This window comes from Arachis stenosperma, chromosome 7 (genome assembly GCF_014773155.1).
Source record: "Arachis stenosperma cultivar V10309 chromosome 7, arast.V10309.gnm1.PFL2, whole genome shotgun sequence".
In the NCBI taxonomy this organism is placed as follows: Eukaryota; Viridiplantae; Streptophyta; class Magnoliopsida; order Fabales; family Fabaceae; genus Arachis; species Arachis stenosperma.
In genome coordinates, this window is record NC_080383.1 from 4,237,962 (window position 1) to 4,310,050 (window position 72,089).

At 34.8% G+C, this 72,089-nt stretch overlaps 6 protein-coding genes and 1 pseudogene across 6 annotated transcripts; 4 read left to right on the forward strand and 3 right to left on the reverse strand.

Moving 5' to 3' along the window:
- The first annotated feature begins 8,345 nt into the window (after positions 1 to 8,345).
- LOC130940953 (60S ribosomal protein L4-like) lies at positions 8,346 to 14,368 on the forward strand (annotated as a pseudogene).
- Positions 14,369 to 21,597: 7,229 nt separating this feature from the next.
- On the forward strand, positions 21,598 to 27,267 carry LOC130942001 (protein MEI2-like 2). The gene is made up of 13 exons (XM_057870663.1): positions 21,598 to 21,840; positions 22,485 to 22,546; positions 22,652 to 22,795; positions 22,890 to 23,362; positions 23,494 to 23,652; positions 23,733 to 23,849; positions 24,022 to 24,173; positions 24,300 to 24,391; positions 24,504 to 25,452; positions 25,563 to 25,647; positions 25,732 to 25,800; positions 26,231 to 26,410; positions 26,509 to 27,267. The coding sequence occupies exons 2-13, from the start codon at positions 22,501 to 22,503 to the stop codon at positions 26,611 to 26,613; spliced, it is 2,571 nt and encodes an 856-aa protein (XP_057726646.1). The 5' UTR covers positions 21,598 to 21,840; positions 22,485 to 22,500; the 3' UTR covers positions 26,614 to 27,267.
- A 452-nt stretch (positions 27,268 to 27,719) lies between these two features.
- On the reverse strand, positions 27,720 to 30,299 carry LOC130942002 (ribose-phosphate pyrophosphokinase 4). Its single transcript, XM_057870664.1, has 7 exons — positions 30,045 to 30,299; positions 29,448 to 29,763; positions 28,998 to 29,093; positions 28,794 to 28,862; positions 28,587 to 28,715; positions 28,332 to 28,428; positions 27,720 to 28,242 (listed from the first exon to the last, which is right to left on the reverse strand). Exons 1-7 carry the CDS (start codon positions 30,188 to 30,190, stop codon positions 28,109 to 28,111), a joined length of 987 nt encoding a protein of 328 aa, XP_057726647.1. The 5' UTR covers positions 30,191 to 30,299; the 3' UTR covers positions 27,720 to 28,108.
- A 5,259-nt stretch (positions 30,300 to 35,558) lies between these two features.
- On the reverse strand, positions 35,559 to 38,124 carry LOC130940761 (glycerol-3-phosphate acyltransferase 1). The gene is made up of 3 exons (XM_057868992.1): positions 37,210 to 38,124; positions 36,602 to 37,070; positions 35,559 to 36,253 (listed from the first exon to the last, which is right to left on the reverse strand). The coding sequence occupies exons 1-3, from the start codon at positions 37,960 to 37,962 to the stop codon at positions 35,838 to 35,840; spliced, it is 1,638 nt and encodes a 545-aa protein (XP_057724975.1). The 5' UTR covers positions 37,963 to 38,124; the 3' UTR covers positions 35,559 to 35,837.
- A 6,499-nt stretch (positions 38,125 to 44,623) lies between these two features.
- LOC130939236 (uncharacterized) lies at positions 44,624 to 45,282 on the forward strand. Its single transcript, XM_057867356.1, has 2 exons — positions 44,624 to 44,876; positions 45,023 to 45,282. Exons 1-2 carry the CDS (start codon positions 44,624 to 44,626, stop codon positions 45,280 to 45,282), a joined length of 513 nt encoding a protein of 170 aa, XP_057723339.1.
- Positions 45,283 to 47,216: 1,934 nt separating this feature from the next.
- Positions 47,217 to 48,128, forward strand: LOC130939237 (uncharacterized). Its single transcript, XM_057867357.1, has one exon. It carries the CDS (start codon positions 47,217 to 47,219, stop codon positions 48,126 to 48,128), a length of 912 nt encoding a protein of 303 aa, XP_057723340.1.
- Positions 48,129 to 49,906: 1,778 nt separating this feature from the next.
- On the reverse strand, positions 49,907 to 50,845 carry LOC130939238 (uncharacterized). The gene has a single exon (XM_057867359.1). The coding sequence runs from the start codon at positions 50,843 to 50,845 to the stop codon at positions 49,907 to 49,909; it is 939 nt and encodes a 312-aa protein (XP_057723342.1).
- Between the last annotated feature and the right edge of the window lie 21,244 nt (positions 50,846 to 72,089).

Genomic DNA, 72,089 nt, shown 5'->3' on the forward strand with positions numbered 1-72,089 from the left:
AATATTAATTTTTATTATAATAGTAAAAAATTATAACAAATTAAAATATAATTTTATAAAAAATACTATGTAAAAAATATATTAAAAGAAATATAAAAAATTAAATATACTAAAAACATAATATTACAATTAATATTATGTTTTTTTTAGTAATTAACTAATTATCTATTAAAAGTGATTTTAACTAATATTATCCAAACAATTTCATTTTATCAAAATCAATTTTAGTATAGAATTACCAAACACAAATCATGTTGGCACAAACTCACTTCTATCTAAAATTAATTTTACAAAATCACTTTTATTCAAATCCCAGTTTGACCAACTATAATCTAAATACACACTGAGTATTGATGGCTAAAAACCCGTTAGTGAAATGCAGAAGTTTAAAATTGTTGCTTCTTGAAAACGTGGTTTTGAATGCAAAATCACTTCTGCATTCATGAACCAAAAATTTACCAAACCAAAAATTGAAGCTTTCAAGATGTCTAAACGCACTTCTTCTCTTTGAACGCGTTCGCGAAACACACTCTCATTCGTTTGTTTAAATAAATATCAATAATTTAAAATATATTTTGTATATATAATAATTTATGAGTTAAGAACAGATTTTTAAATAAAATTTAAATTTATGATAAATTAATTATTAATTTATCGAATTAAAAAATACTGTAGACACCAAAAAACAATTATCGATAAAGGTCATTACAGTTAAAATAAAATTTTATAAATTTTAAATAAAATATTTTGAATTTTTATTTTTAAAAAAATAATATATGTATATACTTACATTTGTATCTATTTAAAAATTAAAAAGATAATTAAGAAGCGAATGAAAATTCTCAATTGTTACCCTCCCTCATATATTGTCTTGTTGTTTTGTTTTATGTAGGTTAATTATCTATTTGCTTGTTTAAGAAGTTTAATACACTTTGTTTAAATTTAATTATTCTGTTAATTTTTAGTTATAATTTAAAAAAATTATAATTAAATTTTTATTGGCTGAATTTTTTTTGAAAATATACAATAATGTTAGAATATTTAATTTTAAAATATTTTATGTTCATCCAACATCTATTAAATACAAAAAAAAAGTATTTAAAAAAATTTGTCTAAAATAGTTGCCTAATTAAAATTTGTTATTTGATATAAAAATTTAATACTAAACTTTTAAATTATAAAAAATTAAATTAAAAAATTAGTAAAATTAGATTTAGACGGTAATTAAACCTTTAGTGTGTATGCAGTGTCCATTTGTCATATATATATATATATATAATAGACATGAATTTGTAAGAACCCTATGTCTAAATGCTCACTAACAACTTGGGAGATATATGTCGTCATTATTATTATTGTTGTTGTTGAATGTTTTGCCCTTTAAAATTTCACATATATACATAATAAGGAGTGTTAGGAGGTCAGTAAATTTTGTAATTTATAGTTATCAATTAGTTATTATTAATATTTTTAATGGTATAAAATTTCATTTAATAGACTAATAGTGTAAAATTATTTATTTTTATTTTGTTAATTAAATATTAATCAAATTTTAATAAAAATATTGATCTCTATACACAATAACACATTATTATTGTATGTCATTGTAGAACGAAGTTTTCTACTCATAAAAAATTGATATCATAATAACATGTTGAATCAATAACAATAATCTTAAATAGTACATAAGATCTCTAAAACTTCAAATACAGCCTAATGTTTTAAAAAAGAGACATACTGCTATATTAAATTAAAAAAAATGATTTTATGATATAATATTCATTTCATAATATGTTATTAGAATTTTTATAGTTTAAAAATTTAGAGTTCAATCGTTATTAAGTCCAAAAAATAAAAATTTATACATATAAAAAAAAGAAAACATTGCTTTAGATAAAAACTCAACTAACATTCACTTAGCTTGCACATGAGCCAAAATCATTGTTAGAGAATCATTAGCATCAAATTAGACCAATTAGTATCGTCTATATTTATATAGTATATCTGTATATTAATTATAGGATTCTATGCGTGCCTTTATTACTCTGATTCATTTAGCACCTATAAATACCCCTTGTATATTGTACCTTTGATCACAACTCAATAATACACTTTTCATATTATTCTCTTAGTCTCTTGTTTCTCACATGGTATCAAGAGCTTAGGTTCCTTTTTTTTTCAATGCATATTAGTTCATAGCCCCATTGTTTTTCTTTCCGGCAGTGTTCTTTGGCCTCCTTTTTCGTTCCCTTCTCGACGCTTTGGTTCGTCAACCCCGTAACCATCTTGTTCACCTTATCGCCGTGATTCCAACGCAACCGGAACCGCCACCATCCTCCGCCGGACGCACCGCCACGCGCCGCCGAAAGACGCTGCCACGACCAGGTTGTTCTTCCTTCCAGATTCCACCCGTGCCTCTTTGCTCTCGATTTTCGTCTTGTTTCTGACGCTTTGGTTCGTCACCTCCGGTATCATCGTGTTCTCCTCTTCGCCGTCTTTCCAACGCCGCCGAGATCTCCGCCATCAGCTACCGGACGCGCCGTCACGCGCCGCTGGAATCCCGCTGCCCGCCTCCATCGTTTCTCCTTCAGAAGGTTCAGCAGCCGTTGGATCCGAGATCCAATCGGACGACCCTCGCGCTGCCACGTGTCGCGTTGCAGCTTCCCTTGGCCGACCCGCGCACGCCTGCCCCGACCCGCACACGCCCGGTCCGACCCGCCCGCGCTTCCACCTGGCTGCCCGCGTGTCTCTCTCCCTCCACTCAGGTGCTGCCACGTGTCCTTGTGACGCTGACGTGGCACTGACGTGGCGCTGACGTGGCGGACAAGTGGGACCCTCCCTAAGGTTTTTTGGTGAGCTCTTTCCGATTTTGCCATCCGTTTCCTCTTTTTCTACTCAGAAATTGCAGTTTTTCTCTCCTCTCCTTGTTCTCTATGACTACCTTTATGGAAAAGTCAGATGTTTTTGCTGTCACAGACAGAAAAGGGGCCTTCTGTCGCAACTGTAATCGTTTCGGACACCCGTTCTCCAGCTGTCCCTCTGTTGAATGTCGCACATGCCACCAGAAAGGTCATATTAGCTACCATTGTACGCAACTGTTTTGTCATTATTGCAAGCTCTCGGGACATTTGATTACTACCTGTCCTACTCGCCCACCACGTCCTGCGCCTGCTTCTACTGTTGAATATACCACCACTGCTTCTCTCAACTCGTCTCCTGTCTCTCTATCTGATATTGCGTCTCTTCTTCAACGTCTTCTCTCCCTTTATGGTAATACCCCTGCTGCTCTTTCGACCCCTCCAGGTACTTCTAAATGGTATTTTGACTCGGGATGCTTTAATCACATGTCTCTATTGCGTGATCTCTTCTCGTCTCTGTCTACCATTACAAATGGACCTTCTGTCAATACTGCAAACGGTTTCCTCTTGCACCCAACACACAAGGGTTCTATATCCCAGTCGACTCTTAATCTTCCTGATACTTATTATATTTCCAAATTAAACTTTAATCTTATTTCTGTTGGTCAACTTGTTGATCTGGGTTTTGAAGTCACTTTTTCTGTTTCTGGTTATCGTGTACAGGATCCTCGGACGGGACAGATCATCGGGACTGGACGTAAGGTCGGAAGGTTGTTTGAACTCGAGAAACTTCATATTCCTCATGTACCAAATCTCTGTGCTGCTTCTTCTCCCTCTACCCTTCACTTATGGCATCAACGTCTTGCCCATACCTCCTTAGGAAAACTGCGTCCTCTTGTGTCTCAGGGTGTTTTAGGTCAGGTTCCAAATGAATCTTTTGATTGCATTTCTTGCCAAACTGCCAAACAACCTGCTTTATCTTTTCACAATAATTCATCTCTTGCTTGCTCTCCTTTTGATCTCATTCACTCTGATGTTTGGGGCCCCGCTCTCACTGCCTCTATGGGCGGAGTTCGATACTTTGTCGTTTTCATTGATGATTATTCCCGTTTTACTTGGGTTTATTTGATGACTAATCGCCATGAGTTACCCCAAATCTATATCAACTTTGCTACTATGATTAAAAGTCAATTTTCAAAGGTCATTAAGGTTTTCAGACGTGATAACGCTATGGAATACCGTGATTCCAAACTCTTAACCTTTCTTGCAGAACAGGGCACTTTGTCTGAGTTTTCTTGTCCTGGTACGTCGCAACAAAATGGTAGAGCTGAACGTAAACACCGTCACATTCTTGACTCCGTCCGTGCAATGCTCCTTTCTTCTTCGTGTCCTGAGCGTACTTGGGGTGAAGCTGTTCTTACTGTTGTTCATGTTATTAATAGACTCCCCTCTTCTGTTCTTGGTAATGTTACTCCCTTTGAGCGTCTTTATCATACCTCCCCAGATTATAGTTCTCTTCGAGTTTTTGGATGTGTATGTTTTGTTCTCCTTCAGCCTCACGAACATAGTAAACTTGAACCTCGGGCTCGTATGTGTTGTTTCCTTGGTTATGGTACTGAACACAAGGGTTATCGTTGTTGGGATCCTCTTTCTAAACGTGTCCGTATATCTCGTCATGTTGTCTTCTGGGAGCATCACATGTTTTCTCGGTTCTCATCCTTTGAGTCAATCCCTACTACTCAGTCACCTCTGTTTACTAACCCAAATGTTGATCTTTTTCCTAGTGATGATTCTACAGATTCTATCTCAAGTGACCCTCCACAGCCTCCTGTTCTTCCGCCTTCTCCATCTCCCAATGATTCCAGACCGGACGATGATCCTGCTCCTACTATCATGCCTCCTCCTCCCGCTCGTTCTTCAAGGGTAAGGAATCCACCTCCTCATCTTCTTGATTATCATTGTTTTTCTACTATCCTTCATCAACATGAACTTAAGTCATTCAGAGAAGCCTCCACAAATCCAAATTGGCAACAAGCAATGCATGAAAAAATACAGGCACTTGAAAAGGCACACACTTGGGATTTGGTTGATCCTCCTTCTGCTCAAGAAGTTGTAGGCAGCAGATGGGTATACAAGATCAAGACTCGCTCTGATGGTTCTATTGACCGGTATAAGGCGCGATTGGTTGCTCAGGGTTGTACGCAAGAGTATGGTATTAACTATGAAGAGACTTTTGCTCCTGTTGCTCGTCTCACATCTGTTCGTGCTCTTCTTGCCATCGCTGCAGTCAAAAAATGGCCTCTCAGTCAAATGGATGTGAAGAATGCATTTCTTAATGGAGATTTGAAACAGCAGGTATATATGAAGCCCCCTCCGGGTTATTCTTGTCCCTCTGGCAAAGTTTGTCTCCTTCGCAAAGCACTCTATGGGCTTAAGCAAGCTCCTCGTGAATGGTTTGACAAGTTCAGCACTACCATATGCAGTCTTGGTTTCACTTGCAGTCCTCATGAGCATGCTCTCTTTATTCGTAAAAGTGAACGTGGAGTCGTTCTTCTACTTCTGTATGTTGATGACATGATTATTACTGGGGATGATGTTGATGGTATCTCTGATCTCAAGGCCTCACTTCACCAAACCTTTGAGATGAAATATCTTGGTTCTCTCAGCTATTTTCTTGGTCTCGAGGTCATCTCCACCGATGATGGCATCTATCTCTCTCAGGCTAAGTATGCTTCCGATCTTCTTGCTCGCGCTGGAATTACAGATAGTCGCACTGAGTCTACTCCTCTTGAGCCTAATGTTCGATTTACCCCTATGGATGGCACTGTTTTGGATAATCCGACTCTCTATCGACAGTTAGTTGGCGGTCTCGTCTACTTGACTGTCACCCGACCAGACATCGCCTATCCAGTTCATGTACTTAGCCAGTTCTTGTCAGCTCCTCGTACTACTCACTATGCGACAGTTCTTCGCATTCTTCGCTACATCAAAGGCACTCTATTTCATAGCCTTTATTTTTCGGCCCATTCCTCTTTGTCTCTTCAGGCTTACTCCGATGCTGATTGGGCTGGTGATCCCACTGATCGTCGTTCCACTACTGGTTACTGTTTGTTTCTTGGCGTGCTAAGAAGCAAACGTTCACTGCTCGCTCAAGCACAGAAGCTGAGTACCGCGCCCTCGCTGACACCACTGCTGAAGTTATCTCGGTTCGTTGGCTTCTCGCGGATCTGGGTGCTCCTCAATCGTCCCCTACTGATGTTCTTTGTGATAACCGCAGTGCTATTCAGATCGCCCATAATGATGTATTTCATGAACGCACCAAACACATTGAGATTGATTGTCATTTTGTTCGACAACGTATCCTTATTGATGCTATTCGTCTCATTGCTGTTGGAACACTAGATCAGACTGCTGATATCTTCACGAAAGCTCATCACCCGACTCGTTTCCGGACTTTGTTATCCAAACTCAAGTTGGTCTTCTTAGCTCCCACTTGAGTTTGAGGGGGGATGTTAGAGAATCATTAGCATCAAATTAGACCAATTAGTATCGTCTATATTTATATAGTATATCTGTATATTAATTATAGGATTCTATGCCTTTATTACTCTGATTTATTTAGCACCTATAAATACCCCTTGTATATTGTACCTTTGATCACAACTCAATAATACACTTTTCATATTATTCTCTTAGTCTCTTGTTTCTCACAACCATGATTATCATAAGAATAATATGCAATATATCGATAAATTATAACTTATAAATCTTAAATTTTAAATATCTTATTATTAAAATGGTTAATTGAATATCAAGATAAAGCACACTGTATCAGTTAGTTTTATAAATAAAAGTCAATTGCCGAAGGAGAAGAAAGCAAACAAAAAAAAAAGGGAAGGGGGGGGGGGGGGGGAGTTGTTAAATGAAAAGGGTAGGGCTAAAAAATTATAGGATTTGAACTTCATCCTCGAATTTTATCTTCACAATTTCATATATTTTTAAAATTTAAATCGACTCACACCCAACTTTTCTATCAATCTTATCTGCATATTTTCTAGATTTCATTTCAACCAACATCATATATTAACCTTAACATAATTATAAATCTTCACAAATACACAATAGTTATGAAAAGAAAAAAAATAAAGAAAGATTACATAGAAAAAAAAAAACCACGTAGTGACTAGTGAGATTTTTTTTTGTCAGCGAGAGATTAAAAATTTTGTAACATCATAAATAAATAGATAGCACTTTAAGAGTGTGGTTTAAAAATTCTAAAATTGCCAATAAATCATAGTTCACACGGTGAGTCCTACCAGCTGTAACAAAAAAAAAAATTGGTAAATATGTGGAGTGTATGAATATGTATTGTGTACCTATAATTGAGGATTGTTCAATTTATTGGAGTACTTAAAATTGGGAGTTGTCCAATTCACCGACAAAAAAAAAAAAATCTAAAATTAAACACTAATTTTTTTTTTTGGGTTTGGCTAAGATTGGAAGAGAAACCAACTCTCAACACTAATTTTTTTCGAAGGGCAAGTTACCTATATAAATTGTTTGAAAATTAAATTTATCACAATTTTTTAATGTGTCAGATACATTTCAGTCTGTTGTGTTTAAAGGTATTTTAATAAAAATAAAATTTTTTTTCTAGACATATTTGGACAAACTTAAATATCATCACGTATCAGTGTGTCTATCTTTATTCTGAACATGTATTTTTAAAATAAATTTAGAAATAATATATATATATTATTTATTAAAAAAATATTTTAAATATTTTATAATTAAAATAAGACATTAAAAATAATTAAAAATTAATTTATATTTTAATATTAATAAAATAATAAAATATTATTATAATTTTTCTAAAAAATATTATATATATATATATATATATATATATATATATATTCTTTTATCTTATAAAATTTTAAAAGTTATGTATTGAAGTGTCCTTTGTTTGTGTGGTGTCCTTACATCATAACCTGATCCTAAGGCATACTTTGCTGGGTTGAGTTTGCCAATTTTATCCGATGATATTTTTTGGTTAGATTCAAATTATGTTTTAGGCTGTTCAGTTCGGCCCAAGTTTCTTTCATGATAAAAATGTATGTATACTTTCTGATAAAAAAATGTATGTATTTTAGATTAAAACTAATAATATTATATTATATTTTTATGTTTAGTTACCAAAAAAATATTATATTTTTTTATGTTTAAATTAAATTAATATTTTTATATTATACAGTATTATTTTATTTTAAAATAATTCATTATGATATAAATATGGTATAATTTTTGTTAAATTTAATTTTAAAAAATAAAATTTTATATATACTAATTCTATATAAGATCAACCCTATCTGTTTCGGATAACTTTGGGATTAGATCAAAATAGACCCTAGCCTTTATAGGGCCGGCCCCGCCCCATTAAATACCCCTACTTTCTATGATAAATTCAGATATCCCGTGTAGGTGATTTCGGCCCATAGGCTAACATTCGTCATAATGTTTTCTAGTATTGCTAATGTTGCGAACTTTAAATCTTAAGAACATGGATGGACCTAAAGAAAGCCCAATTGAGAAGAGGCCCATCGAAAAGGAACCTAGACAAGCACCTTACGAACCCTAAAACTGTTCTCCTGCCACAGGCCCACAGCCAAAAAGCCTAGTTTCAGTGTTTGTCCAATGGCGGCAGCAGCAGCTCGTCCTATCGTCACCGTTCAGGCCCTTGAGGGCGACATGGCCACCGACTCCGCCCCAACCGTACCACTCCCTGACATCATGAAGGCCTCCATCCGTCCCGATATCGTCACCTTCGTCCACGACAACATCTCGAAGAACTCTCGCCAGCCCTACGCCGTCTCCCGTCGGCCGGTCACCAGACCTCGGCCGAGTCCTGGGGAACTGGCCGTGCAGTCTCCCGTATCCCTCGTGTTCCTGGAGGTGGTACTCACCGTGCCGGCCAGGGAGCCTTCGGAAACATGTGCCGTGGCGGCCGCATGTTCGCACCTACCAAGATCTGGCGCCGCTGGCACCGCAAGATCAACGTGAACCAGAAGAGGTTCGCCGTCGTGTCCGCCATCGCCGCCTCCGCGGTCCCCTCCCTGGTCCTTGCCCGCGGTCACCGGATCGAGTCCGTACCTGAGCTCCCTCTCGTCGTCAGCGACACTGTTTAAGGCGTCGAGAAATCGAAGGAGGCCGTCAAGGTTTTGAAGCAGATCGGAGCGTTTCCCGACGCGGAGAAAGCCAAAGACAGCCACGGTATCCGCCCTGGGAAGGGGAAGATGAGGAACCGCCGCTATATTTCCCTCAAGGGACCTCTGATCGTGTACGGAACCGAAGGCGCGAAGGCCGTTAAGGCTTTCAGGAACATTCCCGGCGTGGAGGTCGCAAATGTGGAGAGGCTGAACCTTCTGAAGCTCGCTCCCGGTGGCCACCTCGGGAGGTTCGTGATTTGGACCAAGTCAGCGTTGGAGAAACTCGATTCGATCTATGGAAGCTTCGAGAAGGCATCGGAGAAGAAGAAGGGTTACGTTCTTCCAAAGTCAAAGATGGTGAATGCTGACCTGGCTAGGATTATTAACTCTGATGAGGTTCAGTCGGTTGTGAGGCCCATTAAGAAGGAGGTTAAGAGGGCCACTCTCAAGTCTCAAGAAGAACTCTCTCAAGAACTTGAATGTGATGCGGAGGCTGAATCCTTATGCTAAGGCTGCTAAGAGAGTGGCCCTTCTCGCTGAGGCACAGCGTGTTAAGGCTAAGAAGGAGAAACTCGACAAGAAGCGAAGCACTGTTTCCTCCAAGGTATGATTCTCTCTCTTATTATCATTCATATCCATATTGCCATAGTAATAGCTTTGTTTTCAACTACTTTAATGAGTTGATAAGTTATTCTGTGTTATTTAAATTTGTGCTGCATTGTTTTATGAAACCTTGAATCGATATCTTGAATTCTTGATAATTTAAGAGTTGGCAATTGTTTGAACTGATACTTACTATGAATGTTTATTATTCCTCGGCAGGAGGATGCTTCTGCTATCAGAGCTGCTGGAAAGGCTTGGTACCAAACCATGGTTTCTGACTCTGATTATGCCGAATTTGACAACTTCTCCAAGTGGTTGGGAGTTTCACACTGAACTTCATCGACTCCTATTTAGATTTTTCATTTTTGGATTCTATTTCTTTAAATCAATTATATTGTTGGAGAACTTGCAGACTTTTAGCTGTATTAAAAAATTGTAATTTGGTAGATTTGGTTTCCTAACAATTTATATATTAACTTGCCCCTTTTCAAATGTACTCAGAAACCCTCGTGTTTCTTTTGTTGTTGGAAAACAGTTTAGTTTGAGAGGATTGGACTTTTTGTTCAATCCAATTCTCTTATCTTCTCTCCCTCATTTCGGTGGACTTTTTTTCCTTATGTCGTTCCGAAAGTAAAGAATTGTGTTGTGTTTTGGGCCTTAGCCCTGTTATACTGTTATTGGACCTTATGTGTCCGAAAAGGTTTATTGGGCCCAGGTTGTTGGTTCAGATCTGACCAAAAAGAGAGAAAATAATACCAAAAAAATGTGAGAAACAATCAATTTGAATTCGTCTATTTTAACAAGTTTTGGGAATTTAAATTCCCTTTGCTACGTTCAATAATCCATTATGAAGAATTAATCTTTGGGTCATCCTATGGTGCTGAAGATAATTTTTTTCTGCTGGTGCTGAAATTGAGTGGCATAGTGTAGGAGGGGACGCGTGGTACTGATGCCTCCAAGGTACCGATAATTTCTGCGGAAAGTTGATAGTGATGTTTGCTTAAAGAAGGGTTTAGAAGATGATTATCTTATGTTAATGATATTAGTTATGTTGTTGGGCCTATTTTTGAGGACCCAGTATTTAGTTGTTCTCATTTTTTTTGTTATGGTAATGGTACCAAAATAATGTAAACGTCGCCGTTTTTCAGCCACCGCACCTGCATTCCCTGGTCTTACTCAATCGCACATGCCCTAGGTACTCATCGATCTCCTCTCCGTCTCTCACACACATAGTCCAGGGAGGAGGGCTGCATGTCAAGTCTCGATCCCATCAAGCTCAATCTGAAGCCGTCGCCTGGTGCCGCCGCCGTCGCCGTTCCTCCCGACAGCCACCAGACCATGGTCGGTCACTTTGCCTTCATAGCGTAGAAGTCGTCGCAGCATTGGAAGCATCCGTCGCCCAACCTACGAAGCCGTCACTTTGTAGGAGGCATCGCAACCTTCGAAGCCACCTTCCGTTGAAGTCGCTCAGCATCGGAAGTTTCTGGAGCCAGCTTGGAGATTCGAGCACTCCTTTTCCTCGCGAACTCATTCGTGGAAATTGCAGCCACCGCCACCACGCCTTGCTGTCGTGGGTTGTGTTTCCGCCCCAGCCGCTGGCTCTGTCGCAGCCAGGTCTGCATTCTTCCCTCTTTCCCACTAATCGTAGGTATAAATGTAATTAGTTGTAATAGTAATTGTTGGTGATAGACGTTGGTATTGGTTGTTTGAAGCATGAATCCGAGCAGGGACTGTGATAGCCGCAGATAAGTGGACTGCAGAGTTGTTCGGTGGATCCTGGGAACCAGTATTTCTCTCTCCGGTAGTGCTGTGGTAGACAACAATGTGGTAGTCTTTGCTAATCTGTTCAATATAGATAAATTCAGTATATTTAAACCAATTTTGTTCAATAGCGTTGATTAATTCTTTGGTGCTGGTTAGAGATTAATTCTTTGCTGCTGATTGCTTAAAGCAATATTAACTATGAAGTGATGAAATGTTCAAACTGATTTCTTGAAGCATGATTAAATGATTAATTTATGGGTTCTGACTGCCTGAAGCATTGTTGAATGATTAATTATTGAATATGATTCCTTGAAGCATGATTAAATGTTATAGTAGTGGCTTAATATATATATATATATATATGTTCTTGTCTTGTACTTAGTAGAGGATCAGTTTGTTGTATCAGAGAAATGCATGGTTGGTGACCAATGATAGGGTATCCGTAAAAGTGGAAAAACATGCCTTTCATACAAGAAGTTGGTTTATGCATCTGAAACTATATATAATAATGTACTAATATATATTTGTAAGTGATGAATTATTTGGTAGCGATTGCTTGAAGCATTGTTAAACGATTAATTGTTGAAGGTGATTGCTTGAAGCATTGGCGTAGTTCTTATGGTTTATTGTTGAAACACTAATAATTGATTAGTTGTTGGGAGCTAGAAGTTGCTGTTGAGTCGTTGATTAGTTGTTGGATTGTATTGTAATTGGATTTTACTTTAGAGTCATGCTCAGCATTCTTAGTTTGGCATTTGCAGTCATGGTTGGCTTTTTCCATGTCTTTTCGGAGCATCCGAATTTAATTAATTGCTGCTTTTTTACTCTTCATTTCTAAGAGGTTCATATCTTACACTGTCTTAACCTATTTAAAAGAAATAAAACTCAATTTCTCGAAATTAATAAAGTGAAAAAAATATTCAATTTTCCAAAGACATTACCCTCTCTTTCAGTGAGTGGGACATTTTTGGCCATGCTCTGCGTAAATACAATTTTGTGAAAAATTTCTCCCCAAAATTATCATTTTTCCTTTCGGGCCGAGGAATTAAAGGGAAAATTTTGTGGATAATAATAATAATAATAATAATAATAATAATAATAATAATAATAATAATAATAATAATAATAATAACAACAACTTGTTGGTTAATGGCAGATGAAACAAAGTGGGGTAAGAAGAAGCTAGAAGCAATGACACGTGCTGGGAGCTGATGGTTTTTTATATAGCCAAATATCTGGGAGGCAGTCTTAGGTTGACGGTTCCGGCGAGAACGTGAGAAGCTGCAAGGGAGTTCGCACCCTGGGAAGCACATTAGGCAATAATCGGTAAGTGTATATAGGACAACAAAAGGATAGTTTGGTATGTATTTTTAAATTATTATAATTTTCTGGGGTAACATGGTGATATTTACTCTATTTTGGGGTGGTGAAAATGTACAAAAAGGCTAAAGGGGGAAGTTTGTTTCGAATTCGAAACATGTATAAATGAAGTCGTTAGCAGAGGGGAATCGGAGGTTATGAAAGATTAAAATCTGCTGGATTTGTTGAATTGTGTTGGTCGTATTTGTGCAGGATAGTCAAAAAATAAATCAAGGAAGTATAAAATTGTTAAACGTAGTTGTTCCTGGCTTTGTTTTTGTTATAGTGGTAGTGCTGATTTTAGTAATAATTACGCATGCATGATGTAGATGGTTTATTGTTCGTTGGGGAATGTTGTGTACGCAGTTAGTTTGGGTAGATGAGTCTGGTTAGTAGGATTGAAAATAAGGAAATTTAGCTTCTGCAAAGCAGTTTTTATGGGAGTTGGTAACCGAAAATATAGTTTGTTTGTTTGTTTTGTTTAATTTTTTTAAATTTCTTTAATTTCCAGTCATTGGAAACTTCACTATTCCTTCTATTTTATGAATTGCCTTAAGTTTAGGTCATTTGAATTCTCTTTCTTTGTTTTCTTCTGTTTGTTTTCCTTTTATCTAGTTAATAAAATCCACAGAATATATTTTCGGTTTTGTTATTGTAACAGTAAAAAACTTAGAGAATCGTGTTAGTTGGTGCAGTTAATGTGTTTTGTTTGATGTTGTAAAGAAGGAGGTGTAGTTGATGTTAATAGGTTTTGAGTATGTTGACTTTGGCATTTGATTTTAGGAAGTAAAGGTGATTTGTGCTAGTGGTGTAGTTGTAGGGATGGAGGCTATACTAGATGATGAAGTTAACCGAGGTGCTGGAATTCAAGAGGATCGTAGCGGAGGAAGACAGTATGAAACAAATCAGACACCGATTGGAGACGGTAAAAGTGATAGTTGTGATGAATGGATGGAGGGAGAAGGCACTGAATATCGAGACGTGGTAATGCTGACCGAAGCCGATATGATGAGGAAGGTGTTCTGCACGGACGAAGCTGCCTATGAGTTTTACAAGAGATACGGCAAATGCCATGGGTTCGGTATTCGCAAGGGTGACTCGGGAAAGGATGATAATGGAAGGGTGATTAGGAGGAGGTTTTTTTGCAACAAAGCAGGGCTGAGGCAGCGCAAACATTACGAAAGGCTTGACAGGAAGAGGGACCATAGATCCGAGACGCGCACAAACTGTGATGCAAAGCTATCCATCTTATGGGATGATGTCAGCAAAATTTGGAACTGACAGCAAAATTTGGCCCCTTCTTCAACTTCCAATCTTTCCGACACACGAACACGACAACTCAACAGAGTCTCCATGCTTCATAGATTATTACCCATCCCACCCAACCCAATTCACTAGCTTCACCATAACTATTACATTGCATTTCAACAAGAACTTCAAATTGAGAAATTAACTTTCTGTGATATGTTTGGTGTAAAATATAGTTATATCTTACTTAATATTTTATTTAGTTCAAAATAAATATACATGTAAAATGAGAATACTTATTAAAATGTTCTTACTTATTAAAAAATTATTATCAAACTTTCAATTTTTTCTCTCAAATATTTTAATTGTTGCATCTTCATTTTTAAGAAATATTAAACTTATTACAATTTTATGTCTGAATTATAATTTTAGTTTTGCTCTCTAATCACTATATGTAACATTGACTTTAATCTTTTAAGTTTCAATCCCAATCTCTATCAATATACTTTTAGATGGTACTTATGTCAATGCTTATGTGTGTGTTTGCATTAGAGTTGGTCAAACTACAGTTTCAGTAAAAGTGATTTTGTAAAATTCATTTTGATAACAAGAAATTGTTTGGATAATATTACTTAAAATTATTTTTAGATGCATAATTAGTTAATTACCAAAAAAATATGATTTTACATTATAACATTATTTTTTAACATATTTAATCCTTTTTTATACTTTTTTGAGTATATTTTTTATATAATATTTTTTATAAAATTTTATTTCACTTGATTACAATTTCTTAATCAAAATTAATATTTATTTATTAAATTAAAAATAAGAAATAAAATAATATATTCTACTACTTTTATTGTTCTTATTTCTTTTATTTATTATTAATTATTACTTATGATTCCATTGTTATGTACGATTAGTTTTTTATTTACTTTATCATTTTTAACAAGATCAATAACTCATATTACAATATAATTAAAATAACAAAATTAATAAAACAACTAAAATATAAAAAAAAAAAAACTAAAATTCGAACAATATTAAAATATTTGAAATGACTTGAAACAAATATGAAAATTCTTTTGAAAAAAAACGATAACGAAACAAATATGAAAACTCTTTTGGAAATCGCTTATGCGTTTAAAAATAAAGGATTGCCAAAGATTAAAAAACGGCGTTCAAAGAACTTCAACGCACTTCTAAAAAAGAATAATTTTGTTCATTATTTATCTTATGGAGCAAGTTTGGCTGACAAGCCCACGCTTCTAATTGTCCAAGCATATCCTAGTACAAAAAGCACCACAGACATATGTCCTAAGGTCCAAGCTATTGGTGTCTACGCTTATTGTTTGTTTCTTTTCCAATTCTTGGCTTTTCTTTTCTTTTTCTTTCTTACTTTGTTTTGTTTTCCAGGGAATTTCATTAATAAAAGGTTTTATGACAGCAACCAGGTTCACACAACAAAGAACACTCTATTATGCAGCTTTTATTATTGAGCTTTCCATTCAATCAAGCAACCACCACCACATGTCTTTATCCTAATTCCTACAACATTGAACAATCACTTTCTATTTCAAACATTTTCTCTTATTGATGCAAGAAAAGGGAAACAAAACATGAATTTAAGATAGATGAGTGATGTAACACCCTACCATACACAGTCTTATGCTTAAGTCATAATTCAGAGATGCCAAGGTATTACGACCTCTAAAATAAAAATTTACTACATATAGTAGTATGAATGATTGATTATAACTAGGAGCCTTTGTAGAAAAAGGGGTAAATAAAAATCGCAACTCAAAAGCGCAACACTCCGATCGGTAACGTAACGAACAAGGATAAACCAACGCGAGATTATATATATACAAAGAAGTGTCAAAAACAGGAATATCAAGACTCAAGATCCGGTTGCGAAGATAACCGGTCCGACCATAGCAACATATAAATATGATAAAAAGAGTTTGTTGTCAATAAATTTGCTAAGAAAAAAAATCGATGAAATAAATAAATTTATCAATAAATTTATTTTTTCTAAAACAATAAACTTTTTAACCAATCAGGTGTAATCAAATTCAGGAGTATTGAGAGTCTCAAAACTCACAAAACTAAATCCATATTATAGGAAGGGCACTTTATTATATAGATTGAAGTGGTATAGAAAAAGAAAAGTGCACTCTACTATATAGATTGAAGTGGTATAGAGAGAGAAAATAATTTTTTTTTATAATTATTTTTTATTATTTTATTGTTATTCAAAGTGTGAGTCCTACCTTTTTTAATTTCTCTTTCATCCCATAAAAAAATCTGTAAACTTATATCTTTACAGTATAATTCACCATTATAAGATACTTGACGATTCCATAAGTTTGTGTATAATGATACGTTGGTTTAAATCCATATTAATTATTATGTGAATTTAGTTTCTTCAAAAATTATAATTTATTTGTTTTTTTAAATAAAAGAGTAATAATTATATAATAAAAATAAAATATAACTATAATTTAAAAATTAAAAAAATAACAATTTACGTAAATAATTTATAAATAATTTTTTAAATTAGTTCAATAATATAAAAAATTAAATATCTAATAACCTAATAAAGCATATTTAAAAATTCAAAAAGTGACAATCTAAAAAATAATAATTTATAATTTATAAATAAAATTATATAAATTTCTAGTGACAACACTTAAGTAAATAATTTTTAAATTTAATGTATGAGCGTCATGTTAACATAATAAAAACTCTCTATTTGTATTATTATAAAGATAAAAAATTTGATTTTTTTCTTATGTATATTATAAAAAATAATTATTTCCAAAACAAAAATAAATAATTATTTACGAATGAACATAATTAATTATACGATAAAAATAATAGCACTACGTTTATTTTTATCAAATTGAATCCCATTAAATTATTAATTTAAATTCAATCTATTTAATTTTTAATTTCAATAATATTTCTTACATTGTTCTGTGTGAAATTTTTTTATCAAACTAAATTCATATTTTTAATTTACATTCAGTTACTTTTTTTTCCAGGCCTAATTTTCATATGAAACAAATAAATGATCACATTCACCAAAACTAGCAACAATCAGCTAAAGACCAAACAAATAACAAAAATATTTGAAGTCCAGTAAAAAAAAGCCCATGCCCTTAATTAACAATATTAACTATTAATCAGTTTTACTTAATTAATCCTTTTTTACTAACACGCAACATAGATATTAATAGTTTGCAGATCTTGTCTCCTCCATCAAGACACACATCACACGCGTTAATTTTTCATTTGCTCACGTACGTTTCAACAGGTGAGGAAAAAAAATTGCTTCCTCACCGTAGCATTGGCCTTAATCTTTTACCTACTAGGATAATGAGTGCGGGAAAAAAATTCTAATGGAATATGCTTATGTTGACCGAAATTATTAAAGCATATGCCTAAGTCTTTAATATGAATACGCACCTGTGTTACCACGCAAAAGGTATATGAATACCGGAGATAGACGCAAACCTTAGAGAAACATTGTAAAGAGTCTCATTAAAATATTAGACTTTAAAACATTATTTAACATTTAACCTTATATCGTGCTCTAACTTTGCCAAAATACAATACAAATAGGATATATATTAAATTATAAAATATAAATAAAATATATATTAAAATAAATTAAATTATAAATATATGATACCTAATTTAGTAATTAATCTTTTATGTATATGTAACGTTATTTTTTTTCCAAAAGTGTAAGAGTTTTTATTATTTACAAGGATGAGTAGTTTGTTTTTCTACTATAAAAAAAATATATATATATTTTAAACTTTTAACAAATAAAGAGTAAATATTTAACTCAATTTTATGTGTATTTTTATGGTTGGTTTATGTTTGATCTAATATGATCTAGTTTAGTCTGATAAAAAATAAGTTCAAATTCAAACTCTTTTAAGATTTAAATTTTTTAATAGGTCATGTTTAACTTTGTAAATTAGTTTGTTTGTCTTGTTAAGTCGATATAGACCTGTTAAGATATATAAATACATAATTTTAATATATTAAAAAAATATAATAGTGAGAATTTAAACTGGTATCATTTATTTTGTTAAAAAAATTTATTTATTAGACAATTTTTTCTTTCATTATATATATATATATATATATATATATATATATATATATTACTTGATTATTATTTTACTATTTTTTAATTATCAGATTTTTAAGAAATTTTAGGAAATTTTATGCCACTCTATCTTTTTGTATTATATATGAAGAGATTGGCATGCTTTATTAGTCATCAGGTTGATTTGAATTTGTGGGAGTCAATTGCTGTTTCTAAAAGGGGATCAAGAATATCCGACTAAATATTTGCGGATGACTTGCTTTTATTCTATAAAGCTACAAAGAGACAAATACAAAATGTGATGTTAGTTTTAGAAACTTTTTGCAAAGTATCTGGGATGAAGATTAATGTGAAGAAATCTAAAACGCTTTGCTCTCCAAGAATGTCTCTGTAATAAGAAAAGAGTTTTTCATTAGGGTGTCCTCTGTCAGATTTATCCAGGATTTTGACAAGTATCTTGGGTTACTCCTAGCCATTCTATAGTGATCCGTTCAGCTTTTAATGGTGTTCTGGATAAGATTCGGAGTAGACTAGTAAGCTGGAAAGGGAGTTTACTCAATCGGGCAGGTAGACTCTTCTTGGTTAATTTCGCTACAGCCACTATTCCCACGTACCAGATACAAGTCTCTATTTTTTTCAAAGGGATCATTGGTAAACTGGAGTCTATGATGAAATTTTTTTTTTGGGAAAAGACAAGTTGATGGAAGAGAATTGAATCTTGTTAGTTGAAAAGTACTGATTACTCCAAAAAAATATTGAGGTTTGGGGATTAGAGATCCTTATTGTGCGAATATTGCTCTTGTTGAGAAGCTAGTTTGGACTTTTTTTTTCTATTAGCCAGACAAGTTATGGATCCAATTGTTGGATGCCAAATATCGATCATCTCTATATAACTGTTTTGATTGTTCTAAGAATAAGGGCTATCTCATTTGCAGGAGTCTTTGCAAGGCTATAGAAGTGTTGAAAGATGGGTTTATTTGGTATATTAAAAATTTGAACAATAATTTTTGGTTTTTTAGTTGGAGGAGAGAAGGGAAGTTATCTAATGAGATAGATTATGTTCACATTTCTGATTCAAACATCCGAATATAGGATATCTAGTCGGTTGGTATGTGGCATTTGAATACTCTTTATTCTCTTTTATCTCAAAATCTGAAAGATAATATTCTTTCTTACAATTCAGATGTACAAGCAGGTCTGGAAGTGGGTTGGTATTGATATGGGTTTGTCAAAGTCTAATGACTCACGCAATAGTTACTTGTGGTTGTGTAAGCAACTGTTTGGTTGGGAGGAGCGAGAGAATTGGCTTTAGTTTTGTCGCCAACTTGTTCTGGAAAAGTACAAGTGTTTGGCTTGACTGTCTTAAGAAAGCTCTTCCTACTGCAAGTTTTTGCTTTAGAAGAGGGATGCCGTCATCGGATAAGTGTCTAAGATGCCTTTCTAGCTAAGAATCGGTTTTACATTGTATTCGAGATTGTCCAAAAGCTCAGCTTGTATAGCATAGGTTGGATATTTCTTGTCATCCTCTGAATTTGAAGAATTAGTTCTCATATCATAGCACAGAGCATCCGTTAAAGTTCTTTTCGGAAATTTGGTGGATATGGTGAGTAAGGAATAATGACATCTTTAATCTTTATGAGACTTGACCTCCGAAAAAAGTGATTTGTCTGGCTTTAACTTCAGAAAAGGAGTTTAAGAGTATTTTTGAATTACAACGTATGTCCTTCTCTTCTATTCTAAGTGGTAGGGGTGTGCATGACCCGGCCCAGTCCCAAACATTTTAAGGACTAATTTGGTGTGATTTTACCGGGTTTAAGGCAGGGTAAGGATCTCAAAAATAAATCCGGTTATTATTTTGGGTTGGGTCTGCGCCATAGTTCGGGTCACCCAAACTCGGCCTGGTGGCCCGGTCATCATACACAAGTAATATTTTGTGTTATTAGTGATGGATGATGGCTATTCTTATGTGGAATTCAAGTATCGTAAACCTTAATATTTTGTGTTATTAGTCATTATAAGATTATAAGTTAATGTTTTATGTGTAAAATGCATAAGACTTTAGACTAATGTATAATATTGTGTTATTTGTATTGATTTAAATATTTGGTGTTATTATACAATATTAATATTGATTGTGGTTATACTTTAATTTTAGAGAATGATTGATTCTTGTAATATTTTTCTAAATGAATTTTACCATGTCAAATAATGGTTGGAGTCTTGGAAATTTGGATATTTTCACATGCTAGTTTACAAGAAAGTATCAAGGTAATATAATGTTAATGACCCGATTTTTATCCGGTATAATCGTGTCTCGAAAGTGTGTAGGTTTCATCGGATTTATGACCGGGTTCGGGTCTAACAAATAAGTCCGGTATATATTTTGGGTCGGGTTTGAGTCATATCAAATCCGGTTTTACCCGACTCATGAACACCCCTACTAAGTGGTTATTGAAATCCTCCATTCATTGGTACCGTTGAAGATTAATTATGATGTTAGTTATCATAATTCTGGTGATAGTGTTAGTTTTGCTTGCATTATTAAAGATTGTAATGGGAGTTAGCAAATGAGGTGTTTAGCAATAATTAGGAGTAATTGTATCTTTCAAGGGGAATTATTTACTATTTGGAGATGATATCTCTTAGCCTGTGGTGTGGGTCAACGAAATGTTATTTGTGAGACAGATTGTGTGGAAGTGTTTAATCTTATTACTAATCACCAAGATAATTTTGCATTTATTGATTTGTTGTTGTTCAAAATAAGGAATATCATGCATTAAAATTGATGTGTTAATTTTTGTTTAATTATGAGATATGTAAATACGGTGCCACATACCATGACAAAGATGACAACGAGGTTACAAATGTAATTATTCACACATAAAACTAAAATGTAATTCGAACATAATTTATTAAAATGATTTACATTTTCAAAAAATTCTCTAAGGAAGTCATTATTATCTTACTCAAATCTCAATTAAAAAAGTAATAAAATTTTAAATAATAAGAAAAAGTATTTTCAAAAAATTCTCTAAGGAAGTTACTATTATCTTACTCAAATCTCAATTAAAAAAGTAATAAAATTTTAAATAATAAGAAGAAGTATTACTATTATTCTTTTTTATAAATATGAAATATCAATCTATTTTACCAGAAGAAGGCATGGTTGAATGTGGAGCTCAGAACAGCACTCGTGTCAACGGACCCCAAATCAAATTCTAATCTCTCAAAATTTCATAATACAGACAAAATTTATTTTAAAAAATATAAAAAGAAGAAGAAAAAGAAAACAGAAAAAGAAAAACAGAAATATCACACTTTTGTGGGCTCATCTCTTTCAATATTTTTTTTTTTGAAAAAAATAATAATCATAAAAAATTTATATTCATAATTTCTCAATAAATATTTTCCTTTTTCTCTGTAACTTGTACTTGTTCCCTCCAATCATTTTCCTCCGTTTTCTCTTTTCTTTTCTTTTCTTTTCTTTTTTTCCGGGAAAATCACTGTCACCTCTTTGCTTGCTCTGCTTCTCCGGCGGCACAAGAAGAGGGAGGAAGTTCAGCTTCGAAAGGAAATAAAAAACAAGAAACAATTAATCTCTGCTTTTACGAAAGCTCTTCACTTTCCATTCAAATTTCCTCTGATCATCACTCTTCTCCATGAATTGTTGAAGGTAACTCCTCTGATATACTTCCTCTCTGTTTTTGTACTTATCAAGTTAACCAGTTGATTCAAAAGTTTTAATCTTTTGTTTAGATTTTAGTATTTTCATGCATGATCGGTTTATCTAGCATGTGGGTCTTCACTAATTTCTCCAAATAATTAGCTTGAGCTGTCGGTGAGGAAAAAGTTATATATATATTTTTAATTTATTGGTCTAATTCAATCTAAAAGGTTGTATAGTTATGCATGTGGTGCCTTGTGTATATTAGATTTTAACTGGATTGGTGTAGGAACTTGGTTTGTGTAGTTTAAGAAGTGGTGGTGGGTGGGGAATTGCATAATTAGGTCTGGGGCCAGGTGGTGTTGGTAGTTGTTATGATTAATCTAAGTCTATAACTATAGCTTGGTTGAGCTAAGTTGGTTTCATTTTCTGGGTTGTATTTGGTTTTGACCTCTATGTTGACTTTGTAGTTTCACCCTTTTTGTGAAATGTTGAATGTAACGAATTGTGAAAGTGGTGTTGATAAATGTGGGTTGTGCCTATAGAGATACAAAATGATTAATAATTGTGGCACTTTTCAGAATCTTTTTGTTGACTTTGAGTGATTTATGTAATGATGTCTTGTTCTTTGTATCATTGGACTATTTAATTAGGAAGTGATTGGATTGGATGGACAAACATTCTGGGGATTCTGCGCCAGCTCATGGTGCCACAGGTGCTTCCTCTTACTCCATGTTTAATGCATGTGTGTGTAGTTGCAAGGACATAGAGATTTGTCTTTAAATTAAGAAAAGAAATAAAATTTCAGCTGTTTTTATAGGTTCATCTGGGATTTCCTCACTTAGTGTTGGTAGAAAGGTGGGAAGCAGTGCATGGGGAATACCACGCGGCACTGCTGCATTTCATGCATCAAGTGACACTAGCTTGTTCTCCAGTTCGCTTCCTGTTATTGGGCATGAAAAGTGTAAGCTTGAGACACTTTTAGTGATATCATAGACTGGAATCACCCAAAATGATTGTTTGACCTTTTATGTTTTCTTTTTGTTCCCAATATACAGTAAATTTGACTGGTTCGGGGCATTATGATCGATCTGCTGATGATAACTGGCCAAGATTAGGGAAAGTTCATAAAGATGATGTGGGGCAAGATGCACTTGAAGATATAGAAACAAAAGCAGCTGGAAAGATGCTTCCTGATGATGAAGATGAATTGTTAGCCGGGATAATGGAAGATTTCGACCTTACCAGGTTGCCGAGCCAGCTAGAGGATCTGGATGAGAATGATCTTTTTGGAAGTGTAGGAGGCTTTGAAATGGATTTTGAATCCCAAGAGAGCCTTGGTATTGGTATATCAAAGATGAGCTTATCCGATGGAGTTCCTTCAACGGCTATCGGTCAATATGCTGCACTGCCAAATGGCGTTGGAGCAGTGGCCGGGGAGCATCCTTATGGAGAGCATCCGTCAAGGACCTTGTTTGTGAGGAACATCAACAGTAATGTGGAGGATTCTGAATTAAGATTGCTATTTGAGGTTTTTAATTCTAACTCAATGCTTCCATCCACTTTATCTATTTCATAAATTTTATCTTTTTAATTAGACAATCATGCATTGTTTTTTTGGTTTGTTTACAACTTTCAAAGCTTTTTTCATTTTTTTTATAGCAATATGGGGATATCAGAACATTATACACTGCTTGCAAGCATAGGGGTTTTGTAATGATATCTTACTATGACATTCGAGCTGCTCGCACAGCAATGCGTGCTTTGCAGAACAAGCCTTTGAGAAGAAGAAAACTTGATATTCATTTTTCAATTCCTAAGGTTTGATTCACATACTCTACCTTAGGTTTGACTAGTTATTCATTGGTATTATCTTTCATCTCTTTTTCTTCTGGTTTCAGGATAACCCTTCTGAAAAGGATATCAACCAAGGAACACTTGTAGTATTCAATTTGGATCCATCAGTATCAAATGATGATCTTCGCCAAATATTTGGGGCTTATGGAGAAGTCAAGGAGGTAAAACTTGAATTGTGTGTATGTTTTAACTTTCATTGAATTGTTTTTATTTAGAACTGAACCTAATTTGTATCTAATTTTTCTTCTCTATATCTTAATGATATTCTTCTTTTATTAAAAAAGAAAAAGGTCTAGCACTTAGAGTACTTGTAATTTGATCTTGAAATTGCAGATTAGGGAAACACCACATAAAAGACACCATAAATTTATCGAGTTTTATGATGTTAGAGCAGCAGAGGCTGCTCTTAAAGCATTGAATAGAAGTGATATTGCTGGAAAACGTATCAAACTTGAACCCAGCCGTCCCGGTGGAGCACGTCGAAAGTAAGTTAGTCCACAATTTTAGTTATCTTTTTTTAATTAGTTTTGGGTTGGGGTGCTGATATTGTGTAATGAATGTTTATTGTAAATTGCAATGTCTCATAGTTGGTTGTATATTATCTCTTTTAGCTTGATGCAACAATTGAGTCAAGAGCTAGAGCAAGATGATGCTCGAACTTTCAGACATCATGTGGGTTCACCTGTAGCTAGTTCACCTCCCGGTAAAATATGTTATCTTGAAATTCAATTCTCTTTCTGGTGCTACTATCTAATTTTATAATTTTGAAAGTTATGTTCAAATTAGAAGCTAAGCTAGTTGGTACTTTTGCTCAGGTAACTGGGCACAATTTGGTAGCCCGGTTGAACATAGTCCATTACATTCTTTTAGCAAAACCCCAGGTTTGAATATTGGGAGCCCAATGAATACCAACCAAATGTCTGGATTGGCTGCAATTCTTTCGCCACATGCATCAACCTCTTCAAAGATTGCACCAATTGGAAAAGACCCTGGAAGAACTAATAATCCAAATCCGATATTCGGAAGCTCTGGACCAATACAAGGAGCTGGCTTTCAGCATTCTATGTCCTTCCCTGACCAAAAAGTAACTGCAAGTCCTAGGCCTATATCTACTGTTGGCGAATCAAGTTCGAGTTCTTCGAGTATTGGAATGTTGTCTGGTCCTCAATTTTTGTGGGGAAGTCCAACTACCTACTCAGAACATTCAAACACATCTGCTTGGTCTTCATCATCTCAGGGGCTTCCATTTAATTCTAGTGGACAAAGGCAGGGTTTCCCTTATACTAGTCGGCACAATTCTTTTCTTGGTTCTCACCTCCATCACCATGTTGGTTCTGCTCCATCTGGTCTTACTTTCGATAGGCAGTTTAGCTACTTTCCCGAGTCACATGAAACTTCAATCAAGAGCTCAAATGCATTTGGGAGTTTAAATCATGGTGATGGGAATTTCTTGATGAACATGGGTCCTCATGCATCTCTAGGAGCTGGTGTTGGCCTTTCAGGAAATGCAACCGAAATTGGTTCACCTAATTTCAGAATGATGTCACCACTGCCTAGACTTGGTTCATTGTTCCTTGGAAATGGTTCATATTCTGGACTAGGAGCAGCCAACTCTGAGTTGTTAACTGAACGTGGTAGAACTAGGCGACCTGATAATAATGGGAACCAAATTGATGGCAAGAAGCAGTACCAGCTTGATCTGGACAAAATTATGAGCGGGGAAGACACAAGGACTACATTAATGATTAAAAACATTCCTAATAAGTAAGAACTGAAAAAGTATCATAGCAAAGAGATCACTATACTAGCAACCTGAGTATTGTGGTAACAGTAAGTGATATATTTAGTAATGTTTTTTACCTATTGTGATTAAGGTACACTTCAAAGATGCTCCTTGCTGCAATTGATGAGGATCACATGGGAAGCTATGACTTTTTGTATTTGCCGATTGACTTTAAGGTATACATATCCTATATATATATGTGCTTGGTGAAGAAAATCGCTATGCGACATATTTATTAAAGTCAGTTCTCTCTATTGCAGAACAAGTGTAATGTGGGCTATGCTTTCATCAATATGGTGTCTCCTTCACACATCATCCCCTTCTATAAGGTCTGAGTTCTATCCAAGTTCTATCTATTTGGATATTTGAGGCCATATGATTATCTCTATATATATTTGTGTGATATTGGTTTGTGATGTAATTATATTTGTAATTTTCTCTGCTTTACTAAAATTTTGAGACATCAGCCCCTTCTACAAGTTTTAAACCCTAATTTTCAACATCAAAAGGTCACATTTTTTGGCAACTATATTCAACTAACTTATACTTGTACGGGATTAAGATGGATATGTATTTTGAAAAAAAAAAAAACTATTTAGTATATAATAATTTGAGAAATGTTAGGTGACCAACATTTTTTCGTTTTATTAACATTACATTTGAACTAACAGTAGCTAACTCTCATTATTAGATGAAAAAATTATTTCTCTAAAAAATTGATGAAACCTGTGCTGCTCAAAGAAGTTTGCATGATTGCAGGCATTTAATGGGAAGAAGTGGGAAAAGTTCAACAGTGAAAAAGTTGCTTCACTAGCTTATGCGCGAATCCAAGGAAAGGGTGCACTTGTGACACATTTTCAGAATTCAAGCCTAATGAATGAGGATAAACGGTGTCGGCCAATTCTCTTCCATTCAGAGGGCCAAGAGATTGGTGACCAGGTTCTGTTATAAAACGTTACATTCGATGATCAATCATTTCTTCTGTCCATATATCGTTTAAAAGCGTTTATCTGACAACTTTTCCGCATTCTATCCAGGAACATTTCCTCTCAAGCAATTTGAATATATGTATTCGTCAACCGGATGGTTCTTACTCAGGTGATTTGTTGGAGAGCCCGAAGGGCAATTCGGATGAAAACTAGAGAAATATTAACTAAGATATTATGTTCCTAGCCAATAATAAATGTGGTTCTAGGAGTGCTAACTAGTGCATAGCTAATCATCATAAGGTGTACAAAGCTAATTCGTCGAAATAGGTGGAAAGAAGTGTTTACAAGACTAAGGGTTTGTTCGCGAGTTTGAGTTTTGGAGGGAAAGGGAGGGAATGGATTGAAGGTTTTGAAGAATAAAATGGACTTGTCTTTATACTTCAAACACACCCTTTCCTTCCTTTCCTCTCTAAAACTTCAGCTCACAAACATACCCTAAGAAAAGGAATTCTAATATGTTAATTGTTCGTAACGATGATCGAAATCGAAGAAGAAGAAGAGAAGTTTGTTAATGTGTAGATAGGAATTGTCATTTAACCGGCGGAAGAGAATAACCATGCATGCCAGATTGTGCAGGATGACTACTCAGTTTGGGATTTGTTATTTGTTTTCTTTTTTGGCCATCCTTTTGCTGTGGTATGCAAAATGTGATTAATGTTCATATGGGTTGGGAGGGAAGATTTTCAGATGAAAAAGATAAGTTGTGTATAGAAGGGATGTAATTAACTACTCTGTGTCCACTGTTGTCATGTAACAAAAACAATGTTGAATAATGACTTGTATATATGATTGTATTTATTTCAGAAATTGTTACCAAAAATTTATATGCTTTATACCGTTCTTTGTTGTTTAAAGTAATGTTACTTCTGGTTATGTTATAGATGAACAATGATTGTTCTTTTTCAAATTTAAGGTTATAATGAAATAATTGTCAGCATGTTTTCCCAAAACTAAACTAACTTGAGTTGGTCGAGTGGTCAGCTCATTCGTCCGCTTGTTGGAGTGGTCAGCTCATTCGTCCGCTTAAACAAGTGTTGGGAGTTCGAATTCCGCTTTGTGCATGCAGCAACCCATTGGCCAGTGGCAGAGAACATATTATAATCATCAAATTAAAATTCAAGTTATAACTTCTTAATAGGTTAAAAATGATTGAAACAGCAGTATACCAATACACTTTGAAATTTTCCAATGGTATAACGTCGATAGCCTTAATAATTGCATAGATTCCGCCACTTTATCAATAATGAAGAAAAATATGATTGAGCCAAAGATATTTGTCATATACATTGAAGCATGGACTCCCAAATTGTTGACCATAGATGTGTGCTTAAGAATTAAGATACCATAGTTCAACATAGAACTTATCCATTTTCTGACTTAGTTTTAAATCTGATGTGTTTTCTGTGATTTGTAAGTGCGGCTCAGCTATTTCCTTGAATGAAAGTTTTTCTTCCATCAAAAAAAAGATAAGACGGATATGATTGCATTGATTGATGGGTCTTATGTTAAGAGTTGACAACCACAACTTAGTTCAGATTACAGTCCAAAGCAAGAGGAAATTCACACTTTTCACTGAGTTGGGAGCTAAAGATAGGATGTTAAACTCAAGTGAATGGAACATTATTAGTTTTTAAGGTAATGTTTGCCTTCAAATTTGTAGAGCATTAGCAATGGAGCCAGCTAAACTCAACACTTCAAAAGGAGCTTTGTTTCCTATAGCTTTCACAGTAAGGGGGCAAGAATCTGTGATCCAGAAGTGGGTAAAGGCTTTCTCCAAGCTTTCTGTATGTTGAGTCAAATGGCAACAACATTCAAATATATGTATATGATTTTGAGAAAGTATAACGTTGTTACATGATGCCATGACTAACCGTTTTTATGGAGGAACCGGTCCCACGATTGGTTAGGAAATACGCCATGGGTGACATAGGCACTCACCTTTGCTGCACCATGAGCTGCCAAAACTTTCTAAGGGAAATCAACAAGAAAAAAAGAAAGTAAGAAATGACAAGTTGCAGAATACAGACATCCATTGCTAATGCTATCTAGCATTCTCACATGGAGCTTTTGCTTTCCTCAAATTCCAATAATAGAAACCCGGGGATGGCGATTACTTAACCATTTACCTGACATTCAATCAGAGTGCTGCCGGATTGGACCAAATCATCAACAATGACAACATGATGACCAGTTGCATTGCCTTCCTTGACCCGAACTATCCTCTTGTCGCCCTCACGAACCTTGTTACATACCACCTACCACTTCGAAAGAATCAGACACTCATAAAAGATGAATTATAACTTAAACAGCTAGATTTTCCACAGAAGACACACCACTGAAAAATTATCGAACTGCTTGTGGAATCGCTTCCAAGCACCATCATCTGGAAATGCTATAACAACCTAGAAACAACAAGTTCAAATTCAGTATATTAGAAACAAGGAGTGAATCACAAGCAGGGCAATGTACCGGGCATATAATACAACAAATACTGCAAAGATTCAGGATAAAATGCAACAACTCTCAGGAGTACTCACATTATTAGCATCCGGAAGCTGACTCAGTCGTTGCTTTAAGAGAGGAATACCAGTCTCAAACAAGGGCAGAACCTCATCCCCAAAATAAAACCTCTCCTGCATGAATTTTAAATAAATAGTACAAAATAATAGAGTGAACATATGCAGCATATAGAAATGAAAACAAAGAAACTATACATATGTTGATATGCAATGTTCAAAAGCCACAAGCTGCCATCAACAGTAATAAGTATCAACCCTAAAGATATCAAATTTCTAAGAAACATATAATATCCAAGAGTTCATCCTGTACTTAACAGATAGAAGTTTATTTACTGTATGGCACCAAAAATCCAAAAGGCAATGTAACCATGCATCCAACCAAATAAGTATATCAGCAAAAAACTTAATAATTATTCATAAAGACCTTAACTAAATCAATTTTAGGTTTAATTCATTAGCAATACAAACCTGCAAAGCATGAATATCATATATGACCAAACTGGTTGGGCCACCTCTGGAAATTGGGATGTTTGACAACATCCTTGCAAGGGTGAAGGCAGTTGCCACATCACCTTCTTCCTCCATGCGCTCGAAGGAACCGGTTGGAAAGAACGGCAACACCAATGTGAAGGAAGCAACAAACAGACGAGGGAGCGCATATATGACAGAAAGCTGCTCAAAGACATGTGCAGGAGAGCTGAAAGATGCCAAGAAAGCAACATGCTGACCTCTCAGCTCTTCTGCATTGTTTATATATATGTTTGGAAATCCATCCGCAAAAGACCTGAAAAAAAAAAAAAAGAATAAATCTCATCACTTTTTCTTCAGTTTTAGTTCTTAAAACAAAACAAAAGTCCATTTTTTTTCCCTATCATTTATGCATAGAAACATAGTAATCGTTGGTGATCATCAACCACTGATCAGAAACACTAAGAATGATGATAATAAGGCAAAAACAAAGAAACCCAAAATAAGAAATGGATAAAAAAGCAAAGAAAAAGTGCTTTTCAGAATGAAATAGATTAAAAAAAGAAGCTGAGATTGTGGGAACAGAGAGAAAGAGACCTCCATTTGATATTCTGGAGAATGATGTGATCACAGCGAGCAGCAACCTTGAGAGCAAGGTCTTCACAGTCAAGTGAGTAGAAGAGATTGACAGGCTTCTTTGAGTTTGGAATGGGTGTGGGAACTTTCCCTTTCTCTATTGCCATTCCTTAATTTTATCAAACACAAGGTGGGTTGTTTGAGACTTCGCTGACACAAGTGAACTCCTTATGAGTCTATTACTAAAAGCCGAAGGGTTTCGCCAACAAATTAATATGGTTCCATCATTTTCTTTCTTAACAAAATAAAAAATGGATTTATTTATTTATTTTGGTCAGGAAAAATGGATTATTTTTATGAAGGCCCTCATGCCTCACCTGAACTGGGCTATGTCCGTTCAAACCCAAATCTACCCAAGACAAAAAATAATACCAAACCTACTTCAAAAGGACACTAATCTACCCCAAAAAAATGACACTAAAAATAGTTCAAATCTTCAATATAACATAATAAAATGGTAGATACTCACTTTTCCGCTGATACTTGTTTGGCTTGTATATGCAATAATTCATTAACTAATAATAATTAAAATTGAACTCTGATACGCTTAAAAAATTAAAAATAAAATAAAAGAGTAGATGTTTTAATAAAAATTTTATAATTATTTTTAAATAAAAATATTTTTTTAACTCTTAGATAGTAAATTAGTTCTGTTTTTGTTACAGAAAAAAAACAAGATGGAAAAGTCTATTTACTTTATTAGTAAATTTGTGTAAAATACCAAATTTTACTACCCAACGATAGAAAAGTTCACCCTCGCTTTAGTATTCCCAGTTAGGCGTCTTCAACTTTATTTTTAGAGTCGTGTTTGTGATTAGACAAATATCTTTAAGTAAAATACTTTTGGTATCTTTATTAAAATAAGTACCAAATCAAATTAATCAATATAATTAACTTTGTCGAGTCGAGTGATTGTTTACTTATACAAATATTAAAAATTTTAATTCTTCTTTGTGTATGTAGTTATCTAATTGATTTATTCATCTTATTTTATACTTTTAAAATTTCATCAAATTAATCTAATCTATCTTTACCGATGAGTTTTAAGTGAACATAAAAAATGAATTTCAATAATTTTTCTTAAATTCATGTTATTGAGATAGTGTCACACATGAAAACATTTCTTTTTAAAGCTCATGAAGTGGTTGATCAAAAGCAAAAAACTAAAACCTCATGAAATAAGAATAATATGATTTTTGTTTTCACAAACTCTAGAACATACATTTGTATTGTATGCATTATTATATTGGAATAAGGTTAGCTATTTATAATACAAGTATATAATTGCCCAAACTTTCCCATATGGATGGATTACCAACAATCATATAGCATATCCAAAACAAATGCTACCAATACAAGAATGCATGCATGGTTAGTTGTCATTTATCAATCATTTTCTCTCTCCATGAATTATCCAATGGATTTTCATTATTTTTGTCTTTCATATAGGATAGGGTATTATCCTAGCAAAATAAATATCCAAGGACCAAGATTAGTTGTGTGTTTGTGTCATGGAATTACTTTGAACCCTACAAAATTAATTCCCTTGAAAAGTCAATTTATGTGGTATCCAACATAAACACACTCACACACATATAAACTTTTATTTATGTTATAATATGAAAGAAACATATAAGAAATTCACATATCTCTTAATTATATTATAAGATTATCACCATTATCATTATCAGAATTATTATCATCGTTACTATCATTATTTCATTTTCATCATCATTAATATCATTTTTAATTACAAGGTCCTCTATGGTCCATCTTCTATGAAGGAAACAAGTTGACAAAATTGAATCGATGAAAAAGAATATATAAGTATATAGCATTCATATGAGGAGTGACACCTAAGTAGTTTAAGTATATTATAATTTATTTCTCTCGTAATAATATTAAACCACTAACCAAGCTAAGTGACCATTGAAATCAATAAGTGCAAAAAATAATAAAAAAAAAGCACCGACAACAGAGGCTAGAAATTATATATATAAATGAAAAAATCTAAGAGACAACCACTTTTATTAAAATTTAGACAATATTTAACTAGTAAAAAAAAAATAAATAATTTTACACTATTAAAAATACTATGATGACTAACTAATAATTATAAATCATAAAAATTACTGATTTTCTAACATTTCTCTATATCTAAATTATCTTATTAGAGCCGATCAGTATTTTACCAGAGGCAATAATAATAATAATAATAATAATAATAATAATAATAATAATAATAATAATAATAAACCTCGATATCTCTTCTCCTTCCCGAGTTAGGTCAAATACTTAGTTGCTTTTCTAATAATAATAAAATTTGAAGTTAAATCGAAATGAAAATCATTTTATTCATCAAATATCTAGCTACTAATAAAAATGACAAAGACAAATATTTTCTCCCCTATTCATATATATATATAGACAGTAGATAGTACAAAGATATTTTTTGTTTCAATATACCTTTTAGGAAATAAATGAAACTTTGGAATACGTTTTTCTTTATAATTATTTTGAATATTTTTTTATTAGAAACCAAGCATTTTCACGTATTTTTTTCCGTTATTAAAAAAAAGAAAGGCAATTATATATGCAATTTCAAAGTATGAAAATGATTAAAAATCCTAATTTATATTTTTATTAGTCATCTTTCTCCTTGTTAAATAAAAGTTTTTTTTTTGGATTTTTTAATATTTTTAAAATAATATATTTAAATTTGTATTCATAATAATATAGAAAATAAATTAAAACTTTCAATTATTAGTCTAAGATCACAGAACTTTGGATGCATGAATAATTGGTCTGATTTTTTTTAATGGACCATTTAATTTAATTAGATCAATTCATATTTAGATGATAGATATGACTTTGAATATTATACATTAACTAATAAATTTAATAGCTATTTCACACACACATTATATGTACTAGTGTATCAATAGGCACTACTTTAATGCCTATTGTTTCATTTGTTTATTTATTAAATATATAAAAAAGTATTAAAAATTAAATTAGTTGAGATGATAAGTGATTTATAATTTAACAAAAAGTCACGGGTTCAAATTTTAAAAATAATATTTTTTTATAAATTATATATAACAAAGAGTATTAAAAAAAATGAGACACCGATTTTTCTTGTATTCCTATTATATAGTATAGAATAAAAATGAACGTCTTGTAATTTAAAAATAAATAAATTCAGTATATACATAATATAATTTATAATTCAGTATATTCAAGGTTTGTAAGACTAGCTAGAGTACTAACAAATATACGGTTTAATTAAGACTAATCTTATATAATAATTTTTCAAAAAAAAAAAGAACATATATAAAAAGTAATTATGGTAGTAGTTGGTAGTCAACAAAATTTGTGGTTGTTCATAGTTGTTTCATATATTAGATATTTGAATTTAATCCAAAGTACAAGTTTGAGGTTGCTATCATCAATTCAGTTCAGTATGGGGCATGTATATGGTCCATGACCAACTCATTGTATTTATGAACAAACCCTAATTATTGTGCAAATTAAATAAAGAGTTTAATTTTGATATAATGAACCATATAAAATGTTTTATAAAATCATATAATTACGTATATTTTTTTAAATAACTATTTATGCGATTAATAATATTAAAAATAAATATTTTTATTAATATAGTATTATATAATTAAATACACATATAAAATTATTATTTTATATTCACAGTATATTAAAATTAAATTATTAAATAAAGGAGTTGATGTGATTAGTAGTATTTTGCATGAGTATGAAAACATTCCCTAAGCCCATTAAATATGTAACACAAAGAATTAAGATATATTTGAGCAATCACAACTAAGTTCCATCATGGATATATATGATTATTCTCCTGTTCTATTTGGAGGGGATATATATTATTCTTCAGCATATATGCAAATATCTTAAGCTTTATTTAATTAAAATCCGAATGTTCCATGATAACATTCAATTTAGGAGTTACTAAATCAATAATTATTGTAGGGAATAAAGGTTACAGTATTACATAAAACCTTATAATAATAATAATAATAATAATAATAATAATAATAATAATAATAATAATAATAATAATATATTATTCCCATGACTCATTTAATCCCATGAAGTTAATTAATGTGTCCACCTACCCGTCAGTATCAACATCTGCTTATATTATTTGAATAATTGTTTTCAAGCACGCAGTTTTATGAATATCACTGCATATATCTAGAGTGCTATTACTAATAATTAATATTATGATATGAATATATTCAATATGATGTAACGATAAAAAATTGGAAAAAAGAACAAGCAAATATATAGTAACATATATATGACAATAATATATATAGTAGTGTGAAAGATAAATCACTTTTGAATGTATATGTATACCACTTAATATTTTTTAGAAAAAACGATAAATTAATCTTTGATTTTTTGGTACGTGAATGTTTAAATTTATAAAAATTTAAAAATATATTTTAAGTTTTTTTATTTTTTTAAAATTTAGACATATTGATTTTGAGTTTAATTTGTCTAATTTTTAAAATTTTTTTATATGTGTATCGGTATCAATTAGATCAGTACAACAAGAATTATGTTTGATTTTTCTATTAAATCTAAGAGACTCAAATAAACACAAAGAATTGATATGTCCAAATTTTAAAAATGTCAAAGACTTATATGTATTTTCAAATTCTAAAAAATTTAAATGTTTGCCGATAAAAAAATTCATGACCTATTTATTCTTTTTTTTTTCTATTTTTTTATTAATCCAAATCGTGCTTACCTATATATATATAGGGTAGTCTTCTGATTTGAAGTTTTGAATGAACACACCAAAAGTAACATATACTATATAACAATTTCATTAAATATGAGGTCCCACCTTACACATTTGCTCTTTCACTCCCTAAATGCATATTTATTACTCATGTTTGCATATTTGCATTTCTTTTGTTTTTTAAGGTGATGTATTATATAAAAGCTCACACTTTCAAAAATTTTGTTTCTGAAGTTTACTCTATAGATACATGGTTAAAAAAAATTATTTATATATCTAAATAATATATATATTTACATATAAATATTAGTGCAGTTTAATTTATTTTTAATATAATTAATTTTAATATATACTTGATATAATTGAAAAATTAATTATAGAAACTAAATTTTTTTGCCGTTTTATTCACTAGACTTGACATACATTATTTTATTTATGAAAGTTAAGTATCAAATCACTTAAATTGAGCTAGACATTAACATGTCTATACTAAATTTGGGTGTTTTTTCAATGTTGTTGTCTTCTCTTGATATATTTTTAGGTTAAAAAAAAAGCTTTAACATTCATTATATTTAACTTTTCATTATTGTACGTATGGTTGACACTTGACACTATCATTTTCTAAATAAATATCACAATCATAAATGCTATATATCCAACAAGAACAACCAAAATGCTGGCAACTCCAGAATAATAATTGAGGGTAATTGTACAAAAATAAATAAACAATATGGAACTCCAAAATGTTGGTGAACACTTACATACAGATCATTCATTGGTACATAACTGTGGTTTTAAAATGCAATATCATTTAAAACAGTTTATAAAAAAATTAGGAACTACTATTATTAGACAGAGACCACATAAAATTGTTTCTACATAAACTTAATAATTGAGAATCGTCAGATGAAATGATATGATCGACTAAGATGACATCTAACTGTTTTCAACTATTAACTTCACGACAGCTAAGTTTCTTCCTTATTATTGTTGGTGTTATGTTGTTGATTGACAATGCCTTCATTCCCTGCAAGCATCAAGTACTTATCCCTCCGAGTGAGAGTAGTGCACTGAAATCCCAAAGCAAGAGCCAATTGGCTCTGAATATAGTTAGCCACCTCACAACTGGACCTGCCTCCAGCACATGTAAGCTCCTTAGGAACCTTCCCAAGGATGTGAATGTGGTAACATGGCCGAGGATTCATGAAGAAGAAGATGGGGTCCAAACACTTCAAGCCTGCTGCTGTGGTCCCATAGAACATGCTGACATGAGCATTCATAGCCACAGGAACTATTTCATCAGCCAACTCAGCAAACAATGAGCTAAATCTTAATAGGTATGGCTCCCTACAAGTTGTTCCTTCTGGACATACTACCAAGTCACCTGTTTTCCACACACCAAATCACAATCAATTCTTACTAATTGCAAAGTTTTTCTTTCTTTAACAATAGTTTCCATAACATTTGTTATGTGATAAATTAAGTTTTGACGTATAGATGATAATTTAGTCAAAGATCTAAAAATATCTAAAGATTTTTATCTATTATCCTTACTGGAAGATAATTTCAGTTAAATCAATTCTTAGTAATTGCGAAATTTATGATCTTTGTTTTCTTTATCTCTTTAAGAACATTTTCCTTTTATGCTATAGTTTCTATAACATTTGAAAAATCAGATATGAACAGAAACAGAAAAGGAAAGAAGACAAAAAGTGCAGAAACACAAAATTACCTTCACTTAGCAACTTTTGCATGGTTTGAGCATCTTGTTTTCTATCCCTTGTGAGTCTGACAGTCCTAATTGGAGCTATGAACTCTGACACCTTACTCAAACTATATGTGACTGCAGTCAAAGGCTTAGCCAAACAAGTGCTTAAGAAAACAGGATCAAGGAGTGTCCTATGTGTGCAAACATACAGAACCCCTTTCTTCTGTTCTGAACTTTGAGACCTCATTATTCCTTTCACATTCAGGTTTATGCCACTCCAAACTCCAAGTATCATTGCCCATTTGTATGGAAGCAAGATCCCAACAAGGATTCTATATATGGCCAGAAGAATCCCAATTGGGAGCCACATGAACATCAATAATGTTGCTGATGGGGTTGGCAAGAATGCCAACCTTCCATCATGGAAGATTAAGGGCTTTGGATATTTTTCCCTTCCCAACATTGGGCTTGGATTGTTCACCACATAACCTTCCTGTCATTATCAATAATACACTTAATTAAAACATGTCTACTATAAAGTTTACCATAAACAACAACGACTATACTATGTGTATACCAAAATCAGTAATGTGGTATGCCAAGAAGGTTAAGTTTACTATGTATGTGTTTACCTTGCAAAGTGACATGAAAATATGATCATCAAAACTTGAGCTTCCAATACCAATATCTGGTTTTCTGTCACCAAAATACTCTTTGAGTGCTCTATGCTTCACAAGCAAGCCAGAATCAGAGACAAAACCAGTGAAGTAGGTACCAAAAGTTTGCAACTCTGTGCCTATAACATTACAAACACTCAAATACTCCTTCAGAAACCCTTCAACCATGACTCTAGGAACACTTGTGAACACAACTTTGGAACTTGATGAAGCCATAACCTCATAAGCATGAAGGTTGAGATTCTCCAAATAGAATTTAGGCAGCACTGCCCTTGAAACACATTCCATGTCCTTGATTCTCAGGCCACAGAATGTGATGAAGGTCATGAGTTTAAGGTTCATGTCATAGTTCAAAATGAGGAGGAGAGGACAAGAGAGAAGCAAGAGAAGTGCCCTTAAAATGCTGCCACCTTCAAAGGCAACAAGCATGAAGAAAGGGAAGAAGGAGTGTGTATTTAGCAACACTTTGTGAACGTCGCAAAAAGCAAGTGTTGGTTGTGAAGCTCTAAGAGCCTCTAAGTCACATTTTGTGACACTTGGAAAAGACAAACAAGGTTGTTGAAGATGTTGTGGTTTTGATGAGATGATGCTATATTCAAAATTGAACCAATAACTCTTCATTTTCCTTGCTGCTCTATAGAAAGAGTTAGCAAGAAGTTGGTACAAAACCCAATCAAGAAGCCTAAGAAGCACCATTGGAAACACCATGATGATGATGAAAAGAAGATCAAAGAAGAAAAGGGTAGCAAGAATGAGAGAGAAAGAGAAGAGAAGAGTATATGTGGTGAAGAGAGGAAGAGAGTGTACAGAGAATATTTATAGAGACATTAAAAAGGGTTCAGAAATCAGAAGAAAAGAAGGTTGACTGTGGCATTTGGTTAAACACACCGCTGGCATTAACTTCAATTGCTTCTCTTATTAGATTTTATTTAATAATTTATTATATGTTATGGTTTCATGCAAAGATGTTGTTGTAGTTGTTATGATCTTAGATTGCATTGCATGTATGATGTATGTGAAAACATGTTCTCATATAGTCTTTGCTTGGCAACTGACATATATACAGTAGGTAGGTTAAAATGTTGGTGACCCTCTTTGGAGATTTTCAGTTTTTTTTTTTTTTTTTTTTGGAGAAATTATTAGGCTCCAAACACATGCTGTACTACTACCTAGTTTTAATGACATTGGAATGTGTGAATATCATTCAAATCTTAAGAAAATATGTAACATGTTAGAAGATTAAATAAGTAAGATGTTTTATTTATTTAGAGTAATTCTTTGTTATACTTTAATTCCACATGAAATGTAGGGTTTATATTATTGAGAAAAAAAGATGTTTCTTTTTTTTTATTTCTACACTTTTAATATTTAAAAATACTATTTATACCTACTAAAATCAACAATTATATATTTTTGTATAATTAAATATATGTATAATTTTATTTATTTTTAATATATAATTTATATTTTAATATATATTTTACACTAATGAATGATTTTAATATATATCTAATATGGTTGTTTAATATTATTATATTTTTTATGGTAAAACAATTATCAAATGGAGTCTTAGAACATATTTAATGAGTTTCAAAAAATATTTATTATAATCACTTATTGTTCTTTAATTATGATTTATAGAAAATAAGTAATATTACTTTTACATCCAAATTAATATCCAAGTTAAATCTAAAGATAGAAAAAAAATTGAATGAATAATTATGAGTCACGATTATAATTTAATTTAATGTAAAAACTATATTTTTAGAAAGTATATATAAAAAATGATTATTAGTTGTATCATTGTGTATAACTGTATATTAGTATATATGATTATGATTATATTAATAAGTAGTGTGGTTCAATAAGGATACGGTTTGTTTTCAAAAACAAGATAGGATAAGACACTGATAAATAGAAATACAAAATTTTATATTTTTGTATTTTGTTTGGTGATAAATTAGAATAAATTATGAAAATCTAATTTATTCTCATTTTTCTTTATTCAAAAAATTTGAGATAAAAAATATAATAATAAAAAATATAATTATAAAAAATTAATAAGAATAATAAAAAAATAAACAATAAGTTGTGTTTTTTGTTAGTATCTCCGTTATTTTTTTTGTTAAGATAGACACAAAATACACTAATTCTAGACATATTGTTTCTATCCATGTTTTCTCTACCAAACACGACTTTTTGTCTCTGTGTCGTTGTTTTAGTATATTGTCTCTGTAAACAGCCTAACATACAAGTAATACTAATTATAGCAAAAGCTTTTGAGTAAATTTTTTATTTTTGTGTATTTTTAATTTTTTATGTCATATAGAGGCCAATAGAAATTAAAGTTAGATCACCCACATCATCAGATAAATTTGACAATTTTCAGAAGTTATTTGAACTTTGAAGCTCATAGAAAGTCAAATTGATCCTCTCAATATAACTTTGACTTTTTTTTTTCTTCTTTTCTTCCCATGTCTTATTAGTAGAACAAATTGACTTTTGTCACTCTTGTTCCTTTGTCCATTCCCAAGGCACCTGAATTTGGGACAGTTAATTGGTTTGAATTTTAATTGCATAGTTAATATGTTGTCTGTGAATGAAGTCATAGCTGCCTCATGCTGAGTATAATTCACAAATAAGACCAATAATCTTTAACCTAGATATTAAATTATTAGCCACTTAAGCAAAATCATATAGTACATGATACTAATTTCATGAATAAGATTTTATCATTGTTATTTTTTGTAATTTCCTACAAGCTAGGTAATTAAAGTAGGTTAAGGCGGAACCAACTTAATTAATTGCTCTAATAAGTAGTAGTGAAATATGATTATGATGATGGCATAATGCTTTTAATTTGGTACAACTTGTAAGAAAAATCTTATGATGATAATAAACCTTATCATGTAATACACATTTAGTTTGGTTTGGTGAACCTTTTAAATCATTTGATATGTCTGTCCAATGGGCACATAGTTTGCATGGAGACATATAGGAACACTCATGAATCTATGCCTTCTCTTTTTGATATGAACCTTTTAAATCATTTGATATGAAAAATTCTCATTCGTATATAACAATTAACAAACTGAATCTTACAAGTAATTGCTAATCACATTGTTGGTTTATCTTCTACATAATAATAATAATAATTATTATATTATTATTATACTTCAGGTGAATCCACTAGGCTTTATATAGTATCGTTTTTCTTTTCTGGGCCAGGAAAAGAGCTATATACCATTCAAAAGGCCCAGTTGAACTTGTATGAAGACTGTTTACAAAGTTTTTGGACTGTCAGTCCCATTCCATTTTAAATCATTGAATACAGTAACATCTAAATACCAAAAATAGAAAGTTTTAGATCCGTGTTTGGAAGAATTATAAATAATTTTTAAAAATTTTAAAACAAAAATATTATATTTTATATTTGGTTGAGAGTTTAAAAAGCTATGTTTAAATAAATTTAATTTTAGAAAATAGAATCTAACAAAGTAATACTTGAATTACACGCATTCAAAAATAATCCATCCATTCATTTAGTCTTTCAAATATTTTAATTTTGATAAAATAATTTTAAATAAAAGAAATGCACTCATTTCTCTTCGAATATCATAAAAGTTTGACAAACTTTAAACTTTTCTAATTTTCCAGGAGATAACTTTAATAAAAAATTTTAAATTAAACTTTTGTGTAATCTTTAAAGAGTTATGAGTGTCTTTAATTTATTTAAAAATTATTTTGTTATAACGACAATTTTTTTGTGTGTCAAAATAATAATTTGTCCACCAAATATTAGGGATGACAACGGGTATCCACGGGCCTCGGAGGGCGGGGACGTGCCCCCCTCCTGCTTCCATATCCAGTTCCCGTCCCCGTCCCGTCCTTGTCACGAATAACAGGGGATTCCACGGATATCCGCGAATTTTTAAAAAATTAAAAAATTGAAAAAAAAAGAAACTATATTAATCATCATGTTCCTTATCTCTAAAGCATTAACAATAACAAGAATATTAACAATATGTTTTTTTTTTCTCCAAAAACATTAACAACAACAAAGACATTAATATGTTCATAGTTTCTAAAGACATTAACAACAACAAACAATATCAAACATATCCATAAAATAACCAAAGTATCAAATATATCAAAAAATCACAAAGCATATTCATCACATTGTAGAATTCTCAAACCTTTTTTATGATATAATGGTAGTGATGATAGATTCTGATTTGTTTGAATCGTACATCAAAAAGAAGAATACTATTAAACAATGTTCTAAAAATCGGACCGGATCAGCCGGTTCAACCGGATTAACAGAAAACCGGTCACCTAACCAGTCCGGTCCACCAACAAAATTGCCCTGCAAAAAACCGGTTGAAAAATCGGCCGAACCAGTGAATCGGGTCGGTTCATGCAGGCACCGGTTTTCTCTCCTAAAAATGAAACGGCGCCGTTTTGAATTTTTATCTTTTTTTTTAAAAAAATGGTGAAACTGAGAACTGAAAAACGCGTGTTGAATTGGTGAATTCACCATACCCTAATCCCTAATCTGGTAATCCAAGAAAGAAGCAAGAACTAAGAAGCCAAGAGGCAAGAACACTCCCACTCCCCGTCGAAGAACAACCTCCATGAATCCAAATCGACGCCGGCGCTAGGGCCAGTCACCGTCGCGGGTCGCGGGCACTCACCGTCGCGGGTCAGTCACCGTCGCGGGTCAATCTCCATTAGTTCAATTCTCCAATGTTCAATTCTGCTCTGTTGAATACTTGAATGCCATATGAATTCTATGAAATATGAACTATGAGTTGATATATTGGTCTGGATTCTGGGTTTTTCAATTCTGCAATGTTCAATTTTTTTATTTCTTCAATTCTGCTCTCTTGAATACTTTGAATGCCATATGAATTCTATGAACTATGATTATGTATTGAATTTTTTTAATTTCACTCTATATTTAATTAAATCGGTTCAACCACAGTTGAACTATTGAACCATTGAACCAGTCACTTGACCGGTTCGATGACCGGTCCGATTTTTGCAACCTTGCTATTAAGAGTATTACTCAATATAAATCATGGATCAGAATCACATTAACCTAAAATATAAATCATGAATCAAAATCTCATTAACCTAACTTCAAATTAATTCAAAATTGACTCAGAAATATAAATCAGAATTAGAAATACTATTTGTACAATGGGCTATTGAGTTACAAAATGAACATCTTCCATACCATCTAGAATAACCATCCGAGTACTAGGGACATCTTTCTAAAAACTTAAACTAATTTTGGGACCAAGAATCGAATTCTTAACTTTTTGGATCTAGCACTCTAATACCATGTCATAATACCACTCATCCCAAAAGTTTCAGCTGATGAGAAAAGGTAACACTAATGATTATATCTCTAACACTCTCTAAACCTTCATTGTACACGTTGTATAAATATTCCATTGGCTCCTCATACTTTCCCAACTCATAAATATAAATTAAAAATAAAAAATTCAGAATCGAAATCAGATTAACCTAACTTCAGATTAATTCAACAAGTGTAATAACCCGTGCTATGCATGTGATAAGATTGAAATTATAATTTTAAATGGTTCTATTAAAATTAATTTGAATTGTAATAATTTAATTAATAAAAAGTAATATGATGTGTATTGTTCATTTTTTTTTAAATATGGTATTAAGTGTATTAACTCAAATGTAGCTTTTAAGTGTATAAAAATTATGTTTGAATGATGAATTCTCTAAATGAAATTATCCCATTTAGAATATTTAAATTATGATTTCAATAATAAATTACAATTATGATTTAAAAAAAAAATTTGATATGATATTACATTTTTTTCTCCACTTCACTATTAATATACTGATATTACAAGTCTATATTATAGTATTTTACTGAATCTCGACTGAAAAAGAAAATAGTTACGTGTTTCTATCCTTCAATTTATTTAATACATCATGTGCTAACACTAACGATATTTTTTTAAAAAAATATATTGATAAAAATAGATATAATATGATTACAAATATAACATAAATAAATAAAATATATAAATAAATGCTAAACCAATATACTTATCAATGTCTTTGTTAAATTTTATAAATTAGAGAATAATTATGTATTCGATTGTTTGGTGATTACATAAATGATCAATTTTCTGCTTATTCTCTCACTGTTATTCAGACAGTATTTTTTGTTCTCCAAGGAGTACACTAGTACTAGATTAATGTTTATATTGTGTAGCTTGGATTGGATGATCATATGTTCAATTCTCAATGTAGTGTGGTAGTTTTGACATCTTTGTATTTTGAAAGAATTGAAATGTTTGTTATAAGACCACTGCATATGGCGTATCCCTTCTATGTAATTGTGTATCAAGTTTGATTGTGATATTTTTTTTATTGTTACTTTCTTTACATTATTTATATGTTTATTCTGAAATTAGTATTCAAATTAAACATCATGTTCTATCTTAAAGGAAACAAGAGAAGCTTTTCAATTTCAATTGTAGATAAAGAATGTGTACTATTGTGTGTAAAGCTTAAACTAAAAGTAGTCTTGGTTATCAGCTTTGTATAGTTGGTCTTAGTTGAATGGTCTAACAAAAACTACCAAATCAGGTTTTATTCTAACTAACTCTAATTGGTTATTGCACGTGAATATTTATTGTGTATTTGAATACTAAAAAAAAGGCTAGAAGTAATAAATTTGTATTAACTAATGGGTCGATCACTCTGCATCATAGTATATCTTGAAGCTGAGCCTTGTATAAATATGTTTCTTATTTTATAATCTCAGTGATACTTGCCTTAGAGCATCCAAGACAAAAAAAAGTGATATACTTGTCTTCACTTTGCAAGCTAAGATCATTTCCCAATCTCAGCTATATATCTATCTCATGTTGAATGTTGCTCTTGAAATTTGGAATTGTCCTCGCATAACACAACTTGTATTTTTTATAAGGTTGTGCATGTTTCCTATTCCACCCATGCTATTCAAACTCTTGTGATTCTTCCAGAACTTTTGATTTCTCACAAAAGGTTCAACTATTTTAATCTTTATTATATACACACTAATTTGATCAAGTGGCTAACTAAAAGGGTCATATTGGTGGACTGCTGCTTCATATTAGAGCTTTTACTCAAGTACCATTTTAACCAGAGGACCAGTCATGATGCCATTTTTCTGTCACCACGGTTACAGACCTATGTAGGCTTAGATTTGGTGTTGCTCGAGAATCAAGTTCCTTTCTTTGTTCTTGAGAAGCTTTTCAATCTAGCTTTTCCTTCTACTTTGAATAGTGGCAACCCAAGCCATCCTTCTTTATTATTAAGGCTCGCTCTTGTTTATATGGTTCCTCACAGTACCATTCCCGGTGATATTGATGAGCTAATCTTATCCGGTGTTGGTAACATAACTCATTTCACAGATTTATCAAGAAAGTTTCTATTAGCATCCTCTCACTTATTCCAACCATCAGCCTCTGTATGCTCAAGAGAAGCACAGCTAACACAACTCTATAGTGCAATTGAGTTGAAGGAAGCAGGAGTGAAGTTTGAGGTAAACAAAAATAGTCAATGCTTACAGGACTTGGAAATTTCAGGTCATACTCTCAGAATTCCTTTTACTAGAGTGCATGACTGGACTGAAGTTGTTTTGAGAAATTTGTTAGCTTTCGAGCAATGCCATTGTATCAGTGAATCCTATCTCGCTGACTATATCTTTTTCTTGGATTTTCTTATGATGTAGATTTGCTGATTAAGAAAGGAATAATTGAGAATTGGTTAGGTGATAGCAATGCAGTGGCTACAATGTTCAATGGTCTTGCAGTGAATCTTGTGAATGTAGGTTTTAATGTGAAATATTCCTGTATTTTTAAAGGCTTGAATGCTTTCTGTAAGAAACCTTGGAACAGAAGAGTAGCAACTTTGAAGCGCTACTACTGCAACACTCCGTGGAAGACGGTAGCTTCCATTGCTGGAATTTTTCTACTCAAGCATGTTCAATGAGAATTTAATTTCTTGGATGTGAGAAAAATATGAATTTATTATCGATGATTGATAGTTGAGACAATAATTCATACAAAAAAATATTGTAAGCCAAACTTGGAGGCCAGGTGAACTACTAACTCACTGAATTTTGCTTTCTTCCAACACAAGAAATGTTTAAAAACTGTGATTAATCACATGGGGGAAAAGCCATGTTACAGATTTCTTAAAAAACAATCTATTTATTAGTGAGGATTAAATACAACTTTTGCATGATGCAATATAAAAGTAATAAAATCAGGAAAAGTTTTGCAGCCATCTGTGTTTGTAAGCGCTACCAACACACATACAATTACAATGGATCATCAAGGACATATTCTGACTAAGAAACTAGAAACAAGAGTTGACCAAGTTCATGAACAAGTCAACTACTACACAGTTCAAGCTGATGGAACATGCGATGTTATTCTGTATTTTTTATGCGATTCGAATCCAGAGAAATCACTTTCAATGCACAAGTTTAGGACACCTAGCTAGCAGCTTCCCCTTCATATGAATTTTAATGTTCAATATTTCTGCATGTTTGAGAAGTTGAATGATTTCTGTAATCATCCTTGGAACAAAAAAGTTGCCACTTTGAAGCTTGATTATTGCAACACTCCATGGAAGACAGTAGCTTCAATTGCTGGAATTTTTCTCATTATTCTCACTATTATTCAGACAGGATTTTCTATCCTCCAAGTAGTACTAGCTTAATGCATGTGCTTTGTAGCTTGGATGATGATTATATACTAATGTGTCAATCACTCATCATGGTATATCTTGAGGCTGAGCCTTGAATAAATATGTTTCTTATTTCATAATCACAGTGATATATACTTGCCTTAGAGCATCCAAGAAAAAAATGATATACTTGTCTTATCTTTGCAAGCTAAGATCATTATACTTGTCTTTATTTTTTTCCCAATCTCAGCTATATATATCTATCCTCATGAAATTTGAAATTGTGGTTGCATAACACAATTTTTTTTATAAGGTTGTGTGTCCTATTCCACCCATGCTATACAATCTCTTGTTTGATTGTGAAACAATGATTACTGACACAAGGTTCAACTTGTGTTTTGTTGTGTTGTGTAGGGTACTGAGTCAAAGGCCACACTCTCATATCGTTTCACTTTTCAAATACACAAAGGCTGAAAGGTGAGTGTGCCTTATTATATCGCATTATCCTCCAATGTTTTTTTTAACTTTCTGCTATTATTAACTAATATAGAATCTATCTATTATAATATATAAAAAGAGACCAAAATAATATTTAACAAACTAATAACACCTAAGATTTTAAATTTTCTCTGGATTTGCCATATTAACACTAAGCTTTGTTTGTAGCAACATAGAAAAAAAAGTCTATCTATATAACTACATGTAAAATATCACAGTAAATAGCATCTATGTAATCAAATAATCAATACCATAATTTCTTCCATAGTGTTGTAACCAATAAGTATATAAAATTCTAACTAAAAAGGAAAAGTATTAATCTATTGATATAGATGGCAACTCCGAATCCTAATGACGGTGTAATGAAGATTGAAGCAATGTTGGAGAAGGGACAACCTCGCTTTACAAAGGAATGTTGCATCTACAGGGTTCCCCACAACATCCGCAAGCTTAAAGAAGATGCATACACTCCAGAGATTGTTTCCATTGGTCCTTTTCACCATGGAAATGAAAAATTGCTAAAGATGGAGGACCATAAAAGATTATATTGCAAACAATTCATTGAAAGATCCGAGACAAACAAGTTAGAAAGTTTTGTGAATTGCGTGCAAGAGCTTGAGCCAAAGATTCGTGGTTGTTACTCAGATGACATCAAGCTTAGTAAGGAAGAACTTGTTATGGTGATCTTGGTGGACTGCTGCTTCATATTAGAGTTTCTACTCAGGTACCATTTCATGCTTACACGTGGCGACGATGCTATTCTTTTGCCACCACGGCTAAGGCTTTATATACAATATGATTTGTTGTTGCTTGAGAATCAAGTCCCATTCTTTGTTCTTGACAAGCTTTACAATCTGGTTTTTCCTTCTACCTTCATTGGTGGGAGCGAGAGCCAGAGCCACGACAGGCATCCTTCGTTGTTAAGTCTCGCTCTTTATCATATAGTTCCTGGTAGAATAATCTTTCCTGGTGATTTTAAGGGTGACTTATCAGTATCCAATGTTGGTGGAATAGCTCATTTCACAGATCTTTCTAGAAAGCTTCTATTATTGTCCTGTAACTTATCAATCTCTAGATGTTCAAGAGAAGCACAGATAGTGCAAATTTATAGTGCAACTGATTTGAAGGAAGCAGGAGTGAAGTTTGAGGTAAAGAAAGCTAGTCAATGCTTACTAGACTTGCAACTTTTTGGTCATACTTTGAGAATTCCATTCTTTAGAGTGGAGGATACTACTGAAGTTGTTTTGAGAAATTTGTTAGCTTTCGAGCAATGCCATTGTATCAATGAATCCTATCTCGCTGACTATATCGTTGTCTTGGATTTTCTTATCAACACGGACAAAGATGTGGATTTGCTGATTAAGAAAGGAATAATTGAGAATTGGTTAGGTGATAGCAATGCAGTGGCTAAACTGTTCAATGGCCTTGCAGTGAACATTTTGACTCCAGATTTTAATGAGAAATATTCCCATATTTTTCAAAGGTTGAATGCTTTTTGTGCACGCCCTTGGAACAAAAAAGTTGCGACTTTGAGGCGCGATTATTGCAACACTCCATGGAAGACGGTAGTTTCCATTGCTGGAATTTTTCTGCTTGTTCTCACTGTTGTTCAGACAGTATTTTCTATTCTCCAAGGAGTACACTAGTACTAGATTCATGTTTGATATCTTTGTATTTGGGAAGAATTGAAGTGTTTATTATGAACACTTTGTTATGAAGTAATTGAAGACCACTGGATATGGCAGCTCCCTTCTCTGTAATTCTTTATCAAGTTTGAATGTGATATTTTTTTATTGTTGCTTTCTAGTTTCTATACATTATTTACACATCTTAATTCTGAAATTAGTATTCAAACATCATGTTCTATCTTAGAAAGAGTGAGGGCTTTCCAATTTCAACTGTAAGATAAAGATCAATATGCATTTCTAGACTAACATTGTTGGCTAATCACCGCAAGAAACTCCTTTTCTTACTCATACCCCCTATCTACCCAAGCCTCAAAGCATTCCTTAGAGGACCCGCCCAAAGAAAAAGTACTGCACCGTTTCGAGTCACCCATACACAGCACACAATTTACATACCCAAGTTGTTTTGAGAAATTTGTTAGCTTTCGAGCAATGTCACTGTATATACGAATCCTACCTCACTGACTATATCTTTGTCATTGATTTTCTTATCAACACAGATAAAGATGTGGATTTGTTGATTAAGAAAGGAATAAATGAAAATTAGTTAGGTGATAGCAATGCAGTGGCTAAAATGTTCAATGGTCTTGCCGTGAACATTTTGACTTCAGATTTTAATGAGAAATATTCTTGTATTCTTAAAGGCTTGAATGATTTCTGTGAGAAGCCTTGGAACAGAAAAGTAGCAACTTTGAAGCGCGACTACTGCAACACTCCGTGGAGGACGGTAGCTTCCATTGCTGCCATTTTTCTGCTTATTCTCACCGTTGTTCAAACAATATTTTCGATCCTCTAAGTAATACACTAGTACTATATTATTAATGTTCGTCTTGTGTTGTTTGGATTGAATTGGATTATGTTAATGTTCAATACTTCAATATGGTGTGATAGATTTAATATATTTGTATTTTAAAGTAATTGAAATGTTTGTTATCAATATGGATAACCCATGTATTTATTGAAAGCCACTTCATATTTTTTTTTATTATCGTGAGAAATTTCGACCCAAAAAGGAGAATTGTTCAGCCCAATTACAAACAACATATAATCTCTAAAAAATTATCTCCTAATCACCTATTATTCTTAAGCACCTAAAGGGATATTTTCCTCCCTCAAACCACTTCATATGGTAGCTCCCTTTTCTATAATTGTATCAAGTTTGAATGTGATTTTTTTTATTGTTGTATTCTATATGTTATTTATACGTGTTTATTATGAAGTTAGTATTCAAACTCAATTGGGTTTCTGAATTTGCAGGTGAACCTTAATTTAATTTCTAAAATTTGTATTGCTTCTATTTAGTCTCTAAACATTGCCAACGTAACTCATGTTAATTCTTTTGGGATAATTTTTAAGTACTTACAGAAAATTAGGAGAACACTAAGGACAACAATATGCTTTATCATAAAACGAGTTAATGACATAAAGGCAAATAAACCTAAAAAGTGATAATTAAATAGAAATTAACATAAAAATAAGAACAATTAAAATATTATTAACAGAAGAAATTAAAACATACATCAGTATGACAAATATGACTAAGTCAAAATTTGACTGAAGCTACAAACCAAGCGTACGGATTTCACAGTTTCATCACACTAAGATGAATTAAAAAAGAAAGTAGTTGGCTCGAGTTTGTTTGAGAAACATTGGTAAAGAAAATTGTGAAAAGAATAATAATATAGCACTTAGCAAAAGAGTTGAATCCAACACTTTGATAACAGTTTCAGAGCTTTGTACTAAAACTTTTGGGGAACCGCTTTATTATTCATTCTTCCCCTTTTGAAGATCTTGTTCCTTCTCCTCTCTTCAGTGGACCACTTTTCCGTCAAAGCCTTCCAAGTAATTTCAAAGCTCTCACTGAATCTCCTTGCAACTCTATGAATCTGATCCCTTTGAGGGTACATGAATCCATAAGAAAACAAAAGCCTCATATCGTTTGCAAATTCATGAGGCCCTGAATACACGAATTTGTGCAGCTTTGACTCTATATCCTCAAACCCTATTGGCTTCAACAACACACTCTCACATTTGTTACCAACAATCCCTAACTTCTTGGGATCCACAGTCTTATTGAAAGCCCAGCCATCTCTTCCAACCATGAAGCGCTTCAAGATCACCCAACACTGCATCTTTTGGTAACGATCCATTCTCTGCTCATTCAGAACAACCTTCATCTCCTCTTCCTTCTTCGAACCGGTTCTTGGGATTCTTGAACATGCATTGTGATGTTCTTCCTCTTCCTTCTTCGTGTTCTTCGAGTCAAGCACCTTAGAACCGGTTCTTGGGATTCTTAAACATGCATTGTGGTGTTCTTGCACAGAAGATTTTGTGGAAACAGAAACTTCAGAAGTTGCCAACTTTCTTCTCTTTCTGTCTCCGCGAGAATCAGCACCGTCATCGTCCTTCTTCTGTTTGCACTGTGCATCAGTTGACAAGGTTCTAGAACCTTCTGCATGGCTCTTTCCCACTACATTACACGAGTATTCAGTAGTGGTGCAATGCTGATCTTTCTTCCTCTTCTCGCCGCATGAATCAGAAACCATAAATTCTGGTCCACGCTTTTCAGTATCAGCATCATGCTTTAGTTTGCACTCTTCAGATGACACTGTTCTTGAACGCGGCAAACGAAGTTTAATTATGAGTCTCTTTCTTGGGGCAACCTCTGCCTCTGCCATTGAAAAGCTTGGTTGTTGATGTTTTGAGTGAACAAGGGTTTCAAGACTCGATCTTTGGTAGGATTAATTAAGGAAAGAAGAAACAAACAAGTTCGTGTGGGTACAATCACTACTACAATGTGATATAATATAGGATTAAAAGGGTTTGCTTTACCATTACTGGTTTACTTACAAAACAAGGCAAAATAACATATTGTGGTAGTTCTTTTTTAATATGGTTTGTTTGAGTTATCTTTTTTTGAGAGAGTTATCTTCTTTTAAAAAATTTTATAAAAAAATAAAAATAATTTTATGTTTGGATATATTATATAAATTTTTTTTTGTTTATTAATTATATTCAGGTATAATAATATAAAAATATATTTTTTATTTATTATGTAAAAATTATCTTTCTTACAAGAAAAAAAATCTTCTAAAAAAAAGATATAAATTATAGCTTTTTAAATTATCCGAAAAGATCTTTTGGATTAACTTAAACGAAAAGAATTACTTTTGTGTACACCTTTCTTTCATATACAATAATAAATAATAGAGGCATATTCAAATTAGTATAGAGTCATTGCATCTGTTTTGTTTTCTCAAGCTCTCTTTTGCTGTTATTTGTTCTTCAAGCAAGTTATCTAGTTAATTATGAGTTATTCTGTTGTGACTAGTCTTGGAGTTAGCAAGCTGACTCACCTTTCATTTACAATAGCTTATATATGTTGTACTTGAGACAGATAATAATTCTGATTCACAATACAAACATATTTTTCCATTTTCTGCACAACTTATCCCTAATGTTTATGTTTGCTATATATGATTTCAACCACTCTTACCTAAACACGAATTCTGGTGCTAAGTGCTATCATAGTAACACCATCATCATGGTTCTGACTTTGTTACTCCCTCTCTCCATGCCACTCTTATTCATTAAATTGGTGCCTTTCTGCTTATTTTTGTCATAATTGAGTTAAGACTGTTAATCCTTCTATTAGCAGGCAACTACTTAAGTGGTTAAAGAAAGAAGCGTCAATGTTTTAAGTATGGGAAAAATCTTTATCAACTTTTATATAATGTGTATTATAGCACGTTTATAAACTCTTACATTATCTTGGAGTCAAGAATTAACTTGTCTTTTGTCCAGAGGCATTTTAAAACAACCTTAGTCCCAATTGTACCATCACAAAAACTCCAAGCTGATGAAGGCAACACATATGCATCATTAGCACTTAGCAGAATGCAAAAGCATGATATTTTTTCCTCACTGAATGCAGAATAGGAAGATAAATGCCTTCTAATCAAAATTTTATTATCTTGCCATCCATGATGTAATGTTCTAAAATCAGAGTGACTACATGCAGAATAATGTGCTAGATTCTTAATTAACTAATCTAACAATCCACATTAAGCATAATGAAATCTCAATATCTGAGCTTCTTTCTGAATATGTCCATCTTTGTTTGTGCAAAAGTCCAAACTACGCACAACCAAATTGTTGCTACTATCCCGGTCTAAATTTCGTGCTCTTTCATTTCATTCTACTTCAACTTTCCTCACCTTTTATCTTGGCATTCTGGTTTGGTCTCTTCGGTCTCTTAGGACCAATTGTGAATAGGTATTATATTTATAATTGGTTGACTTTACATCTATAATTATTTTGATATATGTTGTTTTGACCTTATAATTACACTTACAAATATTATTACCAAAGAATTTTAAATTAAATTGAATAATCGATTTATTAGAACTAAATATTTATCTTTGTTAAGTTCATTTTAATATGCACATGAGATTATATATTTTTATGAGGCTATATGCGTGTTTGATGAAGCTTTATATTATTTTAAAATATTTGATTTTATTCGAATATGTATTTATTTTTCTTGAGCATTGAAGTATTTGTTGTTACTCACTTATTTTGAAATTGTGAAATATGTTCGAAATGCCTTAAGATTGAGAGAATATGATCGAAAAGGACTTGAATGAAAAAGTATTATTTGATTTGGTTTGATACATTATATGTTTGAAGACTGAAAAATTTGTTATATTTAAAATTTTATGTTTTGAATTGGTTTGGAAGGCTCATTAGAAAACTGTAGTTAACGGTGTAAGGTCCCACATCGGTTGGGGAGGAGAACGAAGCATGTATTATAAGGGTGTGGATACCTCTCCCTAACATGATGCATTTTGACGAGTGAGTATCGGGCTTCGGCTATCATCCCTATCATCAAAGGCAAAATCGTGAGGGTATGAAAACTCCCTTATTGATTCATTCATTCATATAAATTATTATTTTCTAAATACTTGAATATGTGAGCCTTTCTATTCAAAAATTATGATCTGTAATGGGTATATGTTCCTTGTTGAGTTCCTACACATTGTATGCTCCATATATCATGATTCAACCATTTTTAATTATTTTAATTTTTGTTAAAAATATATATTTATTTTATAATTTGTAAATTATTCAAAATCTTTATAACTTTCTTATTTAATTTATATTTGAGTCTGATAGGCTTGTTAGAGAAGTATTTCTTAAAAGGCTTGTTAGAAAAGTATTTCTTGAAAGGTCGTGACAATTTCACTAAATGAAACTCTAGGAACTCAAAAGACAAAAATATTTTACTAGTTGTGTGATGCTTGTAGTTGTTAAACTTTACAATAGATGTACATAATTGAAAATGGAAATAAAGACAGAAAATTATTGTTTAACAGAGTTGGGAGATTTGAATTGATTCACTTCATGCCTTAGTTGGACTCCACATTTTTTTATCTTTCTCCATCCTTTCAACTTTAACGTTGTTGCTATTGATTGTTGAGAGATCCTTATGCAGCATAAAAACAAAGTGAATACTATAGTGTCTAAAAGGTGGTGTCTATTAATTAAAAAGGGTTAAAAGTTATTATTTTATTTAAAAGATATAAGAATAAATAATTTTTAAAAAAATTAAAATTTACTACAAAAAGTAAGTTAGACAAAATTTAGACAAAAATTTATAGACACCATAAAATTAGTTTAAAAATAAAGCACCACTGATATTTTTCTAAAAAAAAAGTGAAAATAAAAAAATCAAAGTATGGTGAAAAAGGGTACAAGTAATTTGAAGAAAATAGAAAATGGATTAGAGAGAACTACTCAGAAGAGCAACTATCATTGATCATCCAAAAATGCAGCGGTAAAGAGAATAGAAAGGTTCTCTAATCCAACAGTAGATTTATCAATATATTATTTAAAGAAATTTTATAAAAGAGAAGAAGAAAAACAAAACAACAAAACAAAAATAGATGCTAAAAGAAATAGAAATTAAAAAATATATAGAAATAATTACTAAGAGATCATTTAAGATACTTTTTAATATTCTAAGATATCTTGCGAATTTTATGTTTTTATAACATATAATGGAGAAATTAAAAAAATTTGTTTTTTTCTTTCTAATATTTCTCCTGAATATATAGAAATCAATACTGAGAGATCACCTGAGGCACTCTTTAATATTCTAGGATATCTTATAAAATATTCTACCTTATTATAACATATAATGGATATTACCAAATTTGGTTTTATATTAGTAATATTGTACCTTATCAACCTGTTGGAAAATAACAGGACGGCCAAAAAAGAAATCGAGACAGTAAAGAATTGTTAATGAACAAATCAGGACTATGTAGAATAAAGAACTAAATTAAAACAAATCAGAACCATATTACAGAAAACACTAAGGTTGTATAAGACTAAGAAACTAATAAGCACTGCATGGGAGTTCCAAAAAATAGTACCACTTTGATAATAAGAAACTGAATAATAAGATAATACGTTGATATGTTTTGATATGGTGTAACAGTGGTGTAATGCAAAATACAAAGCACTACAATCCTAATCCTAAATCTTATCAAACGAAGACATAAATCATGAAATATAAGGAAATATAATGTGTGATACAGAGGATATGTTTGGTTGGAAAGTAAAATTAATGCAAAACTTTTCATGAATGAGTTCAATATGTAATTTTACACATGAGAAAGTTTAAGGGGTCAGTAATTTTTGTGTTTTATGGTTAGCACTTAACTATTAAAAAAAATAATCTTTTATTATTAGATGTAATCTCACACCATTAAAAATATTATTGATAGTCAATTAATAATTACAAAATATAAAAAATATTAACTCCTAACACTCCTCGTTACACATTAAGGTCATCTATGAAAGTCTCCATTTTATCCCCCAAACACCCTTAACATGTATAATAATCAATAGGAGAAGTCTCAAAGTGAGAATAGAGATATCCTCAAAAGAATGTCACCTCTCGAAAATATCCTGCCATTATAGCATTGTACATGGCGGTAGTAGATCCGCCGTATGATGGAATAGATTCGGTAAAGAAATAATTTTTATACTTAATTTTATAAATTATGATAATTTTGTTGATATAGTATGTTAATTATTTTTTTTAAATTACATATTAAAAATTAAAATGTAAATTTAATTAGGTTATTTTGATTTATGTATGGATACTATCTTAATAAATCTAAACAGTCTTGTTCATACCCTGGCCCAATGTTAAGGGCCCAGGTCCAACTAAAAGGCCCGATCCAATAGGTTAGGCCTAGCTAAAACGCCGACCTTCAACACAAGAAGTCGGTGTTCACTACGACTTGCCTTAAAGAAGTCGGACATGAGATTAGCTGGCAGATAAGCACTCATTTTAATGAGTAACCGCCCCTAAAATCTCTCTAACCATTTCATAAAGCCATATCTTAACCTCCCTAAGATAATGGGACGGTTAATATCCTAAAGATACGGCACTACTCCAACGGTGGTTATTGGCTCACCACTATAAGTACACTGACACGCCTCAGGTATCTCTAAGCCCAATACTCTCTAGACCTGCTCACACCCTTGCTAACTTAGGCATCGGAGTGTCTTTGCAGGTACCACCCCCCATTCATTCACGCACACACGTCGGAAGGAGGCTCCAGCGTGAAAACCAGCTCGGAGACTACCATCCTTAGGCGATTGGGCTAACTAGCGCCATCTATTCAATCCATCTCCGGTTACCCACCGTAACATTGGCGCCGTTGCCGGGGACCCGAGAGACCACCCATTGATGGCGGATAGATTCCACGAAGAAGTCCATGCGAAAACAGATTCCGAAGAAGAGAATCTGGACGCAGGTAATAACAATGCGGACTTAACCCTCCACCAAGAGGGTAATGATCAGCCGAGAGAAGGCACCTCCGGCGTAAAAAACCCGAAGGCAAACCCCTCAGACGAGCGAGAATCGGAAAAAGGCGGACCATCCCACATAACCGAGCTAATGGGGTTAGTCCACAGCCGTCTGGAGCAGTTAGAACAAGAGCGGGAGAAACAAAGGGAAACAGAGAAGTACCTAAAAGAGGAGATGGAACGGCGAAAAGAGTTAGAAAGGAAACTCTCAAAGCTGGAATCCTCCCTCAAGAGTCACAATTCCCGCGACGACCAAGAAGAGTCACTCTTAGGTGAAGAAGATCCTTTCAGCGAGGACATAATGAGGGCAAAAGTTCCGAGAAACTTCAAAAGCCCCGATATGGACCTCTACGATGGAACTACGGATCCAAAGCACCACCTAAGCAACTTTAAAAGTCGGATGTACTTAGCTGATGCTTCCGACGCTACTCGATGCAAGGCTTTTCCGACCACTTTATCGAAAGCAGCGATGAAGTGGTTCGACAGCCTTCCCCCAAGATCGATCACCAGTTTTGAAGACCTCTCAAGGAAGTTTTTGATGAGGTTCTCAATTCAAAAAGACAAGGTGAAACATGCACCGAGCCTCCTGGGAGTAAAACAGGAGGTCGGAGAATCTTTACGAGCATATATGGAAAGATTCAACAAAGCGTGTTTGGAGATCCAGGATCTGCCCACAGAGGCAGTCATAATGGGGTTGGTCAATGGGCTCAGAGAAGGTCCCTTCTCACAGTCCATATCTAAAAGACACCCCGTTTCTCTAAGTGATGTACAAGAGAGAGCTGAAAAGTACATCAACATGGAGGAAAACGCCAAACTGAGAGACCTGAGCGGACGACCTGGGCTCCCTCCCTCAACAAAAGAGAGGGAAAGGGAGACCAAGAAAAGAGAAGAGCTCAGTCTCGAAAGGCCAAGGAAATATCACTCTTATACTCCCCTGAAAGTTTCTATAGTGGATGTATACAGAGAGATTTGCAATACTGAAAGACTGCCACCCCCTAGACCCATTAAAAATAAAAAAGGGGGAAGCCGCAGCGACTACTGCGAGTACCATAAAATATATGGTCACTCCACTAACGACTGTTACGACCTTAAGAATGTGATAGAAAAGCTGGCTAGAGAAGGTCGGCTTGATAGATATCTCATAGAAAGGTCGGACGGCCACGGAAAGAGAAAGCGAGATGATATGGACAGAAGAGACCCACCACCGCAGACCCCAGAGAGACATATCCATATGATCTCAGGAGGATTTGCGGGAGGGGAACTCACCAAATCTTCTCGCAAAAGACATCTCAAAAGAGTCTACCAGGTCGGGGAAGAGTCACCCGACCTCCCTACCATTTCGTTCACAAAAGAAGATGGACAAGGAATAATCCCTGGACACGATGATCCAGTGGTAATAACTATGATCCTAGCAAATGCCAATCTCCACAGAACCCTAGTAGACCAAGGAAGCTCGGCGGACATTCTCTTCAAGCCTGCTTTCGACAAACTAGGGTTAGATGAGAAAGAATTAAGAGCCTACCCCGACACCCTATATGGATTAGGGGACGCGCCGATAAAACCACTAGGATTTTTACCCCTTCACACTACTTTTGGAAAAGGGGAAAAATCAAAAACTCTGAGTATAGACTTCATAGTCATCGATGTGGGGTCAGCTTATAATGCTCTAATCGGCAGAGCCACCCTCAATCGACTCGGAGCAGTGGTATCTACCCCTCACCTCTGCATGAAATTCCTGACCTTAGCGGGAATAGCAACGGTAAGGGGAGATCAAAAGCTAGCAAGAAAGTGTTACAACGAAAGCCTAAACCTGAGAGGAAAGGGCAGAGAAGTTAACACAATAGAACTCGGCGGTGCAAAGGCCAGAGAAGAGCTGCGACCACAACCGGGAGGAAAAACTGAGGAGATACAGGTTGGTGAAGAGGAAGGAAAAAACACTCACATAGGAGCCAACCTAGGGGAAACTCTAAAACAAGGGTTGACTAAGCTCCTAAGAGATAATTCCGATCTCTTCGCCTGGAAGGCCTCCGACATGCCTGGGATTGACCCCGAGCTCATGTCCCACAAGCTCTCGGTTTATCCAGGATCCCGACCTGTACAACAAAGGAGACGCAAGCTCGGCCCAGAACGAGCCCTAATAGTAGAAGAGCAAGTACAGGCGCTCCTGGAAGCCGGCTTTATTAGAGAGGTCAAGTACCCAACATGGCTAGCCAATGTAGTGCTAGTCAAAAAACAGAATGGTAAATGGAGAATGTGCGTCGACTATACCGACCTAAATAAGGCATGTCTTAAGGACCCTTATCCTCTACCAAGTATTGATACCCTAGTGGACTCCAGCTCGGGGTACCAATACTTGTCATTCATGGATGCCTACTCGGGATATAATCAAATTCCGATGTATGGCCCCGACCAGGAGAAAACATCATTCATCACACCCCGAGCCAACTACTGCTACGTGGTCATGCCATTCGGATTAAAGAATGCGGGGGCCACATATCAAAGGTTGATGAACAAAGTGTTTTCCTCCCACTTGGGGACCCTGATGGAAGTATATGTCGACGACATGCTAGTAAAAACCCAGAAAGAAGTCGACCTCTTATCCGATCTCTCACAAGTCTTTGACACCATAAGGCTGCATGGGATGAGACTAAATCCGGCAAAATGCGCCTTCGCGGTGGAGGCAGGAAAATTTCTAGGATTTATGCTAACACAAAGAGGGATTGAGGCCAATCCCGACAAATGTAGAGCCATCCTAGAAATGAAAAGCCCGACCTGTTTGAGAGAAGTCCAACAGCTCAATGGCCGACTTGCGGCCCTCTCTAGATTCTTGGCAGGATCGGCACTAAAATCCCTTCCACTATTCTCCTTATTAAGAAAGGGATGCCAATTCGAATGGACTCCGGAATGCGAGGAGGCGTTCCAAGAGTTCAAAAGGTTTCTAAGCCAACCTCCTATCTTAACCCGACCAGTACCAGGGAAAGACCTCGTTTTGTACTTATCCGTAGCAAACAGGGCTGTCTCGTCAGCCCTGATAAAAGAAGACGAGGTCGGACAGCACCCGGTCTATTTCATCAGTAAGGTACTACAAGGCCCTGAACTAAGGTACCACAAACTTGAAAAGTTTGCCTACTCCTTAGTGATAGCCTCACGAAGGCTACGACCTTACTTTCAGGCTCACACAATAAGAGTCCGCACAAACCAACCCATGAAGCAAATCCTTCAAAAGACGGATGTTGCAGGGAGAATGGTTCAATGGGCAATAGAGCTCTCCGAGTTCGATCTAAAATATGAAACTCGGATAGCCATTAAAGCTCAATGCCTCGCCGACTTCGTAGCAGAATACGCAGGAGACCAAGAGGAGAAGCCGACTACATGGGAACTCTATGTAGACGGATCCTCCAACAAAACGGGAAGCGGCACAGGCATAATATTGGTAGATGAAAGAGGAACCCAGATTGAGGTTTCTCTAAAATTTGAATTCCCAGCCTCAAATAATCAGGCAGAATATGAAGCCTTGATTGCTGGGCTAAAATTAGCAGAAGAAGTCGGTGCTACAAAGGTGATGATATACAGCGACTCGCAAGTGGTGACCTCCCAAATAAGTGGAGAGTATCAGGCAAAGGACCCAAATATGAAGAAGTACTTGGAAAAAACTTTGGAGCACCTTAGACGCTTTGTAGAAACCGAGGTCAAACACATAACTCGGGATCTAAACAGCAGAGCAGATGCCCTATCCAAGCTAGCAAGTACCAAACCAGGAGGAAACAACAGAAGCCTGATTCAAGAAACCCTCCGAGAACCCTCAGTAGCAAAAACGGAAGATAAGCAAGAGGTACTTGAGGTAGTCGGTTTAAACCTCGGATGGATGAATCCCTTAGTCGAATACTTGAAATTTGACATCCTCCCTAAGGAGGAAAAGGAAGCCAAAAGAATCCGAAGGGAAGCACAGCATTACACTTTGGTAAGAAATGTCCTCTACCGAAGAGGGATATCAACACCATTGTTAAAATGCGTACCGACCTCAAGAACCGTCGAGGTGTTGGAGGAAGTACATAGCGGGATCTGCGGAAATCATCTCGGAGCAAGGTCACTAGCCAGAAAAGTAATCCGAGCTGGATTCTACTGGCCGACCTTGCAGAAAGATGCCACAGAATTTGTGAAAAAATGTCAACCATGTCAGATGCATGCAAATTTCCACGTGGCTCCACCAGAAGAGCTCATTAGTATCACTTCTCCATGGCCTTTTGCAAAATGGGGAATGGATTTGTTAGGTCCTTTTCCCCAAGCGCCAGGACAAGTCAAATACTTGATCGTGGGAATAGATTACTTCACAAAGTGGATAGAAGCAGAACCATTAGCCACTATCACCGCTCAAAGAAGTCGCAGGTTCCTCTACAAAAATATCATCACAAGATATGGGATACCTTATTCCATTACTACGGATAATAGAACCCAGTTCACCGACGCTACCTTCAGAAGCTTAGTAGCCAGTATGAAAATCAAACATCAGTTCACCTCGGTAGAGCACCCACAAGCCAATGGGCAAGCCGAGGCAGCTAACAAAGTCATACTAGCAGGGCTAAAGAAGAGATTGCAAGAAGCAAAAGGGGCTTGGGCCGAAGAGCTCCCTCAAGTGCTATGGGCCTACAGGACAACACCCCAATCCGCCACGGGAGAAACACCTTTCCGACTAGTCTACGGTGTGGAAGCCATGATTCCAATAGAAATCAATGAGCAAAGCCCAAGGGTAATTCTCCATGACGAGGTCGGAAATATACAGGGACACAAAGAGGAGCTCGACTTGCTCCCCGAAGTCCGAGAAGGTGCCCAGATAAGAGAAGCCGCGCTGAAGCAAAGAATGACTACAAGGTACAACAAGAAAGTCATTCGAAGAACATTTGTTACAGATGACTTGGTCCTAATCAGAAATGACATTGGAGTCAACAAATCGGGAGAAGGAAAGCTCGCCGCAAATTGGAAGGGGCCATACAAAGTCAATGAAGTCTTAGGAAAAGGTTATTATAAAGTAACCGACCTGAACGGCACTGAGCTACCAAGGTCGTGGCATGCTTGTAATATGAAAAGGTACTACAGTTAAAAGCGAACTCTACTCCCTGATGTACTCTTTTCCCAACTTCATGATTTTTTCCCAAAAAAGGGTTTTTTCTGGAGAAGGGTTTTTAACGAGGTATCATAGTAGAGACTAAGGGAAAGTAGGCTATCAAGACCCTTAGTAGCAAAAGAAGGTACCTCCCCAATTAATAAAGATCTTTTTCATTCATAATATCTCTTATAAATATCCTTCTTTATTTTTCTAAGTCTTTCTACGAAACGCGCCGACTTAAGCTCGACAAAACGTAAAAATCCCATGAACCGACCTAGATGGTCGTCAGGATAAAATGACGAGGTACAAGTCGGTGTAAAGAGGTTATATGAGTCGATCGTAAAAACTCGGAAACATATCTGACTCACAAGTCGGAACAATATTCCGAGTAGGGAAGCTCGAAAACACACCGATCCATAAATCGGGTGTAGAACCGAGTAGAAGAAAAACGCATCGCAAAAATAACCTAAGGCATAAGAACTCGCTAAAACAAAGTTGAGTCTAAGGGATAACAAAAAAGAGATAAGAAAACCTAGAAAGAAGTTTAAAGGATGTCCCGAAAATCCTTAAACAAAAAGCTCCGAAAAACAAACGAGCCAAAAACAAAGGTTTTTCAAGAAAAGTTAAGGGGAATTCAGAAAATTAGAAAAGCATACACGCACAAGGTAACTCAAACCCTTATCCAAAAAAGGGTATTTATTTTGTTAATCTAAGCCCCTATTCAAAAAAAAGGGGCACTTGCAATCTAAGCCCCTATTCAAAAAAAGGGGCACTTGCCAAAATGTTTTGTTAACGGCCTTAAAAGGCCAAAAGAAATTGTTCAAAGCATCACCAAACAACATAAATAAAGAGTTTAAAAATGGGGGGCCCACAGGCCGGACCCCCAAAGTAGCCAAAGATCATTTTTTTAAAGCAGACGGGTCACCACTACCAGAATCGGGAGGAGCACCAGAAGCATCCATGGGAGATGAAGGGACCGGAGGAACATCTGAAGAACTCGGAGCGTCCTTAGGTCGTGGAGGGGACTCAATGATCCTCTGCCCACGAGTCTTCAAATCTGACTCGGAAACAATCTCGGAAACAGGAGGATCTACGATGGCACCGTCGATGACGACTTTGTCAGGATGTAAAGGAGAAAGATCCAAGTCGGGAGCAATGACCCTGACTTGCTCCAAGAAAATCCTCCAAGACTCCTCGGTGCCATCAGCAATTGAGTCCTCCAACTCATTATATGCCTTCCGAGAGTTCAACAGATCGTTCTTCACGGACACAAGATCCTTGAATAAGCTTTGATAACTGGCCTGCGCCGTTTTTCTCAGCTCCACCTCCATGTTGTACTGGGCCTGCAAAGCCTTCCCCTTCTCCCGAAAGGTATCTCTCTCCTCCCTCAGCTTGGCAATTTCTTTCTTCAACTCTCCCTCATGCTCCTGATATGAGCGAAGCCTCCCCTCCAGCTCCTCGACCTTCGAGGTCGTCCCTAAAGAGCTGAGGGGAGCCTTCTCAAAAATATCCAAGAGTTTACCACATACCCCCGCTGCCTTGAGACCTTCCTCGACCATAGTGGTAAGGTGACCCCGAACAGACATATCGTCCATGCCTATACGAACATGGGGATAGATATTCTTTCGGACAAACTCAAGGGCATCCACCCTAGCCTCAGAAGCACCAGACTCTAAAGTCTTGCGCTTCTTCGGATCGGGGGAAGGTCGGACGACGGGGAGCGACTAAGGGGGAGCTGAAGAAGAAATCACAATAGGCTTGGAAGAAGTCCCAATGTTGCGAGGGGGAGGAGGAGGAGAGATAACCCTAGCGCCACCAGACCGAGCGCGAGACTTAGCTTTAGCCTCCTGGACCCTCTGAAAAGATTCTTGAGCGTTTGTCTTTGCCATTTCTGAAAAAAGGAAAACAACAGTTAAAGAATCAAACAAGTCGGAATGATCAGTTAACAAGTCGGAAACTTAGCAGATCAGAAAAAACTACCTAGCTGTGATTGAACAAAGGTCGGAGACCCTTGGAGAAATTTTTTAGTATCCAAATATGGGGCCCTCCCCCACACTTCTCGGAGGAACCCCACGACAGCAGCCTCTACCTCATCCAGGTCATCCAGACCATATTTCTCACAAGGGGAGGCCTCCAGCCAGTATAAAGGAAAGCGAGGAAAAGAATTATCATCCAGAAAAAAGGGGTGATGACCCTCTACAGCTTGCACTTTGAAAAAGAAATTTTTAAAGTCATGAAATGATTCATCAAAAAGGGTAAAAATCCTCCGACCTTGTATGGCTCGGAAGGAAACCCATTGTTGTTTATTATTCAACCCACTAAAGGGCTTGGTCATATGAAAGAGATGGAAAAAGATTTTCAGAGAAGTCGGGAAATCCAGAGCATGGCTAATAAATTGGTAGATTTTCAAGAAACCCCAAGAGTTGGGGTGAAGTTGGGTAGGTGCAACCCGACAGTGCTGCAAAACCGACATCTCAAAGTCTGAAAAGGGCAGAAAGACGCCCAGACGGGTGATCATGCACTCATACATAAAAAAGAAATGGGGAACCGTTTCGTTGGCTCTCCCATGACAGACTCGATCCTCTGAACCAGGAATAAGTAACTCATATTTAGGCTCATCCTCATCCGAAGTACAGAGCCGATGATGGGTGCGAAGGTGAGTGATAAACTCCGCATCAACCAACGGCTCCTCCCCCAGAACAGTAACGTCAACCCAATCTACGGAGGCCATTTTCTTTCTCTAAGAAAAACGAAGAAACCTACAAAGGGAAAAAAGAAAAGGGAAGGAAAAATAAAAAAACCAAGGCCTCTAAGAGAAGAAAAAAAGAACCAGGCGCAAGTCTACAAAACCTATTCCTCTACAAAGCAAAATCATACGAAAAGTGCAAAAAAAGAGAAGGAAACTAACCTCTTTTTGGAACGAAGATAGGTAGAAGCCAAAGTCTCCGGAGCACAAGAATTTAGTACAAGTAAACACGACGCGTACAAAGAAAGAAGAAGTTTGAAAGATTGCAGAAACAGAAAATGGAAAGAGAGGGAAAGAATTTATAAACATGCTAAGGGGCATAATGGTAAAAGCGGAGCAGTCATTAATGAGGTTGCACCGTTACCAAAGCCCTCAATCCCTAAATGCTTCCCTAACGGACACGACGCTTGAATTGACGTAACTGTCAGAAACAAAAGGTTGCAAAAATCACGTCGATTTCAAAACCCGTGAAAGTCGGCTACGAACCCGAGTTAAATACTTGAACCCAAGCCTTAAAAAGATCTTGGGCTCAAGTAGGGGCACTGTTCATACCCTGGCCCAATGTTAAGGGCCCAGGTCCAACTAAAAGGCCCAATCCAATAGGTTAGGCCTAGCTAAAACGCCGACCTTCAACACAAGAAGTCGGTGTTCACTACGACTTGCCTTAAAGAAGTCGGACACGAGATTAGCTGGCAGATAAGCACTCATTTTAATGAGTAACTGCCCCTAAAATCTCTCTAACCACTTCATAAAGCCATATCTTAACCTCCCTAAGATAATGGGACGGTTAATATCCTAAAGATACGGCACTACTCCAACGGTGGTTATTGGCTCACCACTATAAGTACACTGACACGCCTCAGGTATCTCTAAGCCCAATACTCTCTAGACCTGCTCACACCCTTGCTAACTTAGGCATCGGAGTGTCTTTGCAGGTACCACCCCCCATTCATTCACGCACACACGTCGGAAGGAGGCTCCAGCGTGCAAACCAGCTCGGAGACTACCATCCTTAGGCGATTGGGCTAACTAGCGCCATCTATTCAATCCATCTCCGGTTACCAACCGTAACAAGTCTATTTAAATTAACTAGGATAATATACATGCATGCATAAATTAAAACAGACTGATTAGATTTATTTTGATAATATATAAATATATATAAAATTATAAATCGAATCAGACTGTTTCAATTTGTATAGAAAGTTAAATCTAATCTATCTGTTTCGATTTACATAAAAATATGATTGAAATGATTCACGTTACATTTTTCATTTAGGTGATATATATAATATTAAATAAATATTGATTTATTTATGTGAATTATCCTAATATTTATCTTAAAATATAACTTTAATACTAAATTAAAAAACACCAAGAGAATTTGTAGAGAAAGGAATGTAAATATATAAATAGAATGCAAACAAATAAAAAAATAGAAATAATTTTTTTAAATAACTTAATTGTTTTAAATAAAATATAATTGACAAGACATAATATTTGTATGACATAGTTGTTGAAATAATAAATAAAGATGACATTACTTCATAATAAAAATATAAATTTTTTTAAATCAAGATACTTATATAATACATAAAACTGAGAAAAATTTTAGAGTAAAAAAGCAGAAAATATCTATTTAAAAGTCATCAAAAAATAACTAAAGAAGTATATTCATATTTTTCTATTGTGTTATACTTCTAAGTTCTAATCGATTGTACGACAAAAATTTATTTTTGTTACACTTTCAATGGATTGAATAAAAAAAAATTCTGCAAAATTTAATATATTATACTTATAATCGATTGAATAAGAAAATTCAATCGATTATGTGATACTTACAATCAATTTTTTGACACTACTTGTTTCTCAGTAATCAATTGGCATCAAATAAATCAATTGAATTAAGACACAATTTTTTTAATTTTTATAAAAAGAGAACAAAAAAATTTGTTGATTCATATTAACAAAATATTTATGGAAGTCACGATTAATGAAAAATTTATTTTCTTATTGTTTCTAATTGATAATAAACATAAATGAGCCAACAAACTCACATCACATAATTTTTTCATATTTACTTAAAAAAAATTTTGGATTATAAGATTTAAAATCTTTTTAAATAGTTTGACAAAGTTTTGATTAGAAATTAATATGTTCCAATCTTTACAAACACATCTATAAATCAGAACAAATTTTATGAGAAGTCTAATCAAAATATCGATAATTATATCGACTGTAAAGCTGACAAAATAAGACATGGTTGAAACAAGCCATGATATAGATAGATAGAAGAGAAGGAGGAAAAAGGAGGGAAGAAGGGTTGAAAAGAAAAACAAAGGGAAAGGAATTGAAGAAGAATTTGGTTTTGGTGTGATGATTGTAATGATGGCTGCTGATGTGTAAATTTTTGGCCTTTTTCTCTTTTCTTCTTTCTATTCACTGTTCTGCAACACTTCTTCTCTTCTCTTTCTATTTTAGAACCATACACATTATTATAATATAAGACTCGTAGCCATGAAAATGTTCTGGAATCTGTGTACTAAATGGCACATGCTTCCCCTAGGATATGATATTATATTTTTCGGCGTCTCTTTCTCTGTATGGCTATATAGTTATGCTTAGACATCTTGGGAAAAAATATACGAGTATTCTTTATTACTTGACATTTACATGTAAATAAAGTTGGTGTTTATAAGTCACTTAATAATTTATAATTTAAGGGTAAAAAATAAGAGATTAGATGTTAACACATAATAGATTATTTCATTCCCTAGTGAACTTGGATCATATCATCCATCGAACAAGAACTACAACTTGCCATTATTAGTAAATATAACTATAAATTATGACTTCCAAATTTTATTACTAAAAATTTAGTAATCAAATGTTAAGAATGAGAATCAAGTTGGGTTGGTTTAGTTGTTAGTTCATTAATTTGCTTAAACAAGTGTCGGGGGTTTGAATATCTGTTTTGTGCATGTAACAATTCATCGATCAGCAACAAACCCTTAAATAAAGTTTCGATCCGTGATGGATTAGTTTTTGACTTGATAGCCGTGAAAAACAAAAAAAAATGTTAAGAAGGATATTTAACAAAGATTATTTTTAGTACTGGGGAAGAAAGGGGTATGAATTCTAAAGGTACACTTACTGGCCCTCTGCATATGAGCAAGACATTAAACTACCTAGAGGGATGTGAGTTGGGCTGCGATAACATAAGCCCAATATCAACGCAACAGGGAATTAGGGCACGAGAATGTGAGGGTGTGCATGTAGGGTGGGGGAAATCGGGTGGGCCTGTGTTGGGCTGGAAAGTGGCGGACCAGGTTACCATGACCCGTGGGAGACTGGAGCAGACAGAGGGTAGGAGGGCTGCGAGGGTTTCTACTGCTGAGCATGGGTGCAATGTGCGACATGCGGAGACCAATCTGGTGAGCGCGGAGGGGGACGCCAGACGGGCCAGGCAGACTGAGCAGGGACGGTCGCCGGCTGTCTCTGAGAAAGGCGTGACTGGTTGGCAAGGGTCTGAACAGGGGATGATCGTAGGTGTGAAGGGTAGGCGGGTTGTGAGGATTTCTTCGCCTACTACGCCGGGGCGTGAAATGCGACACGCGGATACTAGCCTTGTGGGCACGAAGGGAGATGCCGGACGGGCCAGGCCGATTGAGTAAGGACGGTCCCCGGCTGTCTCTGAGGAAGGCGTGACGGTTCTGCAGGGGTATGAACAGGGGACGAGCATGGGTGTGGATGTTGGAGGCGGGACGGCGGGGAGGTGGAGACGTACGAAGTTCACGAGGGCATGATGCGCAGGGTTGATGAGGGTGCGCAGCCGTACATGGACGGGTTGGGAGGGTAGGCGACATCCTTGGGGGCTGACCGAGGAGAAGAGGCAGACGAACAAGGATTGGTTGGGAATGATGAAACCTTTGAAGAGGGGGCGGGATCTGAAACAGGCAGAGGGAGAATCACTGAGGGAGAGGAAAACCAGATGTCCATGGAAGCACAGGCCAAGGAAAATGTGATTACCTGGGCGTTGGCGGTGGAATCTGGCACTGTGTTGTATGATGAGGAAGTGGATATTATGAGTATATTGCAAGCTCAGAATGAAGAAATTGTGAAAAAGCAAAAGTTGGCGAAACAAAAAGAAAAGGCAAGAAGGAGTCGTCCAAAGAACAAATATAAGGTGAGCAATAATTTGATTCAATGATTGTGAGCTGTTGGAGTGTTAGGGGTTTGAGGGGGGATGGTAAGTTGAGCATGGTCAAAATGTTGAAGAAAAAGTATAATCTAAACATGTTAGGTTTGCTTGAAACAAAAAAATGGAGGATATTTCGAAATATGATGTTGGCAGGATTTGGGGAAATAGTACTGTAGGTTGGGAGTTTGTGGAATCTGTTGGGGCAGCCGGGGGGCTTCTGTTGATGGGGGATGATATAATATGTTTCAGAAAAGGAATTGTTATAAAGGAGAGAGGTAGTTGTGCATTGATGGAGTGTTAACCACGAATAACTTTCAGTATGCTTACTGTTTGGTATATGGGGCACATGGGAGGGAGGCAAAGCGGGTGGTGTGGGAGGAGTTGAGCTATATTGTAGGCTTGTATCAGGTTCCGTTCTGTTTGTTGGGGGACTTCAATGAGATTCTACAAGTAGAGGATTGCAAAGGGTTGCAGAGTTTGCCGGTCTTAGCGGAAGAGTTTAAGAGTTGGGTGCAAGACATGCAGTTGGTGGATATCCCCCTTACTGACAGGAAGTTCACTTGGTTCAGGGATCAATCTTGCAGCAGAATTGACAGGGTGCTGGTTAATATTGAATGGGTGGAGGAGTTTCCTGACATTAGGCTGAAAGGTGGTCCAAGGGAATTGTCAAATCAATGTCCGTTGATTGTGGAGGATACAAGAGTAAGAGGGGGCCTAGACCATTCAGGAGTCTGGATTCCTGGTTTACCCATGAGGGTTTTCTAAGGACGGTAAAAAATGAACGACAGACCTTGGGAGGAGGTCCGTTCCTTGGTAAACTGAAGGCCTTGACGATACCGTTGAGAAAATGGCACAAGGATAATTTTAGTGATATGGAAAACAGACTGGAGAAGTTTGAGGATGAAATCAGGAAGCTGGACGAGCAGGTTAGTGATGGGATCTATGATGGTACAACGGATGCTAGAAGGAAGGCGTTGGTGAGATTTTGTGAAAAATGGTACATTAGGAAGGAAATCCGTTGGAAACAGATGTCTCAATATAAACATGCGAGGGACATGGACAGAAATACCCGGTACTTTCATACTATTGCATCGGCTAGAAGGCGGAATAACAGGATTGATGCTCTGATGATTCATGGATGGCTTGTAAGGAATCAGGAAAGAATAAAGCATGCAATTAGGGAATTCTACAAGGAGTTGTATCGTCAGGAGTATTGATGAGCGGATAATTTATACGCTTTTTGGCATTGTTTTTAGTATGTTTTTAGTATGATTTAGTTAGTTTTTAGTATATTTTTATTAGTTTTTAATTAAAATTCACTTTTCTGGACTTTACTATGAGTTTGTGTGTTTTTCTGTGATTTCAGGTATTTTCTGGCTGAAATTGAGGGACCTGAGCAAAAATCTGATTCAGAGACTGAAAATGACTGCAGATGCTATTGGATTCTGAGCTCCCTGCACTCGAAGTGAATTTTCTGGAGCTACAGAAGCCCAATTGGCGCGCTCTCAATGGCGTTAGAAAGTAGACATCCTGGGCTTTCCAGCAATGTATAATAGTCCATACTTTGCCCGAGATTTGATGGCCCAAACTGGCATTGCAAATCAGCTTCAGAATTCCCAGCGTTTAACGCTGGAACTGGCATAAAAATTGGAGTTAAACGCCCAAACTGGCATAAAAGCTGGCGTTTAACTCCAGGAAGAGTCTCTACACGAAAATGCTTCAATGCTCAGCCCAAGCACACACCAAGTGGGCCCGGAAGTGGATTTTTCTGTCATTTACTCATTTCTGTAAACCCTAGATCACTAGTTCACTATTAATAGGATCTTTTGACATTGTATCTGTACCTCATGACACTTTACACGATTCTCATTGTATCTTCTACAGCATGAGTCTCTAAACCCCATGGTTGGGGATGAGGAGCTCTGCTGTGTCTTGATGGATTAATGCAATTACTACTGTTTCTCATTCACTCATGCTTGCTTCCATTCTAAGATATCACTTGTTCTTAAACCGGATGAATGTGATGATTCGTGACACTCATCATCATTCTCAACTATGAACGCGTGCTTGACAACCACCTCCGTTCTATCTTAGATTGAGTAGATATCTCTTAGATTCCTTAATCAGAATCTTCGTGGTATAAGCTAGAATTGATGGCGGCATTCAAGAGAATCCGGAAGGTCTAAACCTTGTCTGTGGTATTCTGAGTAGGGTTCAATGATTGAATGACTGTGACGAGCTTCAAACTTGCGATTGTGGGGCGTTAGTGACAGACGCAAAAGAATCACTGGATTCTATTCCGACATGATCGAGAACCGACAGCTGAATAGCCGTGCCGTGACAGGGTGCGTTGAACATTTTCACTGAGAGGATGGGAGGTAGCCATTGACAACGGTGAAAACCTACATACAGCTTGCCATGGAAGGAGCCTTGCGTGTTTGAAGAAGAAGACAGTAGGAAAGCAGAGGTTCAGAAGACAGAGCATCTCCAAAACCTCAACCTGTTCCCCATTACTGCAAAACAAGTACTTATTTCATGTTATTTTGCTTTTTACAATCAACCCTGATAATTATTGATATCCTGACTAAGAGTTACAAGATAACCATAGCTTGCTTCAAGCCGACAATCTCCGTGGGATCGACCCTTACTCATGTAAGGTATTACTTGGACGACCCAGTGCACTTGCTGGTTAGTTATGCGGGATTGCAAAAGTGTGATTGCAATTTCGTGCACCAAGTTTTTGGCGCCGTTGCCGGGGATTGTTTGAGTTTGGACAACTGACAGCTTATCTTGTTGCTTAGATTAGGACTGTTTTATTTTTGTTGGTTTAGATTCTTTTATTTGAGTATAATTTCATATTTTAAGTTTGGTGTCAATTGCATGCTTTTGTTTTTCTTTTAATTTTTCGAGATTACTTGTTCTTAGTCCCTTTTTGATCTTTAAAAAATTCTAAGTTTGGTGTCTTCTTTGTGTTTTTCTTTAGGTTTTCGAAAATTCATGTTTGATTTTCTGAAAAATTTTAAGTTTGGTGTCTCTTTGTTGTTTTTATCTTTCCTCTTTTCAAAAAAAAATATATACATATATATCTTGATTACTATTCACATCAATTCCCTTTTCTCCATCATGGACATAAATAGGAATGAACAGTCCAAAAGGACTCTGGGGTCATATGCTAACCCCATTACAGCTGCATATGGGAGTAGCATCTGTATACCTCCCATCAAAGCAAGCAGCTTTGAGCTAAACCCTCAACTCATTATCATGGTGCAGCAAAATTGCCAGTATTTCGGTCTTCCACAGGAAGAACCTACTGAGTTTCTGGCATAACTCTTACAACTTGCTGACACAGTACGTGATAAAGAGGTGGATCAAGATGTCTACAGATTATTACTATTTCCATTTGCTGTGAAAGATCAAGCTAAGAGGTGGTTAAATAACCAACCTACAGCAAGCATAAAGACATGGAGACAGTTATCAGACAAATTTTTGAATCAATTTTAACCTCCAAAAAGGATGACACAGCTAAGGCTGGACATCCAAGGCTTTAAACAAGAGGATAATGAATCCCTTTATAATGCCTGGGAGAGGTATAGAGGTATGCTAAGAAAATGTCCCTCTGAAATGTTTTCAGAGTGGGTACAGTTAGACATCTTCTACTATGGGCTTACAGAAAAAGTTCAGATGTCTTTAGACCACTCAGCTGGTGGATCTATACACATGAGGAAGACGATTGAAGAGGCTCAAGAGCTTATAGATACTGTTGTTAGAAATCAACATTTGTACTCTAGCAATGAGTCCTCTACAAAAGAAGAAGTTATGGCATTAGCCACTGACCCTAATCCTCAAGAATAGATGGTTGAGCTTGCTCAACAATTACACCTGATGACAAAACAGTTAGCATAATTTAAAGAGATGCTCCAAGAGACTAAAATTGCTAACAAGAACATAGAATCACAGTTGAATCAGGCAAAACAGCAGCTATCTAAA

What these genes read in the sequence shown, in the direction of transcription:
- LOC130942001 (XM_057870663.1), top strand. Translation starts at nt 22,501, where the DNA reads ATGGACAAACATTCTGGGGATTCTGCGCCAGCTCATGGTGCCACAG. An exon ending in CTTATGGAGAAGTCAAGGAG is followed by an intron (nt 23,850 to 24,021) that starts GTAAAACTTGAA and finishes TTGAAATTGCAG; the next exon opens with ATTAGGGAAACACCACATAA. An exon ending in CCCGGTGGAGCACGTCGAAA is followed by an intron (nt 24,174 to 24,299) that starts GTAAGTTAGTCC and finishes TATCTCTTTTAG; the next exon opens with CTTGATGCAACAATTGAGTC.
- LOC130942002 (XM_057870664.1), bottom strand. Translation starts at nt 30,190, where the DNA reads ATGGCAATAGAGAAAGGGAAAGTTCCCACACCCATTCCAAACTCAAAG. An exon ending in ATGATATTCATGCTTTGCAG is followed by an intron (nt 29,094 to 29,447) that starts GTTTGTATTGCT and finishes AAATTCATGCAG; the next exon opens with GAGAGGTTTTATTTTGGGGA. An exon ending in CCGGTTCCTCCATAAAAACG is followed by an intron (nt 28,243 to 28,331) that starts GTTAGTCATGGC and finishes CTCAACATACAG; the next exon opens with AAAGCTTGGAGAAAGCCTTT.
- LOC130940761 (XM_057868992.1), bottom strand. Translation starts at nt 37,962, where the DNA reads ATGGTGTTTCCAATGGTGCTTCTTAGGCTTCTTGATTGGGTTTTGTAC. An exon ending in TTTTCATGTCACTTTGCAAG is followed by an intron (nt 37,071 to 37,209) that starts GTAAACACATAC and finishes TGATAATGACAG; the next exon opens with GAAGGTTATGTGGTGAACAA. An exon ending in GCAAAAGTTGCTAAGTGAAG is followed by an intron (nt 36,254 to 36,601) that starts GTAATTTTGTGT and finishes TGTGGAAAACAG; the next exon opens with GTGACTTGGTAGTATGTCCA.
- LOC130939236 (XM_057867356.1), top strand. Translation starts at nt 44,624, where the DNA reads ATGGTTCCTCACAGTACCATTCCCGGTGATATTGATGAGCTAATCTTA. An exon ending in ACAGGACTTGGAAATTTCAG is followed by an intron (nt 44,877 to 45,022) that starts GTCATACTCTCA and finishes CTTATGATGTAG; the next exon opens with ATTTGCTGATTAAGAAAGGA.
- LOC130939237 (XM_057867357.1), top strand. Translation starts at nt 47,217, where the DNA reads ATGCTTACACGTGGCGACGATGCTATTCTTTTGCCACCACGGCTAAGG.
- LOC130939238 (XM_057867359.1), bottom strand. Translation starts at nt 50,845, where the DNA reads ATGGCAGAGGCAGAGGTTGCCCCAAGAAAGAGACTCATAATTAAACTT.